Source organism: Papaver somniferum, chromosome 7, assembly GCF_003573695.1.
Source record: "Papaver somniferum cultivar HN1 chromosome 7, ASM357369v1, whole genome shotgun sequence".
Classification (NCBI taxonomy): Eukaryota; Viridiplantae; Streptophyta; class Magnoliopsida; order Ranunculales; family Papaveraceae; genus Papaver; species Papaver somniferum.
The window spans coordinates 341,784-413,872 of record NC_039364.1 but is presented as its reverse complement, the minus strand read 5'-3'; the positions used below and the strand labels follow the sequence as shown (position 1 = coordinate 413,872).

Below are 72,089 nucleotides of genomic sequence, written 5' to 3'. Positions count from 1 at the left end.
ACTAACCTGAACAGACGAAATATAACACAAATATAAGTTAAAGTAAGAAGTTCATTATACATGTGATTGGAAGAGGAGAATACAACCAACCTGGGCAACAGATTTTCCTCTTGCCACAGCAATCTGGTGAAGCACCTTAGAATCCATAACTGCATTGCTGCCCCATGGAGCACCTACGGCTCCCAAAACCGAGTGTGCAGTGATCATGATATTATTGGCCTTGCAATATTCCCTCAGATTTTTTTGATGTAAAGTCGGGCTCATCTCCACCTTAATCGTAAGCAATCAACATTGTAAGATTTCTAATGCGAATACGGGCTAAATGCTTGTCAAATGGTGGTAATTTGATAGGCAACCTATTTAAATAGGCTTTAAAATAGAACCCTCTGATTATGCCCTTATTCAACGTTTAAACACCCATATCTTCTAAAAGTGAAAACAATTAGCACAAGTTATTCCCGGATCCAACTTAATACAAGTTGACTCCAACAGTGGAAGCAATTGTCTCAACTTGACTCCAAAAATGGAAACAACTTTCTTAAGTTGATTTCAAAAAATATTATTTTTTTTACTCCGGGATATTTATACAAGGTCAACTAAAATGGAGATGTTTATAATATTAGAACAAATGGGCATTAACTATCGTCAAAGGTCGAACAAGGCAACCACTAATTTTTATCCAAACGTTGTAGTAAGAATTAAGGAACAATTTGTACTCACTTGATTCACAACTGGAGGGATCTTGGCTGTTGCCATCAACTCTTGAAGCTTTTTGCATGAGAAATTACTGACACCGATTGCCCTAGTGAAGCCAAGGGTCTGACACTCTTCCATGGCTGCCCATACAGATTTGTAGTCCATTGGAAGAATATGATCCTTTGGTATTTCGTTAACAAGCTTCCCTGGCTTCAAGCTTACCGGATGGTGTATCAAATATAGATCAAGGTACTCCAATTTGAGATTCCTATATGACACAAAACAAGATGAATTAATATCAATTTTAATATTCTGAAGTTTTATATATAGATGTTTAAGAACTCAGTCCAGGTTGTGGTGCCTGTGTGCATAAGCCTTAGATAGGTTCGATTTGCACCAAAATATTTTTACCTCAGAGAATTCTGAAGAGCAGGGAGGACAAGATCAGCGTGAGCATCAGCGCACCAGAGCTTGGAAGTGATGAAGAGTTCATCTCGAGATTTTATTAAACCAAGTTGAAGTGCTTCAGCTATAGCTTCACCAAGACACTCTTCACTTTGGTATGCAGCAGCTGTATCGAAGTGTCTGTAACCGACCTCTATCGCTTTCAAAAACGCCAATTTCTCTCTTTCTGTTCCTTTTACCATTGTTTCAGCTGTTCCCATACCTAAAGCAGGCATCCGAATGCCGGAACTGAGAGTGATCATAGGTACACCATTACTCTCCATTTTTCTTTCTATTTCTCGGAGACTAACTGCTGATCGTCGTCTCTATCTCTCTCTATATATAGTTGGATACACCTAAAGTTGATAAAAGCTAAGTTAAAAAATGGGGGTACCCAGCTTTACTACCTTTAAGCGAAATTTACTATTGAACTTTGTCTAAAGTGTGTGTGATTTTAGTGGAGAAAAAAAGCAGCAATTATTTTGATTTCTCTCCACTAAAATCACATCCACTGTTAGAGTACTACGCTATTTCCAACTAATTCACTACTGCCACTAATTTGTAATCAAAGTGGTTGTTTGTTTCGTTAGTTGAAAAGGAAAAAGAGTGTAGCAGTTCTTTGATGAAGACTCTCGTGACTGTTAGTTGCCACACCCTAATGTTCATAAGGTTAAGTGCCATTCTGAGGAATATATTCAAAGCTAGATGATAAAAATCTGCTTGGAAACAAACAGTTGTTTAAGTACCAACTCTTCACTTTTAAAGAACTGGTATTAATGATTTGGATAATTAGTTAGTATCTAAATTACTATAATCATTCCTAAACAGGGGGAAAAAAGTTAATTAAAATCAAATACATATGTAAATTTAAGAAAAAATAATTAGTAAGATTGGAAAAATTAATCATGAGTTTAATACTTATCTAAACTAGATAAGCAAAACCTACATTAATATCAAAAGTGTTCCATTTTAACTCCATGATTTTTAAATGAGTTTCTTGATCGTAGAAATTAGTTATAATTTGGGTACACATATGTACACCTCAGGATCAGAATTTGTTATTATTTTGGGTTAATTGGTGTTTAGTACTCACATTTTGTCCAACATTAGAGTGTGGTCTGACATTTTTCCAATTTAGTGGATGCTACTTGAAATTAGCGTTGATCATCATTACTGTTACTGACCAGATTTTAATTAATTTTAATTTTATGAGTTTACAAATATATCCCTGATTCAAGATATCCACCAGGACACCACTACTCTGCAGGTAACCTCGTTGATGAACCCATCTTCTTCCGCCTCCACCACTCTGCAACTCCGTTGATGAACCCATTAAACATAAAATTAATTCGAATATCAGGAACATTAAGCAGACTTTAAGAGAAGAAGTAGTAATGGTTAGATTAACAGCTGTAAATTAAAATATTAGTTTATATTCTAGATCTTCATCACCCGATGTTAATGGATCTCCATCTTCAAATAATAATAATAATATTATAGAAGTAGTAGTATTAAGAGATTTATCTTAAGTTGTATGGTTGCTGTGGGTGTTCAAGAAAATGAGAAGAAAAGGGGGCTTTTATTAATACTGCAAGTAACGATGTGAATGATAAGCTTTAGAAGAAATTTATGATTCAGGATCATTTGAGAAGAAATTGAAGTATATAGTAAAAAGAACAGTCTCCCAATCAATATGAAAGTAATTCGCAGTAAACTTAAATTGGAACCCTAATTTTTAATTTGGGCAAAAATTGAATAAACCCATAGACAAAATCAAAAGATGGATCAGCCGACGGTAGTGATTCCTCTTCGTTATTGTTATCATCCGATATCGATCCACCAGCACTACCAAAACTCCACCTCTTCCGGCATCACCACTACCACTAACGCTTTTCACAAATTTAATTTAAAAAAACAAAAAAACAAAATTGGAAAGCAAGGGATTTGTTGCTTCAATGGAAGTTTTTGCTTCACAAATGAGAACTAATTTCTTCATCTCAGGTGTTGAAAGTGGGTTGATTAGGAAAATGGTTGGTTGGACATGGGAGAATTTTAAATTAAATGAGATATTTTTCCAAATCATAGATGGTGGTATTTTGTCTTGCCCTGTTTAGTAGGGGTGGCTGTATGATGTTGGGGACGACAATTAACAAGAGAAGTATTCAAGAGTGTATGCACAGTAAAAGGCTATTATGTAAATATTACTAAAGTAAAGGGTATTATGATAAACTCGTTTGTTAAATAGATTTTATTTGATTTATTAAATATTTATTAACCGGAAGTCAAGAAATAACTAAGTCAATCCGGGTCAACGTTATTTCCAAGTACCAACGTTATTTCATACTTGGGAATGTAAGGTCTCACATCCAACTGAACAACCATAACTTAAAGGTGATTTAATTTAAACTAGGTTTCCATCTTTTCAAGTCCAAAGTGTATCTTTGAAACTGCTTTACTCGGAAATCTATTTAAATTACACAATTGTAGAAAGAACATACATTCACATACATGCATAATCCACCATGTTTCTAACCATTTTTCATAAAAGTATGTTTTTGCCTTTTGTTATATACACCATTATGCCAAGAATAAATTGGCCTTGTGTATTGAGCAACAATTCCAAACTTTTGGAGATACTTCACAAAAGATTCAGGATATTATCCTGTTTTGTCATACCTTTCACAATATTCACCACCTTTGCAGACTTTATAATTTTCACTTTATCTATAATTGCCTTTCAATTTCAATAATGAATGTTCGAGAAAACATATACGGTTGGTACTACAAAACTTCTGTGGACAGCTTCTATGTATCTAAGGTTAGTAGGACAAAGACCATCAAGCTGATGCTACTTAAGAAGACCTTTGAAAACACGAAGGAAAGAAGTTTGAAGGATGGATGGGACCCCACACAGATTCGTTATACAGCCGCTGCATACCTGTTATTCATCTTGGACACTAGGGTACTGACACTAGTGGCAACAGGGTTAGTGCAAACTACCTTCAATACTTGGATCCGTTGGAAGACGTCTATAAATATTATTGGGGCACCGTGGTAATGGAACATTTTATGACGGAGATGAGAAGGGCCTCTAAGGAGGTTAGAAACCAATTTGTCGGGAATTTCACTCTACTCCAGGCCTACCCCTTTTCTTTGTAACCTCCGCTACATCGACTCTAGGCGTGGCATTCGCTTCCTCGGCTTGTTGTTCTTGTTCCATCGATACGGGTACCTTCGTAGGCCTACCCCTTTTCTTTAGAATCGGCACTTCATCGGCTTATGGTGTTGATACGGAACTTCTTAGGCCTACCCCTTTTACTTGGAACCGGCACTTTCATCGACTTGTGGTGTGGATACGAATTCCCCGTTTGTTGTTGACTTGATGGCGGTTCCTTCCTGGGCCTACCCCCTTTCTTTTAAACTGGCGCTTCCGCGAACCTTGCTTCTGAAAGCTCACATCCGGTTGGGTCTCGTTTCTTACTTTCCTCGTATTCACATTCGCGTTGACTCATTTCTTTCAATTCTTTCCTTTGTTTTCTCCTTGTCGTTTTAATTGTGGTCTACCAGCGGATGTCCCTTTGTTTTCTCTTAACTTTGTGCTATCCATGGGCCTGTGATTATCCTTAGTTGGCTCAACAATACTTGTCGGCTAACTGAGTTGCCACATGAGTAAGCTTCATAGAATTCCTTTGCTTCTTTGTATCCCATGGTGATTTTCCGGGAGCTTCATTAGGGGGAGGGTCGAAAGATAAATACTTCCAAAACGGATCAATAACCTCAATAGGTATCACTTCTTCATACTCCACAAGCATATGACGACACGGAAGCCCCAACGAATATATGTCGGGACAAATACACACATCACCCGGTTTGTCGTAGTTTATCTCCATTTCCATTTATTTAATGATATGTTTTATTGTCCATTGCAAGACGTTTAATTATATTCCTTGGAGAAATTTACCATATCGAAAATGTGATGTCATCTTTTCCATCGATCTTTTCTAAAAATCCTTCTTGATCCTATCGATATCAGCCTTAAAATATTGTTCAAATGCCTCGGTGACCGTAACCACGTTTCCTTGGACGAACTGGTTGAGATCTTTAAATCTCCCATGAGCGGACTCCGATATACTAGTTGTTTCATTCCCGTGGTTTGTATACCGATTTTTCCATGCACGCACAAATTTTTCCTTGAACTTATCCAACAATTTATCCCGACAATATGAGACGGCACTTGGATACACTTCGTTATATTTTTCAGTAAACATGTTCAATCTCTTTTCATATATATCCTCGGTAAGAGACCAATAAAATTTCTCACAATCCTTTAGAAATTCCAACCACTTTTTATGATTTTCATCGTGTTCTTTGTCCACTCGCTCTTTCATCTTCTTCTTCTTCGGGTGATAGTTTCTTCTTGTGAACATCTTCCTCTAGTTGAGCAACCATTCTCTTCTTAATATCCGACTTAGAGGGTTCAAACAAAGCATGACAATGTTTTGTCACATTTTGAAGTATATGATACGTACATAGGAAATTTTTTGCATCCGGAAATACGTCACATATAACATTCATTAGTGCATCATCTTGATCGGTTATGATGACCCTCGAAAATTGATTTTCCGGGAATAATAATTTCAATTGTCGTAATACCCAATGATAATTGTAATCCGTATCGTTTTTCATTAAACACCATGCCAATGTAAATGATACCTTTGTCCTATGTTTGCCCCACGATGTTAAACAATTACATGTTGTATTTGTTTGTCTTGTAGGTGCAATCCATCATAAGAACACGGCAACATGTATGAGCCATTTGTGAAAGCAAATGACGCGCAATGAATATTTGAAGGGATTTGTTGTCCGGTCCTATTTTAATGATACGCGTGTAATTGTGATCCCAAACTATCTTCTCAAATTCTTGCATAACGCATTCCATCCTTCTAATGGTTGCTTGTGCACTATAAATTTTACTTAGAGAATAAACGTTCTGATAATCCTTTTCCTTGAAGCCTCTGAGAATCACTCTTGGTTTGATACATGCTTTGGTCATTATCTTTACATCCTCGAATTCATGAAGTTTTAGCTTCGCAACTAGGGAGTGACCAACAAAATCTTTCGGATCCCGGTGGTTATGAAGGCCAAACCACACCGTAGAATCCCATTCCTTTTCTTTGTCTCTTAAATAGAATACAATCTTAAAGGGGAAATTATCCTTCCTCTTACGAGTCTTCTAAATCCTATTAGTCTTCTTTCGATATACATAACCCTTTCTTTTATGGCTATCCTTCTTATTATATTTCCCACTTCTCTTGCAAACCATCTCAAAACGATAATCTGAACGTTGGGTATTCCTCACCAACACACACATGTGTTTAAGTGGCGTCTCTTTTTCCCAAGAAATTGATTCCTCTGGAGATTTTATTCCCTAAATGAGGACAACAATGGAAGATTATAAGGTTCATTAGAAGCAATCCCCACATAAAGTTTTAAAGACTAGGTGAAAAGTATTGTTTGGTAATATACCAGAGGTATTTTATAGTATTCGGACGTATCCGGACCAAGCGGTTTGGAATTTGTTGGATCAATATAGGGAACAATCTAAGGAATGAATGAAAAGAAAATTGAATTAGTTCACAAAAAAATTAAATTACTGTACTAGTTCCGGCATGCTCGACGACACTTCCGCCAAAATACCCAAAGCCGGAAACAAGTGCCGACCTTCAAGAATAATGTTCCGGCATTTCGCAAATAAAGAAAATAGGACCTAATTTTAAAAACTACCGGTATTTTCATGAATATTAATGCCGGGAAAGATAATACTGGCATGCACGATCCACAAAGATTGAAGCCGGAACATGGCATTGGCATGCTCGATAAATTTAACACCAAGATGGAAAACTACTACTAAAGTGACTAATTTCTGGATGTTTTTTAAGTGGTACCTGCATTCTTGAATATGTAAGGTCCCAAGCCGGTAGGTGTTTCCGGTATGGTACTTAATTTTCAAACCATGCCGGGATTCAGTGCCGGCGTGCTCGATAACTTTTATGCCACTCCGATACCTATATTAAAAATTCAATTAAATCCTGGATGTTTTTCTTTTGGTACCGGCACGGAAAGTTAGGAGAGAACCATGCTGGTTTGAATATTCCAGGGAATATTCGGTGGTAGGTAAAAAGTTAACTGCGTGCCGGCATGATTTTTTCGGTTGAAGACAACGCCAGAAATTGTTTCAAAATGGGGGATAACAGGCGCCGACATGCAAATAGTATGAATACCATGCCGGTTCTGTTGGTGCCGATGTGGTATTCATAGTACGGCTATGTCGTCACCAAGCTTTTTCAGAGAAAAAATGACGATTTCAAAAAAAAATAATCAAATTTTCGACCTCTTAGCAGCATTACCTGTGTGTTGGGGATGCTTGTATGTTGAACTTGTTTACTTTCTTAGGTAGTTTCTTCAAAAAATACTTCATGCTCACGAAAATCATGATCCAAGGGTGTTGCTTCATCATATAATTCCAATTGTGAGTTGTTATCATTAACCGAAGATTGAAGATATGATTGTTGTTGTAGTTGAGCTAAAGATTCAGCGGCTGCAATTCTCTCCTTACAATCATTCTTCCATTTTCACAAAAAAATTCCACCCAAAAATGATTTTCCCTCCTTCTACTCTCACCTCACTCACACAAATTCAAATAAAAATACACACTAATTTATCCCCCAAATACTTAAGATTTTATTAATTATTATTAACCACTAAACCTGATTAGTGAGGGCAAGATTAGGAATTAAAAAAGTAATTACATAAGAGGTGACCCAGATTTGATATTAAGATCCCTATTTTTCTACGTAGCTATATCCCCCAATTAGTTTCCATGTCCCCCAATTGCGCGTTCCTAATTACAGTAGCATCATGTAATATTTGGATTGAAGTGGTGTGAAATTTCCATTGACTAGCTAGGTGGGAGACGACATGGTGATAAACAACAAGTAAAGCAAATGGAGGATAAGAAAATACTGGTTAAACATGTCGTAGGTGGAATCAGAAATTTTATTACTAAGTCGAGGCACAAGAATGATAGTAAATAATAAGGCTTTTCTTAAATATAGCCCCATATTTATTAACCATAGTCCTTTTAAATAAGTGTTTAAACTAACCAAACAAATCTTTATAATCATTTCATATAACCCACAAAATTATATATAATTATTATATATAGCTAAATAATTTGATAATCATTAAAACCCATAATTGAAGTTCGTTATCTAATAATCTCGGAAATATTTTTATAGATTATGTTTATGGAATTCTAGGAAAATATTCATAGAAAAAGAATAAAATCTAAGTTTCCAATTGTTGTTGTGGATTTTGATCACATCTCTGCATTACGGATTAAATCCATGATCTATTTTGCTGCAACAATGGGCTAATTAAACAATCAAAAGGAACCAGTAATATTGATGGAGGAAAAAGACAGAAAGTGCTCTCCAAAGTTGTATCTTCCATGTAACCTAACACGAATGAAGAGAAATCCAGTGTACTTCTACGAGAAAAGAAAAAACAAAAAAAAAAAATCTTTTGTTTTAGGATCCCCACCTTATTTTATTTAGGAGAACAAGTGAGAATTAGGACTTAAGTACAATTGTTCAGTTTGTGAGGATCTTTAAAAGAACAATAATGATTAATCACAGTAATAATCGATTTTAAGTATGATTAAGAAATAAATTTAGGGTTTATTTTGATTATGAATAAGAGGATGATTTAATTGTTAATAAAAAATTAAAACTTGTTTGATTTTTCATATTAACTTTTGACTTTTTATTTTAACTTACACTGTTTGAGTTATGGTTAATAAATGTGTGGACTATATTTAGGATAAGCCAATAATAATTAGGGCGGGAGTCAATTGTTTTTTTATTCTAAATGATTTTTTTTATTATTCAATCAAATTACATCTTGTATTATCCCCTTGAATCCAATAAGTAATATCAAGAGGGAAATTGTCTACATAATCAAAGTTGATACCACTCCTTCTACACTTTTTAGCTATTAAATCTGCTACTCTATTCTTGGTTCTTTTAACTGATTGAAAAACAAAATTAACCTGACTTCGTAATAAAAACTTGATGTCTAGAACTAAACCTTGGTTTAACCAACGAACATATGAAACTTCTTCCTTTATTGACTTAATTAAGAGTTGACTGTCTGATTCAAAAATGAGTTTGGAGAAATTCTTAGATATTGCCCAACTTACTACTTCCTGCATTACCAGACAATCTAACTGCTCCACTTCTTGGTCTTTGATAATTCCTCCATTGTAGAAGCTCCCTTTGGCTCCATCGCAGCATCCTGCAAAATTTCTAGTTATTAGTCCAGTGGCTCTTGTTGAGTTATGTTTAAGAAAAGAAGCATCAATATTAATCTTAATGTAATCTCCTTCTGGTGGATCCCAGTATTGAGGTTGTACCTGTAGACCGATAGTGCTGTTAGAAACAATAGAGACATTCTTCTTACAGCTATGAAGCAAAGACAAAATATTGTTTATACTGAACATTCTACTTGGTTTTTGCCTCTGAAAAAACAATTATGCATTTATCCTTTCATATAGTCTAGATAGTGATCATAGTAAACAAAGAAAGTGCTTCTTATCAGTGGTTTGACCAACAGGACTCGAAGCACTAGTAGCAAACCAACTAAGAATCCAGTTAAACAAATTTCCATGCACATTTTTAACATTACTGACATTCACATTAACACCAAGCCATATGGATCTAGCATAGAGACAATCCAGTAATATATGTTCAGCAGTTCCAAAAGTAGCATTACAAACACTACAATGCACATCAATTCCATGCTTGTATTTAAAGAGCTTGTCCCTGGTAGGAATAATGTCTTTATGACACTTCCATACAAAAAGCTTAACCTTATGAGGGAGCTTATAATTCCGAAGAGTTTTCCAAACAGTACTACTTAACAGCTGAGTTCTACAATTATTAACAATGTGACTGCTAATAACTTTATAAGCACTTTTGACAGTACACTTACCTTTCCTTTCATAAACCCAGTTAAGGGTGTCACTCCCACATCTAGGGATTTGCATAGAGATAATTTTATTGGCTGAATTCATCTCAAAAGTAATCTGAATAAGTTGCACATTCCAAGTTCTAGTACCTGGCAGAAATAACTCATGAACATGATTAAGATTACAAAGAGTATTATAACCAGCTATGGGAACAAGAGGATGATATAGGCCAACTACCCATTTATCTAGACAAATCTTAATTCTGGTACCACATGTAACTGCCCAAAAAATATTATCTTTAATGGTTTGGATCTGTCTATAAATGCATTTCCAGTCCCAAGAACTTTTCTCATTAAGTTTATCCAGATTAATAGGATTAGTAAATTTGAAATATTTTTCCTCCAAAATCTTGACATAAAAGTCATCAGAGTTTGATCAAATCTTCCAAGATATCTTAGAGATGGGAGATCTATTGAAACCTCCAAATTTCTAAATCCTAAACCTCCGAATTCCTTTAGTTTTGAAAATTATGCCAACTTACAAATTTAATACCCCTGTTAGCTTTGTGACCCCACCGGAAACTTCTTTTTAAAGTATCTAGTTTATCAATGAGAGTATTAGGTATTTTAAAACAACTCATCTGATAAGTTGGGAGACAGTTCAAGATAAATTTAATCAAAGTGGTTATGCCAGATTGATTTACGGTAACACTTATCCAGTTATTGAGTCTAGCCTCAAAAGACTGAACTATATGATCAAAATCTTTAACCTTTGAATGTCCTAGCAGAATTGGAGCCCCTAGATAAGTTTCAGAGTCACTAACAATTTTCATGTTTATCTCTTTTTCTAAATCATCACAGACAGCATGATCTAAGTTACCACTAAAGTAAACACGAGATTTATCAAAGTTTAGAGTCTGACCAGAAAGAGTGCCTAAGTAATTCAATTACTTAGGATACCAATAATGTTTCTCGTATCAGATTTTGCAAAGATGGGAATGTCATATGCAAATAAAATATGTGAAATAGGTGGATCCCTTCTTGCAACCTTAATACCTGCAATTTCTTTGTTAGTTTCAGCAAAACTCAGTTTCTAGAAAAAAAATTCCATTGTCGTGATAAAAAGATAAGGAGATAGGGGATCTCCTTGTCTTATACCTCTTGGAGGTATATATTCTTGACATGGAGATCCATTCATGAAAACACTTATACTAGTAGTGGAGACACATTGATGGATTAAATTACATAAATCCTTTAAAACCAAACTGACATAGAATCTTCATAACAAAGGACCATTCAAGTTTATCAAAAGCTTTTGAAAGGTCCAATTTAAAGGCCATGGTACCTCGAATACCTTCCTTTTGCTTCATTGTATGAATAATCTCATGAGCAATTATGATATTATCATGAATAGATCTACCTGGAACAAATGAAGCTTGATAAGAAGAAATTAGTTTCTTCAAATAAGGCTTGATTATATTAGCAAAAATTTTAGAAACTATTTTATAAGAGACATTGCAAAGACCTATATGCCTAAATTCATATAGTTTTTTAGAGTCTTTTACCTTCGGAACAAGACTAATATAAGTCTTATTAAGCTCTTTGGGCATAAAACCAGTGGTAAAAAATTGTTGAACCACATTAATGACATCCTTACCCACAATATCCCTTTGAGATTGATAGAACCAGATTGGAATCCATTAGGGCCTGGTGAACTCCAAGCTGGCATAGATTTCACAACACTAGTAATTTCATCAGCAGTTGGAACAACAATGAAAATAAAATTGTCAGAATCATTAATGATAGTAGGAATAACATCAAAAGCATCATCAGGAAAAACAGGATTACTAGTACAAGCAATGGTGCTAAAATGTGTATTAATGAGGTTACTAATACTATCTCTTTCTCTATGCCAATTGCCATCATTGTCACTAAGAGCACTAATTATATTTAACCTTTTGTTGACCAAAGAATGGAAATATCTAGTGTTATTATCCATATCATGAATGTACTTGTCTCTTGATTTCTCCCTATAAAAACTAGTTTGAATCTTAAACCAACTTTCTAAATCACGAGTAATGGTCCTTACCTTCATTTCTTGGCTAGGAGAATTTTGTTCTTTTTGTGATGTATCCAGCTTATCCTGTAATAACTTAATGTTTTTATGAATGTCTCCAAATTCTATCTTATTCCACTTAGCTAATGTGAATCTAGCATGTTGTAGATTATTTTTAAATTTATTAGCAGGACTCCCTTGAACACTAATGTTCCAAGCTTGGTCCATATGATCTTTAAAAGAATCATGCTCCATCCAAGTACCAAAAAACTTAAACGGTCTCCAAAGTTTCTTTGGTATAGGGTCTGTAATAAACATTATGGGACAATGACCTGAAGCAATAAGGTTCAAATGAAAAAATTTAGCATTGGGAAATTGTAAAAACCAATTTGTGTTCCCTAAACCCATATCAAGTCTAGCTTTTTTAGTGCTAGTACAAAAAATATTAATACTCCAGGTATAATCATTACCTTCATAACCTAGGTCAGAAAGACTAGAATCCCTACTCTATTTTGAACCCAAGTGTCAGAGTTACTACTATTTCTGGCCAAATGAAAGTTTAGATCACCTAGTACTAGCCATGGTTGATAAACAACTTCACTAAGTTCATGAATAAAATTCTATTGCTTCTTTTTAGGATCAGTATAAGTGGAGCCATACATAAAAGATATTAGAACTTATGACTTGCTATGATCAATTTTAATAAGGTCATGGATAATATTATCAGCTGTACTAGCAATATCACAGGTTATACCATCCTTCCACATGAGGTAAAGACCACCGTCCAGACCCACTATGTCAATCCAAGTATAGTTATGATAATGTAAACTTTGAGCAATTGTGATCATTCTCCGAGGATCCACTTTTGTTTCACTAACAAAAATGAAATCAGGACTACGAGATTTGATCAAATTTTTTAATTGTTGGAAAGTAAAACTATTGGATATACCCTGAACATTCCAAGAAATAAAGTTCATTTTAGTGGTGATTTTTAAATTAAAATTTAGATTGAAGATATGAGTAAAGCAGTGAAAATAAATTTTTGAGTAGAAAGACCTGATTCTCCTTTCTAGTATGATCAATCTTCCTGTCTCCAGTTATGCCCACGTGAGTAATTTGGACGCCAGTGATGCTATCTTTTATATCGTTATTGGAAGCAGGGTCATCCATATTAAGATTGTTATCTTCCTCTATGGTAATCCTATGTCGCTTTCCAAGTCTCATATCTTCTGTAGACTCTGATGAACTCTTCTTAAGTAACAAATCCAAATTGACAGCAACTCCATCCTTTGGTGGAACAAAGACTGTGTTCTTGACAATTTTTTTTTGATTCTTAGCAGATGTAGGAGAAACATTGGAATTGATAGAGGAGATATTCTTCCTAAGAGTATTAGTTTTGCGAAAGAAGAAGCTGCATCTTACAAGCAACTTTATAGTGCTCAATGACATAGCATTCAATACAGATGCCATTAGGATGTCTTTCATAAAAAAAATCTGCCAGGGAGTGAATTCAGCATTTGTGTTTGCTTTAACTCATCTTCTTAATGGCATAGAAAGATCAACATTAACACGGACTTTGACTGGATCCTTTCCATTTGGAATGGCATCTTTAGGTTCAATCCCAGTAACTTCTCCCATAATTTCACCCACATTTGTGACAGAGGCAATGTTCATATGCTCCGGCAAGAGATAAGCAGCTGAATCCAAAATTGCTGGAATTCCCAGTGTTTCTCAGTGTAAGTCATATCTGGAATATAATCATGGACATTCAGAAGTTGTTTGTTGATAATCCATGGCTTTTCATTAATCACAATATTCGGAAAATCCCACTTGCTATACTTAATAATCATAAGATTTGGTTCAATCTCCACAATCCTTAAATCCTCCGAAGCAATAAAAGGCCAGGTGAACTTGATATATTTTCCAACTGCATCATAGCTCATTCTTCCTTCAAATATTATCTTCCCAATGGTACCTGCCTCCCAGTTTGAATCTTTCAAATCACCATTGGTATTATCCTTTTCAAAGACCACTACTTCATTAATATCCCCCATCTCTAAAGAAGCTTTCTTAAACTTGTTAACCAGCTCTCCCATATTACTAGGGTTTCTATGATTTGGAAAAGGATGATATTTTATGAGTTTGTAAAAGGTATAAGTATAATGTTTTTGGGATATAGTTGGACTTGAATACAGAAAAATATTCTGTCGATAACCAAGGAAACAAATTGGACTAGAATTACATTTAGATAGAACGGAATAACAACTGGCTATTAACCAAACGAGTAAGAATAGGTAACATACTTTCCTTTTATAATCAAAATTTTGAATTTTGAATTTTGTTGACTTGAGTAGAGGGCGGTATAACCTAGACCAGTGAATCGACGTGTTGAATCTGTAGCTGACCTTCTTCCCAGAACTCCATTGATCCCAGAGATAACATCACTGAACATTCCTGTAAGCAAACACTTAATAGTATACTCAACAAACGCCTGAAACACACAATACAATAAGGCAAACGCCAACAGAGACATAGCACACTGAAAATACATAGAGAACCAAATAGTTAGTTACTCATAATAGAGGAAGAAAAACCATGAAAAGGATTTAAATCGTTTTTTTTTCGATGTAATGTTCACAAACCAATTTCATCCCAGATTCCTGCAAAAATTTGTAAGAAAATAAATTGATAGAAAGAAATAAAGGTAATGGGAAAGATATATTTTAATTAAACATTAAAAAATTATTTTTTGAAAACGAGTTGACTCGAAATTCGCCGATCCTCAGAGCTTTGGGCCTTATTGTATTTTTATTTAGGGCAAGAGTCAAAGTTTTGAAATTATATTAGACATAGGAACCATTCCAGGAAGGTGGAAAGCTGCTAACAGTTGTCCTAGGCTAGTTTTTCCCCTTGTTGGTCCCAAAAAGAGAAAAGAGTTTTTCGAAAAATAAACACTATTATTATGCTTCCTTTTTTACTTATCGGTTTTATTTTTTCTTTATTTTTCAAATTTTTTTACTGTAATTTATTTATTTTTAATAAAAAGAGAGTTCATTCTATTAAAGAATTACAATCCTTTAAGAATAAGTTGGTGGGTAGCCTGGCAACTTAATATAGTGAACTCTCTTTTTATTAAATTTTTTTTCTTCTGTAAAACCCTTTTGGATAGCTAAACCTATTCTATGAAAAAGAGTGTTGCCTAACTTATAACTAGCGTCATGATTCATGATACAATTCTTTAACATCTTCAGAAAAATGATAGTTTCTTAACCCTTTTTTTTGTCGATCAACAATTTTTAATTTATTCAAATCAAAATCGTGATTATATGATCGCTTACAAGAATAACAAACATCAAAGTAAAAGATAATCAAAACCCTAATACAGATGAAGATATCAACTACAAGTAAATGGCGAAGAGAAAGAGCCATAAACTGCAAAGTTATCAAATTTTTGTAAATGCAATAGGGAAGGATGATGTATAATCCGAAATAGATTCCAACCATTTAATCTGGTTGTCTTCTTCTTCAATAAAAGATGCTCATGTAAGATAAGAGTAATTCTTCCAAAATCTTGTAAACCGAAATGAACCCGGATTCCCTAAATTTCTTGGATTGAATATGGATTCAAAGCAATACCGCGTTGAATAGTCGATCTTCTTGAAACGATAATAACAAGTCACGAACCATCGATCAAGCTTTGAATAAATCTCCCTCAAAGCGAAGAGAAACTCGCCCAAAATGGCGAAGAAATATGTCAAAAGACATCAAAAACATTACAAAAAATGATTTTATTCAATCAAAACTTAAAAAGAAGAAGAAATCTTACTCAGATTTGATCCGAAAATGACTAAATCCGAGCAAGAGGCAAATGGAGGCTAGGTTTTTTTTCCGAACAGAGAAGATGAAAGGAGAGGAAAGAGAAACAAAGAATAAGAACCACTATTATGCTTTAATTAATATGTACGGTGCTTCAATCTGCACCGGTTTAATAATAATTTAACCTGCTGGGTTATCTAATACGAAAGTTTTGTCCAAAGAGTCGCATATAATTACTAGATAACCTCTCTCACGATGGGGCTAGCTGAATATTCAATCGAGTTAGGTCTTTATGAAAATAAATTATAACAAATCTTGAGTAATTTATAATGCGATTGTAGTGAAATCGAAAGATTTTAGAAGCAAATTTGAAGAAATTTAACTTAGATTTAAAGAAACAAAATATTTTTTGAAAATCAATCAAAATTCAATATTTCCATCGCTTTCCAGTTCCTTTAACTTTTTTTGTTACTGGAAAAACATTAAAGAAAAGCAATTTTCAATAAAAATAATTTTTTTTAATAAAAAGAATTTTCGGTCTTGGTGAGGTTTGATCCAATGACATGAGAATTTAAGGATACTTACACATTTAATGAGTGAATGAAATGATCCTTTAGTCCCATATTAGGTAAAACTACATAGAAACTCCACTATAAAACTATTATCTTATTATAGAAATACAAATGATACATGACCCAATCCATGTCACATATGCGTATACGATGCACCAAGTTAAAAATAATTTTTGGAAGTTTTTTCTTTAGGAAATTAATTCCAAAAACATATTTCTTTAATAGTTTTATTTATGGGAAAAAAAAATTTCAAGTTTTTTTTCTTTAGGAAATTAATTCCTAAAATATATTTTCTTTAAGAGTTTTATATATCGAGAAATTCTTTTTTCGTGTTTTAGTTGTTTTAGAAGAAACGAAACTCGTTTTAGAAGAAAACATAAACCTAACTTGATTTGCAAGTAACTTTTCCTATAAATACTACTCGAAAATCTGGTTTCAACTCGCGTCTATCCCGCCTTCTTTTCACATCTTCTTTCTTTGTTTTGCGCTTTACTCGTTTATTTACTTCTAGTCCCTGTTGCTAAGTTCAAGAGTGGATATTGTGTTGTCCTAACACAAGTTATATCAGGTAGTCTTATTCTGGACACATCTTCGCATGTTGGGGTTTAGCACTGCTCATCTTGACTATACCCACGAATTAATGTGTTAAGGACAACTTATTAAACCTGTGATTTTTTCTTAGTCAAGTTATTGCGGTAGAGTTATTTTGATTAAGTTTTTTATGTTCTATGTTTGATCCATCTAACATGCTGCTCATTATTGCAACATTCCAACAAAAAATAAAGTGAAACTTGAATATTTATATAATTTTACAGTGCAACTGTAAAACCTTGACGAGGATTTGAAGGAATGTTGTTTAGATTTGAAAAAAAACTGAAAAGAAGCAAAAATTAGTTAAAATTGAAACCACCGCAAAATGGCAGAACACCCTTTTGCGACGTTTTCGATTGGCGCTTTTATGTTGTTCTTTTAAATCTAATCCAAATTAAAGTGAAATATGGGCAAAGACCATTCGTTAGCTGTACAATTACAATATTTTGGCAAATATCAAAGAAATTTATTTTAAATGTGGAAGAAAAAATCAATCGGGCACACTCTAAAAGGGGGAGTGCTGCGAGTGCAATTTTTCCTTTCTTGGCCACTTAAAACATTTTTTTGGTACAAAATTTTTTGTTTGACTCGTCGGTTAAAAATATTGATTTTGTCATGTGTTTTGTTACGGAAAAAAGAAGAAGAAGTGAATCAAAATTGTAATCAAATTTCAAAAGGGAAACTTTTATCTTTTTTCGGCACTTTTTTACCCTTTTTATCCCCGCACTAAACTTTTTACAACAATTTTGGTCAAATTTTGTAAACTATTTATCCCCCTATTGTATTGTTGGCCGATGAGCTGTATATTATTAACCAGTCAAGGACAGAGTACACTCCTACTGGACACTCGAAAATAGTGCTTTTGACGGTCGATGGGTATTGTTGGCCAATCAACATGAGCTCAGTTAACTGTTCAATATTTCGAACTCCCTGTTAGTACACTCCAAAATTTATTTTTACTGTATTTATCATGCAGTCATGTACATCATCATTTTAGAGAAATAGATGTATTTATTTGGTTGTATTTTACCCTTTCGGTTTTGTTTTTCTGTTTTAGAATATATAGGGACTTTAACTGGGACTATGAATTTTCACCTTTTTTTAAGTCCCTTTACCGTAAAAATTTCTTCTCCCTCTAAGGTTCAAGAACCAGGGGTAGCCTACAACATTTGTACTTGTCCGCCATTGATTCTGAGATTTTTTCACGTACCGAATTTGTCATTTTGCACAAACATCTTGATGATGATCTTTCTGGCTGATTTACAAACGTGGGATGTATTCATATTTGGTAGCGTAAAACTTAAACCCTTTAGCTGAATATTCATGTCAGCTTAATTATTCAAATTAGTCAAATAATGGAACATTGTTTTGGACTTAAAGAAAAATTCGATCCTCTTACTTCCATGCTAATATCAAATGTGAAATGTGAACCTATTGATATCTTGGAAGGTACAGTGGACGTCACACTGATATTAAATTCTGGTGTAGTAAGTTATTATATACATGGTTGTGAGTAAGGCAAAGCAGGTGATTGTTACAACTGCATCACAACACCGCATCCTTATGTTCGTTTGCGTCCGCGTCTCCTTTTTAAACTACACATCTCAATTACTTATGACATCTATTATCAAAAATAAAATTTATAATTGAAATTATGATAATAAACATAATAAGCATTTTCCTTAAATAAGCCTCGGTCATTCTTCCGGTGTTACAGAAAATTCTTCGTCCAATTTTCTCGTAGATTTTTATTAAAGGGAGAGCAAAATGGGATCCGAGGAGAGAAACAACTGTCATCGACTCCTAGTCAATATATTATTTTAACTCAGTCAAAACTACCCTTACTATGTACACAGCGCACAAAACTCGAGCCATTTTCTAGGCAACGCCACCAGCATCTTCTCCATTGCCGGTGATAAAACCAAAAATTATTTTATGAGTTTGTTTAGGAAAGATCTGTCGCCATCATGGACATCTGTATATATATACACAGAGAATGGCCTTTCCCCACATCTAAGAAAATTTTCCTCTTTCAATTGTGCAGTACTCAATTTGGCTCGGTCTTTTATCAAAATGAAAACTTTGAATCAGAAAGAAAGATATGATGAAACTTTAAGAAATCAATAAAAATTGCTAGAAAATTAAAAAATATCAAGTAAAATTGATAATGACCCCGATTATCAAAACCTTTGAATCTTGAAGATTTCCATCTGCTCAATTAGTTATTCGTCGGTTTAGAATTTGCACGAAGTTGCTTTTTTACGGTTAGAGTTTTTCTTCTCATCGTTTGTTGCGACTCAGTAGGTTTAATTAGGTATACATCTGATTGGTTTGTTGTTTGTTCAACATATTTGTTTACACTTACGAATATGTTTTGTTTGTAAACCTATATTGTCAATCACTGTAAAACCATACATCTGTTTCATTGTTTGCTATTATTAGTGGGATTTTCATTTTGTCACTCCTTCAAAAACGATGGCGATTTAACTGCTATTATTTTTTTATCATTCAAGAACATTAAGTAGTCATTAGCACAATTTTTTCTGCTTTCTTTTACGGTCCTCTGGGGTTGAGAAGATGGTTGCTGAGTTGCTTCAAAAATGGGTGTGAGTTTTTGTATGGTCAACTGATACATTTCGTAAGGATAATTTTGTCTAACTTAAAGAAAAATATCGAATAGGTTCGAGTCAACGAGTCGACCATGATTTTCGCTCTCTTCGGATTCATTTTTGCTCTCCCTCTAACAAAAATCTTCCCGTATAATAGTGTAGAAAATGACATTCAAACATTTGAACAGTCTATGATTAAGAAAATATCTCGTAAACACTTTTTGTAAACTATCTTGTAAACCCAACTATTTTATTGTGTTTTTGTTCTTCATCTTTTGTAAGGAGATCATTTTCTTTGAACATCATGATCAACAAATATTGTGATTCTTCTAATGGCAAGAACAGTTCATAACATTGACTGGTAAGGCAAGAATAGTTCAATAACGGTGGGGGCCAATTGGAAGTTTAAAGAAATATGGATGAAATCATTTGTAGTTCGAGAAAATGGGTTAATTACCTAAGCATTTATAAAAAAGGGTTCTAATGGACGAATAAACATTACGTAGGGTGAAACGAATATGGAAAATTCAAGATAATTATGTCTCTTATTTTTAAGTTCTTTTTCCTTATTATTTTCTCTCTTCGTTAAAAGTAAATCACAAAAAAAATTCATAACTTCGAAATATGTATCCAATTATTTTGATGAATCTTATTCACGCACAAGAAAAAAAAACCCGGCTAAAGTCCAAAACTTCTAAAAATTACCGGAAATATTGGGTATAAGAACGAGTTAGGCTGGATACATTGTTACTAGTATTTTTCATACTAATGAGTATTTATGAACCATTTTTTTTTATCATCGAGAATAATATCATGATCTCTCTCGGAAGAAAGTGGTAGTTTCTCCTGAAAACAATATCATGAATTAATTACATTATTATTCAAATCAAGCATCTCCGAGGACAGCTGGGGCACCGTGTTTTCAATCACATTATGGGAAGAGCAAATCAGACTGCTCACAATATTGTATCTTATGCGTTGCCGCATCATGTCCAGCATTGGTGGATATCTTCTCCTCCCCCTCTTTGCATTGTTTCTGATATTGAATTGGAGATTAGCTCCGTTTAGTTTCTTTGTTAGTGTTTTAGTTTTTCTCGCTTGTTATGTTTATTTGTTTTGTTTGGCTTGATAGGCCTTCTTCCAAATATGTCAAATTGAAAATGCGAAAATATTACAGTAAAAACTCTATAAATTAATAAACTTTATATATCAATATAAAACCATAGTTTAAATTTGGGTCAGTTATAAGTAGTAATAACTTCCACATTTTAATATTAATAGTTTTTTCTAGTCCCTTAGACCGTCCACAGTGGGAGAGTAAACCCAAATATTTGGTCTTTTGAACAGACGTAGTGGAACGTACTATCGATCAAATTTTGATCAACGACTAAAACCCAGAGTATATTTGATCTGGGACCAAGACTAAACCCAAATATAGTCGAGCGTTGGTATACTTCACGCCCCACCACCAGGCGGACATATAGTGCACGTCCCACATCAGGCGGACGTATATTCCACGCCCCACATCAGGCGTTGGTATAGTCTACGCTCCACATGGGGCGTACGTAAAGTCTACGCCCCATTTTTTTTTTTTTTTGTATGGAGCGGGCATTATACCCCCGCCCCATTCTTTGTTTTCAAAACCATTTTAGTGGGGCGGGCTTTATACCTCCGCCCCACTTCTTTCATTTTTTTTTTTTTTTTTTTTAAATCTACCCAATCAGGCGTTGGTATAGTCTACGCCCGACACCAGGCGAACGTATAACGTACGTCTGACCAAATTTAGTCTTTCCACCGTAGCGTCAGACACCATACTAAACCCAAAATTTGATCTTTTTTTCCCTCTTTGGTCTTTGGTTATACTCGCACCACTGCAGTTGCTCTTAATAAGGAATTTATCTCCATATATTAATATAATCGTCATTATTGGAAACTTATAGATCCTGTTACATCAAAATTTAAGATGAAACAAAATACTTATCTATAGTTGTTTAAGAAAATTATGTAACTTTTTGGATCCGTATCACATCTTTTGATTTACGGATGCGTAAGACCTCATTACTATGAACACCTTCTTGTTGAAGTCAAAACATTTACATCTTGTCAAGAATGTTTAAAGTTTGTTGGCATGAAACATTTGATATCTTTGTATTATCTTCATCGTTATTCGATTAAAGAATATACGACTTATTGCTCATTTGGATGATTAAGGAAGGCATCCGTATTCATTATCATTTTCATACTTTGAATTAGCAAAAAAAAAAAAAGTTATTCATATAACTCCCTATAATAATAAATTTCATATATCAATAATTTTATGAAGTCCCACAGGAGTTTTTACTGTATTTCTCACGGGGTGGAAAATCTCTCCTTAAAATTAGTACGATGAATGAAGAATTTATCAAGGGGGAAAAAATTACAAGTCTCTTTTTACTACTTGCAAAAAGAGAACAAAGTCATAAATTAGCCTATAAAACTGCCACGTGCCATCATTATCGCCGGAAATGTGACCAACCTTATTTTTCCCTCTTTTTCATCTCTACCATTTTCTAACCCTAATTTTTCTCATTTGAAATTTATACTTCTCAGTTTCGTCCCCCCACGAAAAAAAATATCACCTTTGTTTTCTTAATTTTCCTAATTAATTTGTACAGATTATTAGGTAGATTATGAGAATTCTCTCATTTGTAAAGAAGAAGAATAAAAAAAAAAAATTAACATTTTGTTGATGATGAATTTCTCAAAGGGATCTAAAGTCTGGATTGAAGACAGAATTTCTGCGTGGGAAACTGGAGAAATTCTTGAGATTTCTGGGAAATTAGTTCATGCTGTTACTACTTCTGGAAAAAAGGTATATACATTCAGAATTGGATCTTTCATCAAATATTAATTTTTTTTTTTTTTTTTTTTTTTTTGAAGGATGAGTGTTGTCAATATGATTTAGGTTTCGGTTACTCGAGAAAAACTGTTGTTAAGAGATGCAGATGCTGATCATGCTGGTGTTGATGATTTAACGAAATTAACTTACTTAAATGAAGCTGAAGTTTTGTCTAATCTTGGGAAAAGACATGCTTGAATGATATTTATGTAAGTAATTTGGGGGGGGGGGGGGGGTTGTTGTGTTGCATGGAAATTGTTTGATACAATGCTTGAAAGAAAAATGGGTTTATTTTGACATTTGAATGTGTGTTTATTTGCTAGACATATACGGGAAGTATACTGGTTGCGGTAAATCCGTTTGCGAAGCTTCCTCATTTATATAATGTGCACATGATGGAGCAGTATAAAGGAGCTCCACTTGGGGAGCTAAGTCCTCATGTTTTCGCGATAGGTGATGCATCTTATAGGTGTGTAAGTGTTGTAATGAATGTTTGTATTATGTCTGACTATTGTGATTATAAAGTGTGGTTTTGTAATTCATTATGATGTGTTTTGGAAATTCAGGGCAATGAAGAATGAACGTCGAAGCCAGTCTATATTAGTTAGTGGAGAAAGTGGAGCAGGGAAGACTGAAACCACGAAACTGGTTATGCAGTACCTTACTTATGTTGGTGGTCGAGCTGCTGGGGATGATCGTACTGTTGAACAACAAATCCTCGAAGTAATTATGAATAATGAACTGCTTATAAAATTAGAGATTAAGATTATGTTTTGTAACTTTCATTTTATGATATCAGCTGGTTTAACTGTTTTTTGTTGTCTATTTGTTTGATGCCAGTCAAATCCGCTCTTGGAAGCATTTGGTAATGCAAGAACGGTTAGGAATGATAACTCGAGGTGGGGTTTTGTGGAATTTTTTGGCTTTTGCATCTCACTTATTTTCTTATTTCATCTGTTTTATATTGTACATGCATCTGTTGGGATGCATTTTTCATTCTTTTTGTTTGTGATATGCAGTCGGTTTGGGAAATTTGTTGAGATTCATTTCGATGCTAGTGGTAGGATATCAGGTGCTGCGGTTAGAAGCTATTTATTGGAACGGTCCCGTGTAGTTCAGATTACAGACCCTGAAAGGAATTTTCACTGCTTCTATCAATTATGTGCATCGGGCAAGGTATATGATCATTGGTTGGGGTAAAAGGTTGCTTTGGATGTTTTTGGGGACATGGGAAGGCTTTATTGATGATGTCTAATCTAGACTCTTTGTTTGATAGAGGTCTTTAGATTTACCATGCAATTATTTCTATATCGGCACAGATTCTAGCCAAACCAGCAGTCTTTAGCACAACAAGAAGTAGTGACAAAAGTTAACTTGGCCGTTACTTACTACATCTATGAACTGACATGATGTCTTACATCTAGGTTGCTGAGAAACACAAGCTAGACCATCCAAGCAACTTCCGCTACTTAAATCAGAGTAAGACTTACGAATTAGATGGAAGGAGCAATGCCAAGGAATATATGAAGACAAAAGCGGCAATGGATATCGTTGGTATAAGTCGTGATGAGCATATTTCTAAGACGCAGTTATACCTTATCTCACACCTTTCGTCTTTCTCTCAAGGAAGCTATATTTCGGACATTGGCTGCTATTCTACATCTAGGCAATATTGAGTTCTCTCCTGGGAAAGAGAATGATTCTTCTACTACAAAGGACAAGAAATCTATCTTTCATCTTCAGATGGCTGCTGAATTATTCATGTAGGTGAAGGAATCATACGTCTTAGTGGTCTTATGTTTCAGCATTTTATTTTTAGTTGCTGGTATCTTTGGATACTGCATGTTCTGAAGTAATTTTTATTTTTTTTGAAGGTGTGACGAGAAACTTTTGCTTGCAACGTTATGTACGCGTTCTATTAAGACTCGTGAAGGAAATATCGTAAAAGAGCTTGACCGTGAAGCTGCTGCAGCAGGTCGAGATGCTCTAGCGAAAACTGTTTATGCTCGGCTGTTCGATTAGTATTCCTATTCTGGAAACTTCTACGTAACATTTGAGCTTGTTCATTCATATTTGAGTTATTAGCCAAAGTTTTGCATGTTCAGGCTCGTTCAGAAGGTTAATAAGTCTTTGGGACAAGATACGAATTCCAAAATGCAGATTGGAGTGTTGGATATTTATGGGTTTGAGTGCTTTCAAAAGAATAGGTAAAATTCTCGGATAAAAATAAATTTTGTTGCTTTTCTTGCATTTCTCATTTCATTAACTAGGTTGCTTAGTATCTTTTTGTGTGGCTAGACACCCTTACCTTCTTCAGATGTTGACATTGAGCTTCACTGTTCCTTTAGTTTCATTACTTCTTCGAGTGTTCTGTTTACATTCTGTATGTTCTATCAAATGATTCAGTCAGAGTTGTTAATACTGTTTTCCTGATTTCATTTTCTAATCTTTATCCTTCAGTTTTGAGCAGTTCTGTATCAATTTTGCAAATGAAAAACTTCAGCAGCATTTCAACGAGGTATGTATTCATATTTGAAAAACTGGATTTGCTTGGTAATTGATGGTCCATATGTATGTTCTTCCTTTTTTCAGCATGTATTCAAGATGGAGCAGGAGTATAGCAAAGAAAAGATCAATTGGAGTTACATTGAATTTATTGACAATCAAGATGTCTTGGATTTGATTGAGAAGGTATATCCTGATCCCTTTCTGCATTTCATACATAACCTTGCTAACATCCTCTGTGTTTTGGCCTCTCTTTTAGAAGGGAAAAATGCAGATCGATGTACTGGACGTCAATGGTGTAGTTGTTTTATGTTTTTTTTTTTTTTTGAATTGATGAATGCTCCACTTTTTAGTATAATTAGCTGCCTAATATAATACAACAAACACAATATGTTACTCGAATACGTAGTCTTGACTGTTGGTGTTCTATCTGGTTTGGCAGAAACCTGTTGGAATAATTGCTCTCTTGGATGAAGCTTGGTAGATGAAAACTTTTCTCTTATCAATTTGGTGTATGTTTCGTCTATGGTACATACATACTTGTACTGTAATATCATCATTACTCGGTTATATCTGCAGCATGTTTCCGAAATCAACACATGCAACTTTTGCGACCAAGCTCTTCCAGAGCTTCAAAGACCATCCTAGGTTGGCAAAGACAAAGTTTTCACAAACAGATTTTACAGTTTCCCATTATGCTGGAAAGGCAGGTCATGTATCTCTAAATTCATCACTCATTAACCTGCAGTTACCGGGTGAATAATTTATTGTAATTTGTTTATTTCTTTGTATTGTAGGTTACGTACCAGACTGATATCTTTCTTGATAAAAACCGAGACTATGTTGTGGTTGAACACTGTAATCTCTTATCTGCATCAAAATGCTCATTTCTTGCTGGTCTATTCCCATCGGAATCAGATGCCTCGTCAAAATCATCTTACAAGTTTTCTTCTGTTGCGTCAAGATTTAAGGTAGCTATATTTAGAAACCTTCAGTATTAGTTTCATTTTAACTTCTCATGCAGTGGCATTAGGGCAATAGCAAAAGAAAAGCTTCGTCTAAATTTGTATCTATCTTCCCTTGTGATGGACAGCAACAACTCCAAGCACTCATGGAATCTCTCAAGGCAACAGAACCTCACTACATTCGTTGTGTTAAGCCAAACTCTTCGAACAAACCTCACAAGTTTGAAAGTCCAAATGTCTTACAGCAGTTACGTTGTGGGGTAAGTACCAACAATTTTGTATTTTGAACTGTTGAGGAGGGATCATGAGATGATCTTCTTTCCGTTACTTTCTTTACTTTTTTAAGGCTACATTGGCTTACTGTAATTGTGATTTGCTATGTTCTTAGGTGATGAGTGCCAAATATTGTATATATTTATCCCTTTTTGTTGGCATTTTAACTCATCTTTTGTGCATTAATTCTACATTTTATCCCATATTCTGTATTTTCATTGTTTTCAAGAATAAATATTTTTATTAATTAATTTTGCATTTTTAGGTAATAAATAAAGTTCGGATGAGTCGCGGAGCAAAAAGAGCAGAAAAGTAGTGAAAAGCCGGGAGAAATCACGCAAGGAAGCCGCGAAGAATGGTGCGCACAACCTCATTTTCTACACACAAAAACGCCTCCGTTCTCAGCCGTCAGATCAGTTCCCAGAAGCATCCGATGGTCGCTCCTTCATAGAGCATCAAAATCTGAAGTCTCTGCCAAGCACCACAACGCTGAAATTCCAAGCCTTCAGATTAGATGGTAGTTGAATCCAACGGTCGCTCCCTTGCTGTTCATCAACGTTTGATATCTCCGCCTTACACTACAACATCTAACCCCATCTAGAGCCGTTAACTTCGTTGTATCAAAAAATCTGACGGTCGCTCCTCGCTTGCCTCCGCATCACCATCCGATCTACCTACCATCTTCGCATCTCGCAGCTCAGAGTCACAGAACATCAAGACTCGATGAAGCCGCCTAACACCCTAGCAACCGAACCTATACCAGCTAACCAAACACGCCCCCTACCCCAAACTCAGTCGACCTCTCCTCCATCATCTCCACAGCAGAGAACCACCGTACACCACCACCTTCTCCACCTCTGCCACCAACTCACTGCCGCCACCACACCTCCACCATCATCACCCTATCACCCAACAACCAAAACCCATCTCCCCCCTAGCCCTCTAGTTCCCTATTTTCTCATTTTTTCACGCTTCTCTGCCTGAAACCCTAGGCGTGAAAAACTGATAAATTAGGTAACCTAGAGTTGCAATTAGAGCATGGGAATGGAGCAGGAGAGTCAGAGGAAGAATGGGTCGACGCATGGGGGAGAAATTGTGCCATAAAATTAGGTAATTTGCAAAACCTAATTTCACTGATTTTGGGGGAAAATTGGGGAAAACCCTAATGATGTAATTGGGTATAAATTGGGACTATGGGTGTGTGTGAGAGAGTATGCTTGGAGTAGCCAACATCCAGGACTTTCATGTCCTGTTAAATGTTAATGTGTTCTGTTAATATTTTCACTTTCATTTATGTTCATGTTCATGTTCTGTTAATGCTATTTTCTCCTGTTATTTATAGTTAATGCTCTGTTAATGCTCCTGTTATTTATGTTAATGTGATCATGTTCTGTTAATGCCTGTTACTTGTGTCCTGTTAATGCTATTCTCTCCTGTTGATGTTTGTTACATGTTCACTGTTGTGTTTAATTTGCTGTCACATTTGATGGAATGCTAGGCTAGATACATTTGAAGCAATGAACTAATTGTGCAATGGAAGAAATCAGTGCTCATAGCAAGCTGATTATCTTGCCATTCTTGTTGTATGCTTAGGTTGCACTGTTGATTGAGCATTGGGAGAAACTAGTGCTCATAGCAAGCTAGTTTTCTTCCCATTCTATTTGTTTGCCTGTATTCTTGCCTTAGTATTGCTTCATTTCAGTTTCTTTATCACCCCTGCCCTTGGCCTTAGGCCTTGGTTAACTTGCTTTGTTTCTTGTCTTTGCCCTGTGCAGTCTTAACTGCTTATGCTGCTACTGTTTAGTTTTTGCTTCACTGCCTTGTCTGTTTCTGCTACACTGCTGCCTCTGCTGTTGTTGCTGCTGCATTTTACTGCTTGTGCAGCTGTGTACAGTGCTGCAGTCTTCTTTCTTTGCACTGCTGCAGCTGTTGCTGCCACTTCTTTCTCCTGCAGCTGCTGTTGCTGTGGCCCTCCCTGTTGTTGCCTCACTGCTGTGCAGTATTGCTGCTGCCTTCACTTCCCTTGCAGCTACCCTGCTACCACTGCTGCATTGCTACTTCTTTTTCTTGGCCTTGCTGTGCAGCTCTTGCTCCTGCTGCTTGTGCTGCTGCCTTCCTTTTTCTGCAGCTGCTGCTGCCTCCCATCCAACTGAGCCCAAGTTCAAATCAGTGAAGTCCAAAGGCCCAGATCCTTGACTGAAACCAAAGCCCAAGGTTTAGTTCACTGAGGCCCATTTCATTAGTACTCAAAGCCCAGTTTAGGTTAAGGTTAAAAGCCCAATTCAGTCAACTGTGGGCTTAATCAAAAGCTTAAGTTTGAGGCCAAAGCCCATTTACACTTCAAAGACCAACTGAGCCCAAGCTCAGTTCCTTTTATTATTATCAAACCCACTAGTACTCAAAGCCCAATTTAAGCCAAAAGGCGTCATAGCCCAATAGCAATTTAGGAACCCAATTAGCTAGGCTACTCCAAACACACCCGATCTCTGTGGATCGACCCGTACTTGCACGAGCTACAACTGACAACCGTGCACTTGCGGTATTACTGTAGGCCCCCGTTTTCATTGCGCTTAATTTTTATACACATCTCCGGGCCTGCCAAGTTTTTGGCGTCGCTGCCGGGGATAATTTCTAATACCCTTTTAGAGGCCTTCCAAGTTTTTGGCGCCGCTGCCGGGGACTACCAAGTTTTTGGCGCCGTTGCCGGGGACTACCAAAATTTTTACGCTTTTCAAGGACTATCAAGTTTTTGGCGCCGTTGCCGGGGATTGGTGCTGTGTTTTATCTGTGTTTTTCTTAGCTATTTTTGCATTTCACTGCATAGCATTTGCATCTGCATCTGCTTCACTTCATTTGCTGTTGGACCTGCTGTTCTGAACCTGTTTTTCCTCTGCTGGGACGCCACCAAGGAAAATAACCAAAACCCAACTGGGTTTTTGCAACAATATCAGAGCAGCTGGGCTGTGCTTAAAAGGTAACCCATTTAAGAGAACCCGAATTGTGGGCTTCCAATTTTTTAATTGTGGGCATGTAATATTAAAGCCAATTTTTGGGCTTCTCTTATTTTCTGTTGGGTTTGTAATAATTTATTTGTGGGCTTGTTTGTTTAATTTGTGGGCTTGTTTAAATTCTTTCATTGGACTTGTATTTTGGACTCTGGGTTTAAACCCAGCTGAGCTTGTAACCGATTGTGGGCTTGCTTCCACTCAAGAGTGGACCTCGAAACCAAAGTTTTAAAACAAACGTCGGGTCTTAACCAACTGGGCCAAATTAAATTTTCAAAATTAAAACTTAGTGTTTCGTGGGCCGCAGCCTTCCTTCCATTAGAGGACAAACAGTGGGCTTGCTCCCATACAAAAACCAAATTTTATTTTCTTTTTTTTTATCACAAAAAAAAAAAAAAAAAAAAAAAACCAAAATATTTTGACTTTACTTTTCTCGGCTGTCTTATGCTAAGCAGATGCAGTCTTAGTCTAGATAAAATTTCTTAAAAACCTTTTGTTCCTTTTGTGTATATTTTGCTAATCCAATATGATCTCGGCTGAAATATGTTGGATTTTTGCCTTGAATAATGGAGTTTTAATTCTGCTTTCGCCGAAATCGGGTATTCTCTCTCCTTTTACTCTACTCAGCATGTCCCTTTCCATATGTTGCATTTTAATTCTTTCCATACTTTGAAACATTGAGGACAATGTTTAGTTTAGGTTTGGGGGTATAGAGTAGATACCATGATAATATGCCATAATTGAAAACGAACTCCTTCTTCTTTTTGAAAAAATTGAAAAATTCCAAAAAATTGAAAAATCAAGTAAAATTCAGGTTTGGGGGTATTTGATGAGTGCCAAATATTGTATATATTTATCCATTTTTGTTGGCAATTTAACTCATCTTTTGTGCATTAATTCTACATTTTATCCCATATTCTGTATTTTCATTGTTTTCAAGAATAAATATTTTTATTAATTAATTTTGCATTTTTAGGTAATAAATAAAGTTCGGATGAGTCGCGGAGCGAAAAGAGCAGAAAAGTAGTGAAAAGCCGGGAGAAATCACACAAGGAAGCCGCGAAGAATGGTGCACACAACCTCATTTTCTACACACAAAAACGCCTCCGTTCTCAGCCATCAGATCAGTTCTCAGAAGCATCCGACGGTCGCTCCTTCATAGAGCATCAAAATCTGAAGTCTCTGCCAAGCACCACAACGCTGAAATTCCAAGCCTTCAGATTAGATGGTAGTTGAATCCAACGGTCGCTCCCTTGCTGTTCATCAACGTTTGATATCTCCGCCTTACACTACAGTACCGAACTCCATCCGGCGTCGTTGATTTTGTTGTATTATATAATCCAGCGGTCGCTACAAGCTTCACTTCATCTCACCGTCCGATTGATCTTTCATCTCCCTACCCCACGGCTCAGCGTCGCAGATCATCAAAAATCGATGCACTCGCTTCACACCCAAGTGCCGAACACCCTAGACCTCAAACAAACGCACCCTTCCCCTTTCTCCATCGAACCCATCTCCTCCATCACCCCCCTCTGCAGAACCACCATACCCCGTACCACCACCATGTCCGTCTCCATCACCACCACCTCACCCCAAATCACTCCACTATTTTCTCCCCAACTCTACTCTACCTAAGCCCATCATCACCATCACGTACCATCTCTTTAGCATCACTAATTTCTCCAATTTCTCATCTCTCTGCTCACTGAAACCCTAGGTGAGAAATTGGGGATATAAGTGATGATTAAAGCAACAATTGGAGCATGAGAGGAACGAGAAGAAGCAGAAGAAGAGTGGGTCGACGAGATGGAGCGAGTATCTCATCAACATTAGGTAAATCAATTTCACCTGATTTTCTGATTTTGGGGAAAATTGGGGGAAAACCCTAAATGTGTAATTGGGTATAAATTGGTGTTATGTGGAGTGTGTGAAGGACACTGTATATCTCTCTGGACTAGCCAGTAGAGAATTTGTTACAAATTTTTATGAATTTCAATTTCAGTGCTTATCAGTTAACAAGTTGAAAATTGCATATATTTTTAGTTATCTCAAATGTTGCTGGTTGTGTATGAATCATCTGTGTTAATGTATGTATGTTGCTATATCATGTTTAGCATGAGCTAAACAGCATCAGGCCAAGGCTCAGCTGAAGCCTTGTGCACTGTCATGTGACTAGAAGCTAGGATAGTTCTCCTGTTGCTATGTTTTGATTGAGCAAATGGGAGATACCAATGCTCATAGAGCCTGTGATTGGCTGTACTGTCAAAAGACAGCCAATGCTAGGGGCAGACTAGTGAGCAATTTGATATTCTTCCATTTCTAGATGTATGCTTAGGAACAAACACAACCTAGAAACATGTCATTTGATTAGGACACAAGGTGGATCCTAAGCCTTGGCTTAACCACCAATCCCTTCTCAGTAATTTGTATTTTCAGTCCTGTGTGTTTGCAATTCAGTTATTTTCTTGCCTTTTATTTTCTTGCACTTTGTAGCTACTGTGCACTGAAGTCAGTGCACAAACTCACCTTGCCCTTGGCTTCCAAGCCTTGGTTCTTTGCTGATTTACCTTGTCTGTTATCTTTCCCTGCTGTGGTTCTTAACTGTTTCTTTATTGCTTTACCTTGCATCTTTGGTTCATGCCATTTACCTTGTTTTGCTCACTGCCTTAGTGCATTGTCACCATTGTTAGCCTAGGAAAACTTCTTGTATGCTCCTCTCCCTGTGGACAAACCCCTACTCACCCTTTTATTACAAATCTTGGCCTTGTATACTTGCAAGTGTTTTGTGTGCTTTCTAATCATCACACCAAGTTTTTGGCGCCGCTGCCGGGGACTATCAAGTTTTTGGCGCCGTTGCCGGGGACTATCAAGTTTTTGGCGCCGCTGCCGGGGACTACCAAGTTTTTGGCGCCGTTGCCGGGGACTACCAAAATTTTTACGCTTTTCAAGGACTATCAAGTTTTTGGCGTCGTTGCCGGGGATTGGTGTTGTGTTTTATCTGTGTTTTTCTTAGCTATTTTTGCATTTCACTGCATAGCATTTGCATCTGCATCTGCTTCACTTCATTTGTTGTTGGACCTGCTGTTCTGAACCTGTTTTTCCTCTGCTGGGACGCCACCAAGGAAAAGAACCAAAACCCAACTGGGTTTTTGCAACAATATCAGAGCAGCTGGGCTGTGCTTAAAAGGTAACCCATTTAAGAGAACCCGAATTGTGGGCTTCCAATTTTTTAATTGTGGGCATGTAATATTAAAGCCAATTTTTGGGCTTCTCTTATTTTCTGTTGGGTTTGTAATAATTTATTTGTGGGCTTGTTTGTTTAATTTGTGGGCTTGTTTAGATTCTTTCATTGGACTTGTATTTTGGACTCTGGGTTTAAACCCAGCTGAGCTTGTAACCGATTGTGGGCTTGCTTCCACTCAAGAGTGGACCTCGAAACCAAAGTTTTAAAACAAACGTCGGGCCTTAACCAACTGGGCCAAATTAAATTTTCAAAATTAAAACTTAGTGTTTCGTGGGCCGCAGCCTTCCTTCCATTAGAGGACAAACAATGGGCTTGCTCCCATACAAAAACCAAATTTTATTTTCTTTTTTTTATCACAAAAAAAAAAAAAAATATTTTGACTTTACTTTTCTCGGCTGTCTTATGCTAAGCAGATGCAGTCTTAGTCTAGATAAAATTTCTTAAAAACCTTTTGTTCCTTTTGTGTATATTTTGCTAATCCAATATGATCTCGGCTGAAATATGTTGGATTTTTGCCTTGAATAATGGAGTTTTAATTCTGCTTTCGCCGAAATCGGGTATTCTCTCTCCTTTTACTCTACTCAGCATGTCCCTTTCCATATGTTGCATTTTAATTCTTTCCATACTTTGAAACATTGAGGACAATGTTTAGTTTAGGTTTGGGGGTATAGAGTAGATACCATGATAATATGCCATAATTGAAAACGAACTCCTTCTTCTTTTTGAAAAAATTGAAAAATTCCAAAAAATTGAAAAATCAAGTAAAATTCAGGTTTGGGGGTATTTGATGAGTGCCAAATATTGTATATATTTATCCCTTTTTGTTGGCAATTTAACTCATCTTTTGTGCATTAATTTTACATTTTATCCCATATTCTGTATTTTCATTGTTTTCAAGAATAAATATTTTTATTAATTAATTTTGCATTTTTAGGTAATAAATAAAGTTCGGATGAGTCCCGGAGCGAAAAGAGCAGAAAAGTAGTGAAAAGCCGGGAGAAATCACGCAAGGAAGCCGCGAAGAATGGTGCACACAACCTCATTTTCTACACACAAAAACGCCTCCGTTCTCAGCCATCAGATCAGTTCTCAGAAGCATCCGACGGTCGCTCCTTCATAGAGCATCAAAATCTGAAGTCTCTGCCAAGCACCACAACGCTGAAATTCCAAGCCTTCAGATTAGATGGTAGTTGAATCCAACGGTCGCTCCCTTGCTGTTCATCAACGTTTGATATCTCCGCCTTACACTACAGTACCTAACTCCATCCGGCGTCGTTGATTTTGTTGTATTATATAATCCAGCGGTCGCTACAAGCTTCACTTCATCTCACCGTCCGATTGATCTTTCATCTCCCTACCCCACGGCTCAGCGTCGCAGATCATCAAAAATCGATGCACTCGCCTCACACCCAAGTGCCGAACACCCTAGACCTCAAACAAACGCACCCTTCCCCTTTCTCCATCGAACCCATCTCCTCCATCACCCCCCTCTGCAGAACCACCATACCCCGTACCACCACCATGTCCGTCTCCATCACCACCACCTCACCCCAAATCACTCCACTATTTTCTCCCCAACTCTACTCTACCTAAGCCCATCATCACCATCACGTACCATCTCTTTAGCATCACTAATAACCTCAATTTCTCATCTCTCTGCTCAGAAACCCTAGGTGAGAAATTGGGGATGTAGGTGATGATTAAAGCATCAATTGGAGCATGAGAGGAACGAGAAGAAGCAGGAGAAGAGTGGGTCGACGAGATGGAGCGAGTATCTCATCAACAGTAGGTAAATCAATTTCACCAAACCCTAGTTCTACTGATTTTGGGGGAATTGGGGGAAAACCCAATAATGTGTAATGGGTATAAATTGATGTTATGTGAAGTGTGTAGGGGACACTGTATATCTCTCTGGACTAGCCAGTAGAGAATTGTCACAAAATTTTAGTGAATTTTCAATTTCAGTTTGCCTATCAATTAACAGTTGAATTGCATGTGTTTTTAGAATTTTATCTTGAATGATTAATGTGTATGAATTATCTATGTTAATGTATGTATGTTGCTATAACATGGTTAGCATGAGCTAATCAGCATCAGGCCAAGGCTCAGTGAAGCCTTGTGCACTGTCATGTGACTAGAAGCTAGGATGGTTCTTCCTTGTATGTTTTGATTGTGCAAATGAGAGATGCCAATGCTCATAGAGCCTGTGATTGGTTGTACTGTCAAAAGACAGCCAATGCTAGGGGTAGACTAGTGAGCAATTTGATGTTCTTCCATTTCTAGTTGTATGCTTAGGAACAAACATAACCTAGAAACATGTCATTTGATTAGGACACAAGGTGGATCATAAGCCTTGGCTTACCCACCAATTCCCTTTCAGTCACTTATATTTTCAGTCCTGTGTGTTTGCAATTCAGTTATTTTCTTGCCTTTTATTTTCTTGCACTTTGTAGCTACTGTGCACTGAAGTCAGTGCACAAACTCACCTTTGCCCTTGGCTTCCAAGCCTTGGTTCTTTGCTGATTTACCTTGTCTGTTATCTTTCCCTGCTGTGGTTCTTAACTGTTTCTTTATTGCTTTACCTTGCATCTTTGGTTCATGCCATTTACCTTGTTTTGCTCACTGCCTTAGTGCATTGTCACCATTGTTAGCCTAGGAAAACTTCTTGTATGCTCCTCTCCCTGTGGACAAACCCCTACTCACCCTTTTATTACAAATCTTGGCCTTGTATACTTGCAAGTGTTTTGTGTGCTTTCTAATCATCACACCAAGTTTTTGGCGCCGCTGCCGGGGACTAGCAAGTTTTTGGCGCCGTTGCCGAGGACTATCAAGTTTTTGGCGCCGCTGCCGGGGACTACCAAGTTTTTGGCGCCGTTGCCGGGGACTACCAAAATTTTACGCTTTTCAAGGACTATCAAGTTTTTGGCGCCGTTGCCGGGGATTGGTGCTGTGTTTTATCTGTGTTTTCTTAGCTTTTTTGCATTTCACTGCATAGCATTTGCATTGCATCTGCTTCACTTCATTTGCTGTTGGACCTGCTGTTCTGAACCTGTTTTTCCTCTGCTGGGACGCCACCAAGGAAAAGAAACCAAAACCAACTGGGTTTTTGCAACAATATCAGAGCAGCTGGGCTGTGCTTAAAAGGTAACCCATTTAAGAGAACCCGAATTGTGGGCTTCCAATTTTTTAATTGTGGGCATAAATTAAAGCCAATTTTTCTCTTATTTTCTGTTGGGTTTGTAATAATTTATTTGGGGCTTGTTTGTTTAATTTGTGGGCTTGTTTAATTTTTCATTGTGTATTTTGGACTCTGGGTTTAAACCCAGCTGAGCTTGTAACCGATTGTGGGCTTGCTTCCACTCAGAGTGGACCTCGAAACCAAAGAAAAAAACGTCGGGAACCAACTGGGCCAAATTAAATTTTCAAAATTAAAACTTAGTGTTTCGTGGGCCGCAGCCTCCTTCCATTAGAGGAAACAGTGGGCTTGCTCCATACAAAAACCAAATTTTATTTTCTTTTTTTTATCACAAAAAAAAAAAAAAAAAAAAAAATATTTTGACTTTACTTTTCTCGGCTGTCTTATGCTAAGCAGATGCAGTCTTAGTCTAGATAAAATTTCTTAAAAACCTTTTGTTCCTTTTGTGTATATTTTGCTAATCCAATATGATCTCGGCTGAAATATGTTGGATTTTTGCCTTGAATAATGGAGTTTTAATTCTGCTTTCGCCGAAATCGGGTATTCTCTCTCCTTTTACTCTACTCAGCATGTCCCTTTCCATATGTTGCATTTTAATTCTTTCCATACTTTGAAACATTGAGGACAATGTTTAGTTTAGGTTTGGGGGTATAGAGTAGATACCATGATAATATGCCATAATTGAAAACGAACTCCTTCTTCTTTTTGAAAAAATTGAAAAATTCCAAAAAATTGAAAAATCAAAATTAAAAAAAATTAAAAAATTGAAAAAAATCATAAAAAATGGAGCTCATTTACCTTGAAATGTTGACTCTTGTGCAAATATGTATTTTTATTAGGAGTCTTAGTCTAGATATTTAGGCACCCTGATTCTAGCACAATTCACATAGTGATAAGAAATTTGCACGCGCACGATCTACCAATACATGTATGGCCTCGATCTTCAAGGTGTTGGATAGGAAGTTACGATTGCCAATCACTTTAGAATACTGAACGAAACTTGACTAGTTGTTCTTTGGTTGGTTGGGATAGAAGGTGGAGGTTACATTAAGAAAGACAACCATCGAATTTAACTGGGTGCATCAAAAGGGCTACCTCTGCAAAGTGTCATGTAATCTTTTGTTTCCTTTTGTATATGTATCAAAAGTGTTTCCTTCTCAAAAAAAAAAAAAAAAAAAAAAAAAAAAAAAAAAAAAAAAAAAACGATGTATATATTCAGAAAAAAAAAAAAAAAAAAGAGAAGAAAAAAATATCAGAAAAATACAAAAAAATCAAGTATTTATCAATTCCATCCTCTCTTGTTCCAAAAATAAAAAGAGAATAGTCAATGTAAATAAGAGTCATGTAAATAGTCTTTTTGTTGTTTTATTGTAATAAGCAGGAAGGGTGTATGCCATTGATGTACAACGCGAGTAATTGTGAAATACCTCCAACTCATTCACAATTCTCGTAAAGTCCGGACAGCTAGCTAGATTTCGACCTCAGTTCTTAGCCTGAGAAACTATCTCTTGGTGATTAGTAGTCATGACTTCAGATCTTTCTTTACACATGTGTAGATACACTTTACACTCTTATCACATGTCCTTATTTGTTATCAGTGCTAGGATTGTTCCTTCGATAGCTAGATTGACATCTCCATTTTGCTGTGAGCTTAACTGTTTTGCACATGTCGCATTTGATGGAATATGAGCTTATATTTTGTCCTTAGGTTTTGTAGGCACACCTCTGGTAAACCTTCACGAGACTTCAACTCGTCCACTAGGGACACTTAGTGGTTTAAAAGGCTTAGTGCATACGCTAAATGCATTCGAGAGACCAGCGACAGTGGTATAGTTAGGATTTCCTTAGTTTTGTTTTACTGGAGGACAAGTAAAATTCAGGTTTGGGGGTATTTGATGAGTGCCAAATATTGTATATATTTATCCCTTTTTGTTGGCATTTTAACTCATCTTTTGTGCATTAATTCTACATTTTATCCCATATTCTGTATTTTCATTGTTTTCAAGAATAAATATTTTTATTAATTAATTTTGCAATTTTAGGTAATAAATAAAGTTCGGATGAGTCGCGGAGCAAAAAGAGCAGAAAAGTAGTGAAAAGCCGGGAGAAATCACGCAAGGAAGCCGCGAAGAATGGTGCGCACAACCTCATTTTCTACACACAAAAACGCCTCCGTTCTCAGCCGTCAGATCAGTTCCCAGAAGCATCCAATGGTCGCTCCTTCATAGAGCATCAAAATCTGAAGTCTCTGCCAAGCACCACAGCGCTGAAATTCCAAGCCTTCAGATTAGATGGTAGTTGAATCCAACGGTCGCTCCCTTGCTGTTCATCAACGTTTGATATCTCCGCCTTACACTACAACACCTAACCCCATCTAGAGCCGTTAACTTCGTTGTATCAAAAAATCTGACGATCGCTCCTCGCTTGCCTCCGCATCACCATCCGATCTACCTACCATCTTCGCATCTCGCAGCTCAGAGTCACAAAACATCAAGACTCGATGAAGCCGCCTAACACCCTAGCAACCGAACCTATACCAGCTAACCAAACACGCCCCCTACCCCAAACTCAGTCGACCTCTCCTCCATCATCTCCACAGCAGAGAACCACCGTACACCACCACCTTCTCCACCTCTGCCACCAACTCACTGCCGCCACCACACCTCCACCATCATCACCCTATCACCCAACAACCAAAACCCATCTCCCCCCTAGCCCTCTAGTTCCCTATTTTCTCATTTTTTCACGCTTCTCTGCCTGAAACCCTAGGCGTGAAAAACTGATAAATTAGGTAACCTAGAGTTGTAATTAGAGCATGGGAATGGAGCAGGAGAGTCAGAGGAAGAATGGGTCGACGCATGGGGGAGAAATTGTGCCATAAAATTAGGTAATTTGCAAAACCTAATTTCACTGATTTTGGGGGAAAATTGGGGAAAACCCTAATGATGTAATTGGGTATAAATTGGGACTATGGGTGTGTGTGAGAGAGTATGCTTGGAGTAGCCAACATCCAGGACTTTCATGTCCTGTTAAATGTTAATGTGTTCTGTTAATATTTTCACTTTCATTTATGTTCATGTTCATGTTCTGTTAATGCTATTTTCTCCTGTTATTTATAGTTAATGCTCTGTTAATGCTCCTGTTATTTATGTTAATGTGATCATGTTCTGTTAATGCCTGTTACTTGTGTCCTGTTAATGCTATTCTCTCCTGTTGATGTTTGTTACATGTTCACTGTTGTGTTTAATTTGCTGTCACATTTGATGGAATGCTAGGCTAGATACATTTGAAGCAATGAACTAATTGTGCAATGGAAGAAATCAGTGCTCATAGCAAGCTGATTATCTTGCCATTCTTGTTGTATGCTTAGGTTGCACTGTTGGTTGAGCATTGGGAGAAACTAGTGCTCATAGCAAGCTAGTTTTCTTCCCATTCTATTTGTTTGCCTGTATTCTTGCCTTAGTATTGCTTCATTTCAGTTTCTTTATCACCCCTGCCCTTGGCCTTAGGCCTTGGTTAACTTGCTTTGTTTCTTGTCTTTGCCCTGTGCAGTCTTAACTGCTTATGCTGCTACTGTTTAGTTTTTGCTTCACTGCCTTGTCTGTTTCTGCTACACTGCTGCCTCTGCTGTTGTTGCTGCTGCATTTTACTGCTTGTGCAGCTGTGTACAGTGCTGCAGTCTTCTTTCTTTGCACTGCTGCAGCTGTTGCTGCCACTTCTTTCTCCTGCAGCTGCTGTTGCTGTGGCCCTCCCTGTTGTTGCCTCACTGCTGTGCAGTATTGCTGCTGCCTTCACTTCCCTTGCAGCTACCCTGCTACCACTGCTGCATTGCTACTTCTTTTTCTTGGCCTTGCTGTGCAGCTCTTGCTCCTGCTGCTTGTGCTGCTGCCTTCCTTTTTCTGCAGCTGCTGCTGCCTCCCATCCAACTGAGCCCAAGTTCAAATCAGTGAAGTCCAAAGGCCCAGATCCTTGACTGAAACCAAAGCCCAAGGTTTAGTTCACTGAGGCCCATTTCATTAGTACTCAAAGCCCAGTTTAGGTTAAGGTTAAAAGCCCAATTCAGTCAACTGTGGGCTTAATCAAAAGCTTAAGTTTGAGGCCAAAGCCCATTTACACTTCAAAGACCAACTGAGCCCAAGCTCAGTTCCTTTTATTATTATCAAACCCATTAGTACTCAAAGCCCAATTTAAGCCAAAAGGCTTCATAGCCCAATAGCAATTTAGGAACCCAATTAGCTAGAAAACTCCAAACACACCCGATCTCTGTGGATCGACCCGTACTTGCACGAGCTACAACTGACAACCGTGCACTTGCGGTATTACTGTAGGCCCCTGTTTTCATTGCGCTTAATTTTTATACACATCTCCGGGCCTGCCATTAGGGTGTTCTTGAGGCTGTGCGAATAAGCCTTGCAGGTTATCCTACAAAAAGGACTTATTCTGAATTCGTGCATCGGTTTGGAATTTTAGCTCTAGATGCATGGACGGAAGGTAATCCAATGGGGAGTTTATCTGTTGTATGTGCTTTTTAATTATTTAGTGTAATGGTTTGGTTGAAGTGCCATTCATTCTTCATTCTCACCATATCCATCAACTGTGTTCAATCTTTGTTTCCTTACTTTAAACTGCAGTTATAATGAAAAGTCTCTGACAAAGAGAATTCTGGAAAAGCTAAAACTTGACAATTTCCAAGTAGGTTTCAATTAATATTTCTAATGCATCAATGTTGGACTCTGTTAGTTAAGCATGGATCTTGTTTCCCTCTTTGCTTGCAGCTGGGTACCACTAAGATTTTCCTTAGGGCAGGTCAAATTGCTGTTTTGGATTCCCGGCGAACTGAGGTTTTGGATATTTCAGCAAGGTTAATTCAGGGACGATTGCAGACATTTCTTGCGCGCCGGCATTTTATCTCCACTCGAAAAGCCGCAATTGTCCTCCAAGCATACTGCAGAGGTTTCAGATTGATTTTACATTCATATGCTTTTGAGATTTTCATTTTGTTTTTCCACTTCAAATATTGTGCATTCATAATTCCGTCAAATAAATCCATTTCTCTCACAAATTTGTATCCTCTGTTAGTATCTGAACACAATCCACCTGAAGTTTATCTACTTTCATCCATTTATTTCCAGTTTTGAGAAAATTATTTTCGTTACTGCAGGTTGCCTATCTCAAAGGATCTTTGCAGCCAAAAGAGCATCAGCAGCAGCTCGTTCTATTCAAAAGTATGTTCGTGGTTGGATATTACGGCGTTCTTATTTGCAGCTTTGTTGGGCTGTTCTTCTTATACAATCCAGCATCCGGAGTTTGTCTAGTCGTAACAGTTTACTTCACAAAAAGAAGCATAAAGCTGCTTTGCGGATCCAGGTAAGTTTGATTATGAGCAGGTTTCTTTTGTTACTTACTTACTTTTAATTTAGGTGCAGTCAAAAACTGATTGCACTCAACTCTGTTTCCCTTCTCTTACTGGTAGACTCATTGGAGGATGTTCAAGGCCCGCTCAACTTACCAACGATATCACAGTTCAATGATAGTCCTACAGTGCCTTTGGAGGCAAAATCTTGCAAAACGAGTCTATCGGAAGCTTAAACGGGTATGTAAGGAGTGTATCCATCTTTTCTTTGCAAGAAAAAATTTACCCTGATTGCAGTTTATGTTATGTTTCTGCTCATCAATATTTTTACTTTCTGTTTTTTGTTTTTATATATAGGAAGCAAATGAAACCGGTGCATTACGCTTAGCTAAGAATAAGCTCGAAAAAGAATTGGAAGATCTCACATGGAGGTTGCAGCTGGAGAAAAGATTACGGGTATATTTCTTTTATCAGAAGTTAATATATATCAGTTACGTGTAGCTTTTCACAGACTAAAAGCACTGAAAGAATCACTTAGGCAATTTTTATCTGGGTGTGGCTCATAGGAGTTAACACTTCGTTTCTTGTTACTATTATGGATCGGGTAATTATTGTCTGTTTGTGTAAGGAAATGATAACTGTTGAAGTTAAATGTTCATTTTGATTATGTAAATTTCTGATGTCCAAGATGTGGATGATCATTTTGGGATCCAGGTGTCAAGCGAGGAGGCTAAGTTAGCAGAGGTTTCAAAGCTTCAGAAAGCATTGGATTCCATGAGCTCGGAGCTGGAAGCTTCTAAATCAGCAACCGTAACTGAGTGCAATAAGAGTTCGTTGCTTCAAAGTCAGCTGGAAGAATCTACGAAGGAAAAATCATCTTTGGAATGCAGAATTACTGAATTGGAAGAGTTATGTAAGGAGCATTCGTGTTTAAAGGTGCGGTTTTGCATTGTTGGTTTTCTTAGTATTTGAATCTTTTGATTTGTCATTTCGACTAATTTCCTTTCTGTACTGTTTTATTACTACTGCAATAGGAACAGTAACTTCGCAAAAAATCATTCCACTTTCCCCCTAGAGATTCTTTTGCCAATTTTTTAAATGAAATATCTGTTCTATTACATCCATTCTTTGGTTTAGCAGAATGCAATAGAAATCAAGAGATGACTTCGATGCATTGCTCTTCCTTAGTCATTATCCACTGTCCTAGATTCCGACAATCAAACATATTTTTGTCAGATTTACATTATTTGAACTTTGCAGAGTTCATCAGAATCCCTAGCAGAAGAAAACTCCGCTATAAAGCTTGATCTCATCAAGGCTCAAAGCAAGAGTAATTGTACACTGGAGAAGTTAAGAGAAGTGGAGGCACAGAATTTGCAGCTTCAGCAGAATTTCCGAAGGTATGGTTCAAGCGAAACTTCTGCTCTCTTTACTTTTTTTTTTTGTTAATTCTTATTGTTTTTACAATTGAGAAGTCATTTCAAGTTTTGGCGGTTTCTAATGGATTTTGTGTATTAGAATCTTTTCCTTTGTTATCACAGAACTTGATTTGTCAGGTATATATTGTTTTTCTGAAACAGTTTGGAGGAGAAGCTTTCGAATCTAGAGAAAGAGAATCATGTTTTAAGGCAAAAGGCGTTATGCTTATCTCCAAAGGTCAATCGGCCGGCATTTGCAAAGACATTTTCTGAAGTAAGACGGTTCACCAACCGACTCCTTAGGTTTTTTATCTATTTTATTTAAACAACAATAGTGAAACCAATTTATTCATTTTTTGATGACTCAGAAGTATTCTGGGATGACTGTTGTGCTTCCTGATACTGAGAGAAAGAACTCATATGTAAGACATTTTCTTCCTTCTTAGTCGTCACATAGTGTAACTAAGTTGTTCACCTCCATAAATTGCTCATTTTCCACGTTCTTTGATATAGGACTCTCATTCGCCTCGTTCGCCTACAAAACTTTTTTCACCATTTGCACGCATTGGAACTGAGTCGTTTAGATCAAAAATTATAACTGACAGGCATCAGGTTTGTTTCCATGATAAATACCAGTTCCATTCCTGATTTTGGAGACATTATCTTTATCTTGTACTACTGGATATGATCTCTGTTATTTCCATGTTATAAATTTTAGTATTCGTCTAGCTGAATTTTGAGACCATCGTGCAGGAGAGTCATGAGTTTCTTTTAAGGTGTATCAAAGATGATTTAGGATTTCAAGATGGTAAACCAGTGGCAGCTTGTATTATATATACATGCCTTCTCCACTGGCATGCCTTTGAGTCTGAGAGGACTGTTATTTTCGATCGCATAATTGAGGGAATTAAAGTTGCCATTAAGGTAATCATACTCGCTTCATATATTTGGTTAATTGTATATCTGGATAAGAAATGGATAGCCTTAGTTGCACTCCGTCAGTAGTCAGATTGTTATAAATATTTCAGGTGGGGAATGTGAACAATATGCTTCCCTATTGGTTGTCGAATGCTTCAACACTTCTGTGCCTCCTGCAGAGGAATTTATGCTCAAATGGTCTTTTAAGAATGATGCCCTTTTCTCGGCATGCTTCTGGGCATCCTGGAGCCACTATGAGAGTAATTCCTGTAAGATCTGTCTAGAGGTTCATCTTGGCATTTTTGCTTGTATATCCACATGAGCATATGTGAATTTGATATATTACTCAGGGCTTATCACCTAAGCAATGCAATACATTCGATGATGGCATGTCACATGTAGAAGCAACCTATCCAGCTATATTATTTAAGCAGCAGTTGACTGCGTATGTTGAGAAGATTTTTGGCTTGATTCGAGACAACTTGAAGAAAGAAATTGCCCCACTACTTAGTCTCTGCATTCAGGTAGTGATTCTGATCTTTCCATCTTTTCTGCCTTCAGACAGAAAATTTCATGCAATACTGAACTGTTGTGTATCACTTGAAAGGCACCAAAGAACGTCAGCAGGCGCCCTGTAAAGCCATCTAAGTTTCAAGGAGGTATTCCTCAGCAACAGTCTCTAAGCAGTCATTGGGACAGGATAATCAAATTCTTGGATTCGCTCATGAGTCATTTACGTGAAAATTACGTGCGTGCTGTGTCTTTTTCTAACATATCACTGTTTGCGTATTTTTTTTTCTTTTCTTCTATTTCTTTTGCTAGTTTTGTATCCTGAAAATGGTGCTAAATTGTGTGCTGAAGGTTCCGTCTTTTTTTATCCGAAAACTCATTACTCAGGTTTTCTCCTTCGTCAATATATCTCTATTTAACAGGTATGGTTGGAAAATTATGCTGCTTTCAATATCCTGATATTTTCATATCAATTGGCTTAGAGCATCTGTATTCAAGATTCATTTTCTCTCTTCCTCAGTCTTCTACCGCGTCGGGAATGTTGCACATTTTCAAATGGTGAATACGTAAAATCTGGTCTTTCAGAACTTGAACGATGGATTACTAATGCCACTGAGGAGGTAACTCATTTCTGGTTGCTCAAGGAAATGAAGTGGTCTCCTTGCACTATCATTTTTTTTAAGAATCTCATTTATCATTAGCTGTAGTTTGCAGGTTCTTCTTGGCAAGAATTAAATTATATCAGACAAGCAGTTGGTTTTCTGGTAACGAGCAATCGCCATCATTTTTTCTACTTGATTTAAGCATTGGTGGTTTTATTTTTTCCTCATTGATTATGGAAATTTTCAGGTGACACATCAAAAGCGAAAAAAGTCACTAGAAGAGATCACACGGGGTCTATGCCCGGTAGAAACTCTTTAGAACACAAATCCAAATTCTTGTCTTGAACCTAGGAAACGAAGAAGAATATGTTAATAATACCAATCGATTTGTTTCTTAAACTTTGGACAGGCATTGACTGTAAGACAAATTTACAGGATAAGTACCATGTATTGTGATGACAAGTATAGCACACAGAGTGTGTCAACAGAGGCAAGTTTAGTTCTTCTTGAAGTTTAATTTCAGTTACCATATAATTTCTTATCAATCTAATGTTCAAAAAATGTGCAGGTTGTGGAACAAATGAGAAAGACTCTAAATAAGGCTGCTTCGAAGAATCACAACTCTAATTCATTCTTGTTAGATGATGATCTAAGGTAATTTTCTCAATTACATGTTCCTTTTTGTATGCTGCACCAGTCTTTATCGCAATGCATAAGTCTAATCGACCTTGACTCAACTAGATAGGAAAGCATTAGCATAAGTTGGGAATTATCTTGTGTTTCAACTGTTATATGATTTTGTGGCAGCATTCCGTTTTCCACTGAAGACATATCAGAGGCCCTTGCGGAGGTAGAGCCATCAGATGTAGAGTTCCCACCATTTGCACATGAATATGCTTGTGCACAATTCCTAGTCCCTAATCAAGAGTAGATATAAGCTCCTCTGTAAAGCTCCAGTCCCCAGTTAAATTTTGTAAAACGGACTGGAGATGCGTGACAGGGACTAATTCTAAGCCTCCCCCATCAGAAGTTATGTAGGTGCACATAATCTTAGACAGAGATACCTAATTTTTTAGCCAGTACAGATCAACACAGGTGTTTCAGGGCGGCAAGTGTTACAGGCAGGGCAGTCTTGGACCAGTTTTTTAACTAGTCTTTTACATTTTTGTACATGTATCACCTTCAAACACATACAAGCTGTTGTAAAATACTGTATAAAAGATCTGTGACATCCATTGAAGTCCAGAACTCATAAAACTAGCCTGTATTCATTCTGTAACAAAAATTCATTCAATAAAGGAATCCTCACACATCTTTGTGCATTAATCATTTGAACTCGAAAAATGGAAGTATCAGTTCATTGGAGCTAGAAAATAAAAGTATGAAGCAAATGTAAGTATTGTTCTGTTTCTATCTTAAGCCTTCTGTCAGGATCACTACCATCAGCAGCAACTGGAGACTGTAAATCTGTAAAAGAGTTGTCAGGCCTTTAGTTATTATTACTATCAGCATCAGCAGTAGCAGACTGGAAACTTGTAGAAGACCTGTCAAGCCTAAGCCAACTACTGCTTTCTTCAGAAGCAGCAACACCATGTAAGTCTGGCAACGAGGATGATGAGCGCCCGAGAGTAAATGTAGAAGCATTTCGACTAGGAGAAGATGATGACTTGACTCGCAGATGGGAAGCTAAATTCTCACTGTACGATCTCGATCCACCGCTGTTAAAGTTAGAAATCCCTCTACTGTTGTAGGAACAGATTATCGCAGCTACAATAATTTAGTGATTTTATACTAATAAGTGATAGCGAGTTTGTCGCTGAAGAATAGAAGAGTGACATAATGAGTGACGTCAGTTCAAACATAAGAAAGATGTGAAGACTTAGCGAGATAAAGAAGGGTTTGCGAGAAGATCGCAAGATAGATCCGAAAGAAATGGGAAACTTACACTATGTTTGTTTACTCCTGACTCATTTGAGTCGTCTGGATCTGAGTGAAATTACCTGACTCATCTGGATCTGACTCAATCTCTTTGTTTTGAGTCAAAACTGACTCATCTGACTCAAAAAACGTGAGTCAGTGGTTTGGTCCCGTGAATCAGAGGTATTTTGTTACCTGACTCAAATGGGTCCGAGTCAGGGGTTATGTCTGAGTCATAGGTCGAGTCAGATCTGACTCAAAATACAAAACAAACGGTCTGACTGCTGACTCGGCCCGAGTCAGAGGTTGACTCATATCCAGACGCCGAGTCAGCCGCAAACAAACAAGATGTTAGCTGTCATTTACTTTATGATTCTTTATATAAAGGATCAGGTATCTCGAGTGGAGGGGAGATCTTTTGAGAGTAGTGAGAAACATTGTATGAGGGAGAAAATCTGAGAGAAAGTCCGTTGAATATTATCATTATTCTTTGATTGTTCTTCATCTGTCATGTATAATTTGTGAGCGAGATTAATAAAGATGTCTTAGATTTATCAAGTTTGATTGTGTGTTCTTAGATTCTTAACAGGGTGTGGTTGTAGGGAAACCTGCAACTACAAGTGCAGCCAGACAACTTAAGCGTCACAAGCACACAAGACAGGCTTTCAGAGACTGTGATATTGATTTATGCAATTTCCAGCAGGGGCAAATGCCACCCATGGCATATTGCAGGACCTTAAAACAATCTTGATAATCACTTTGATACCCTAATTCAATAAAATCCAGATTAACTATTTTGAATCAGCAATGGGGATTTAGTAACGTAAAACCCTAAATTTAACAAAAAAAAGATTCAATTTTTTACTCGAACTTCTCCGAATTCCAGAAACCCAGTTCTTCAAAGATTCACCATTTTGCATACATTTATTATCTGGATCACTAAAAACCCTAAATACACAAAGTGGATTCCAAAATCAAGAATCAAGAAAATATGAGAAACTTACTTGATTGTTAAAGCGCTTTCCAAAGAACCCAATACATCAAATCGTCTAATACTCTGAACTTCACTACTCCCATCATCTTCTTCTACTTCTTCATCCTCTTCGATATCCTTAGTACTCATTACAGGAAAACAGTGATTTTCCTCAAAAGTTACTCTGCAAATTTCTTGTTGTATGTACAAAGAATGTACACTGATCTTGATTAATAAAAACACTAAAAAAATCAAATAATTTAAAGAAAAAGAAAAGTTGAGTTTCCATGGTGGAATCAACACAACTTTCTAAGAACGAACAAAGTCCCCCTGATATAACCTAAAAGCCAGTAACACAAATTCGCCTGTTCCAAACAAACCGACACAATAAAATCCATATACTCAAACAAAATCGAGTCGAATACCATGAAATACTCATCCATTCAACGCAAAAATGTTGGAATATCTGATAAAAACAGAAGGGTAGAAACAGAGAGGAGGAAGAAGGATCTTAAAAAGATTGAAAATACCAGACGATTGATCCTCGTTATTTCTTCCTTTTTCTTTTGAAATGAGATTGATATCTCTGGTATGGGTTTTTGATGCAGATCGGATGAGAGTAATTTCTTGGTGAAGGTGAGCTAATGGAGTTTTCTTTTTTAGGTTTTGATTAATCTAAGAAAGTAGACAGAGGAAAAACAGACCAATTGGAACAGAGAGAGGGGGATGAAGAAAGTAGACTGTCAAAAAGTCCTTTTATAGGCTACCTTGTAAATTTGGTCTGATGTGAGGGTTTGGGAGGTGTTTTGTAATGACACTACAGGGAGAATCTTTTTCCCTGTTCAAACCGTTGGCTGCACTTTTTAGTATGTAGCGAAAGAGGTAGTATGTAATAGCATAGTGGTCACCCCAGGAGTGAACTTCTCGTCGAGTGGCAACCTAAGCTTAAGACCAAGATGTGGATAACAAGGGGGCAGGCAAGCAGACCGAGCCCCAGCCTAGAGTAGGTACCCACTGAAAATACTTAACTTGGTCACACGTTTTCGAACCAATGGTAGAGTTCTATCTTCCACGTCATCTCTGCATTTAGAACTGTGGATGGAAATACAAATGTAGTGGTGGAACAATAAAAACGTTAATTTTAATAGCGTTGAGCAGTAATCAGAATAGCGCTAAATGCTATAAAGATTAGCGTTTTTTTTCTCAGCCATTAGATTTTCAGTGACTCATTTTAAATCTACGGATAAAAAAAAGCGATTCTGAATAGCGTTGAGCGCTATTCTGATTATTGCTTTTCATCTTCTAGTGTGGTATTCTGATTAACGGTTTTCGTCTTGTAGTACGCTATTCTGAATAGCGTTTTACGCTAACATGATTAGCACTACCATGGATTCCACGGACCATTCCGCGAAACTGTGGAACACTGTTTGGACTTTTCATGGAAAACACCAATTTGGAAGACAATAGATTTGACATTCCACAACTTTTCCACACTTGGAATAGGATGAATTCCACCATAAGACTTGTTCTAAAAATAACTTAATATCAAACGAAAAATTATTTATGTTGAAATTATTTCATTTTTCGCTTGAATGGAATCACATTTCAATTTATTCAAGCCATATTACTTCAAATATATAATAAGGTACGGTCGAGTTCCTTTCTCTCCTTCAACCGTTTTTCCCTTCTCTCTGGAAAAAAAGATTATCCAGCTTCACAAACCTTATCAAATTTTTTTTCATTGTATTTCAAATCTACTAGATTTGGTCTGAATTTTTCAGATCCTCCGATTAGATTTGGATGCAATTAGTACTTAGTTTGCATTATTAGATAAATAAAATGAATTGTTGTTCCTCCGATGGCTTCCTCATGCTGTCCAAATTTATTATTTGTTAGCCACGGCATTTATTGGTGGTGTTGTTGCATCATTATCAAGTATATTATGAAATACGACAATCTAAATCGGAAAATAAGACTGATATTGATCGTAATGATGTCAATTTGGGATTATTAATTACTTCACTATTGTGGAAGCATTTAACATATATGATGTTGAGGATCAAGAATTTGTTGATCAGCGATCAAAATGGTTTAAACGGAAAGTTGGTACTACTTACTTTCTTCCATTAAAATGGAACGCGGAATAGTAAACCCAAAATTACAGATTTTGAAACGTCAATTTCGTCAATGGAACGCGGAATAATACAACTTTGGGTTTACATTTTAAGTTTCAAAATCTGTAATTTTGGTACTACTTACTTCCTTCCATTTTATTTCTGATGTAATTGATTATGTTAGTAAAATTTCTTGTCAATGAAATTATGAGGCACTGCCTCTTCCGTCAAAAAAATAAAGTAAAATAATTATTCAAACCAAAATACAATCTAACCTCGCCAAGTGAGTAATTTCTCTTATTGAATGATCGATAAATGAATAACCTCTCCAAATGAATTATTTTCTTCGGTCTGGATATAGGCGAAAGGGGTAAATGAATAACCTCGCTAAATGAGTTAATGACTAAAAAAGTTGAATTGTAGAGGTCGAACGAAAATATAAACAAATAATCACTAATTTTCGTAAAAAAAAACATACTTTAAATAAATCAAAATACCTCATCAAATCCACAATGTTCACATAATAAGTCAATTCTTCTCAAATTATGCATATAAAATTATTTGTTTTGTTCTTCCACCTTAACCAAAATGCACATTCCAATTTTTTTGTTATACAGGAACGACTTCTGGAATACTTTGCTCTTATTGTAAGAAAGTTATTTTTTATGGTGATTGCTGCTAGAAATTTATCTTTTCATGACATATTTTCTATAGCGCTACTTGTTAGAGCCTGCTCGGTTGAACTCGCAAGTGTTGATATCTCAAGCTTGTTTGTAAATATTAATTGTCAAAACTATAAGTCTTGATTTCTAGTCTACATATAGCTAAGTCTCGGATAGGATAGAAAGTGTGGTTGAGCCTACACTTCACGACGTTCATCGATTGAAGACGAAGAACTATCAAGAGGAACTTGTGGACCTTCTTCGATAAAAGGTATGTGGAGACTTGAACTCATCTTTCACTTGAAAACACAGTCATTTAGCTATAAAGATTTCTTTTATGCAAAATTGATATTTCGAGCTGAGTTTTAACTCGCATACATATTTCTCGAAATATGTGATGATAAGATTTTAGCTTCAACCAAGTTCATCTTGCATACTTGACAAAAGTCAAAAGATGGTCATATGAAAATTCCCGAGTTATGTGACTCGGAATATTTCATGATTGATCATAATTTCGATTATCTGAAAATTGCTTTGATACTTTAGTTCGTGGTAAACAACTATTGTGGTCCTATAAGAATGTTTTAGTAATTGAAAATGCGAATAAAACATCTATTGGTTTACATAGTGTGCGTACTTGCATGTGTGTAATCCATGTCTGGGTATGCTTAGCCGTATACGTACCCATTGGTTTATGAAAATTCGAGTACCCAGTACACGTACCCGTACGCGTACTTGAGTAAGGTATGGGTCCGAAATTTTCTTCTGGAGTTTGATATAACTTTAGTATGCGCACTTGTTCACATACTGGCGAAGCCAACTCTAGTCCGGGTCATTAAGGTTTTGTTACCCATTTGCATACCTTAATGAGATATGTTCTAATTAGGTTTTATAACACAAACTTTACAATAAATTATAAGGAATGCAATCACTTGCAAACCGTGGTTATAGTTTTTCATGGTTGATTTATGTAAATCAACAAAAACCGATCTTGGTTCAATTGTGTCTTGTATACTTCTATGAGATATAGCAATTTAATCAACTCCAAAGAACTAGTTTCATTTGAGTCATTTGAACTAATATGGGTGGAGATGAATACGGTTGAGAATAAAGTGCTCATGTGGTTAACTTTGGTTTATTATGAATAAACCAACAAGGTGTACACGTTTAGGTACGGTTACCCAAACCTAAATGACGGTACATTTCAATTGTGTGTAACAAACCAAGTTGATATAACTTTCTAAGTATATTGGCTTGAGTTTAATCAGGTTTTCATCTAAGGGTGAATATTGAATGCTTTGTTACCACTTACCAAGGTAACTTAAATTGCAAAACATGATTTGAAAACTATATAAGGGAGAACTCTAGCAACTAGGAAACGTAATCTCCGCACCTCATGTGTGCTACTAGTTGCGACGAGAGTCGATTCTCCTTTAACCTTAGGTTTTCCTCAAAACCTCGTAGGTTAACGACTTAAAGACTTTATTTGGGATTGTGAAGCCAGACCTAATTATTTTCTCTGTAGTTGCGTGTTCTGATCTTCTATCGTGTTGAGTACTATCTTCTCTAAGATTTTCTCGAGGTTTTATAAAAATTTATGCATGACTTTTATCAAACTACTTCTTCGACATGAGCACTCATTATCCCACCTTCATAGAATACTTTTTCTTCAACACATGTCTAACACTTGACATTGTTTGAACTGAGTCATTCAAACAATTCCAGAAGGATTTCATCAACTCCAAGAACCAACAATCTTGAGTCATCCTCCATGTGGAAAAAACATGATACAATCTTCATATTTTGTGTATGAATGATTGTCACTTAGCACCATCATGATTCAAAAAATTCTCTTGACAATATTTGCAGACTCCAGTTGAACCCATGAACGATCTTCTCTTGCAAAGAAAACACATTCAACACTAATGATAGTGACATCAAACAAAGTTTTCGAATCTTTCTTGATGACGTCATATTCTTTGTTCGACCTTGATTTACTCATCATCTTCACGAACTATATATTCCTCTATGAACCAAGACTTTCTCTTCTTTGGAATTTCTTGTTTAAATTACCGAATCACTGCCATCTTATCCATGCTTACCGCACCACTTGTCGTGGAAATTGAGGTTACGTTCATCTCGAACCGGTATGCTTCCATAGAGGTAAATTCCATGAAACATCCTACTTTAGATATCTTAGCTCGAATCCTTTACTTATATCTTTAGATTAGCATGATCGGTTAACACTAGTAAGAATATATGATCAATACGATAATAGAAAATCACAACAACACAAATATTACGTGGTTCACCTTTGTTGTCTACATCCACGGCCAAAACCACCCCGAGAATCAACATTATCATAACAAGTTATTAGATCGTCACACATCATATAGTCAACTAGTTATATAACCCACTAACGTTAAATGTTAGAAACAACAAGACATATTACGAAGAGTTTACCTCTTCCTTTGTTCTTATTCTTCCATAAACTTCCACCGCCATGGTTGCTTCGACTTTAGACAAGAACATGAAGAACACCATGAATTCTAGCTTCTCTCATATGAACCATGGAAACCCTAGATTTCTCCCATACCCATTCTCGCTACAAGTCTCTCTTCTCACATAGATTTTTCCCTATCACCAACCATTGTATGACACAACGGCTTTGACCCGTACACTCTCATAAAGAGAGGATTATCAAAGAAATTGAATTTCTACTCACAATATAATCCCTCTTATATAGTAGGCAAATCCTTGCTCCACAAGTCTTAGAACTCCTAAAAATAGACTCGCACCTTAATTAGGAAGCCCTAAAGTTGGAAAACCCTCCTACAAAAAACGTCATACAATTTTGCTAATCCAATTAAACCTTGGAAAAACATTCCAAACCCGCAAATACCCTTTAGCCACCATTTTAACAGCATTAGATCACTGTTTCTGCTTCAAAAACTTTCACCTAAAGTTCATTTTCAACAATATAGTTTTGTATACGGAATAAAACCCCAACACTAAGGACATTATTAAAACTGGACTCAAATGGGATATCGGTAATGGGTAAAAAGTAGATGTTTGGTGAGATGCATGGTGCTCGGATAGACCTATAATACTGCTCATTGATAGTGTGGATCCAACTTGTCCTGTAATGAGAGTTTCATCTCTTATTGATCAAGATACTGATGCTTGGAATCTTTCTGCTATAGACCATGTTTTCCCCCACTTAGTTAATAGATAAAATTCGAGCGATTCCTTTGGGTCAGTTCTCCTGATTTTCGAGTCTAGACCCATAACAAGGATGTCGTGGTTTCTGTCAAATCTTGTTATAATTGGTTAGTACAAAATCATGGAGTTTCATCTTCTATGGAATGCAAGTGGAAAACTTTATGGCAGCTCAAGCGCGATGCCCATGTTAAGCATTTTTTTGTGGTTATTGGCTCATGGTCGGACTTTAGTAATGGATAATATGCGGCGTAGAGGACTGGATATCTCTAGTATCTGTCCTCTTTGTTATTGTGAGGAGGACACTATTTCACATCTCTTTCTCACTTCTCAAAGGGTTATACATATATGGTCTGCTTTCTCCGATGCTTATCGAATCAATATTCAGTCTTCTAATCTGTCGGTAGATTGGCTTGTGCAGACTATTAATTATAGTGCTGCACATGATGTCGTTTGCTGGGCAGTTCTTTTCCTTTCATCCTTTGGAAGATCTGGTGTAATCGAAACAGTCTTATTTATTCTAATAAAACTTTTGATTGGAGGACTGTTATTCACACTGCTTATAATGCTGCTTATGTGTATTCTCGAGCCACTATTAATAGCCTCACTGTTGCTCACGAGGAGCCAATTTATGTTCGTTTATTACCTCCTAATGATGGCTATGTTAAGTTGAATGTCGATGAATCTTCGAATGATGCAGGACATGCAAGTAGAGGTATTTTCCGTGAAGATGATGGACATTTTATGGATGCTTTTGCGTAGTAAATTCACTGTAACTCCAATAATGTTGTTGAGTTGTGGGCCACTAGAGATGAACTACAGTTGGCCAGAAACATTGGAGTCGGGAAGCTAATTGTTGAAAGCGATTCGCAATATACAGTTGACTTGTGTCAGCAAACTTATACTGGTATTTGGTGCTTCCAAGGCATGTTGCGAGACATTCTCCACATGTCTCAATGTTTTGATCAGTTTTTTTTTTTAACATCATTATAGGAAGGGTGACTTTGATGATGATATTTTGTCTAAAAAGGCGGCTAATGAATATATATCTTGTATATGGGTTGATAAGAGCGACTGCAATGGTACGACTAAACTCAAAGATCAAAGACTAAAAAAAAAGACCAAATATGAGTTTAATTTGTAGTGTGACGCTATGGGGAGAAGACCAAATTTGGTCGCGCGTAAAACAGTTTTACGCATGAAGACGGGCGGAAGTATTAGTTACGTTTCATTTCTGGGCGGAATTATAAATTACGTTTCAGACGGGCGGAAATATAAATCACGTTTGTCATCAAGCGTAAATAAAAATTACGTTTGGTAAGGGGCGGAATCTTAAATTCCGCCCGTTGATCAGACGGATTCCAAATGACCGCTCGAAGAAACGTAAATCTAAATTCCGTCCGAGTTAAACACGGTCACACAGCACGTGTGAGATCAGACGGGCGGAATTTTGGTGTCCGCGTGATGAGTTGTACGGACGGACATCTTCTGTCCGCGTGATGAATTTGTCAGGCGTAAAAGATTATTACGCCTGAGACGGGCGTAACCAAAATTTCCGTTTCATTAGGGTTTAGGGTTATGGCGTACTCTCTTGTCCGTCCGATCAAATCGGGCGTAATCTTTAATGAACCCATCTCTTAATGAACCGCACCTTCCACCAATACCGCCTCTCCTTCCCAACCACAACCCATCTCTGCTTCTTCCTCTCAGTTCATTAGGCTTCTTCTTCTCAGTTCATTTTGTTCGGAAGTTCATATTCTTGTTTGCTTCACGGCTCCTCTTCAATCGATATTCTTAATCTCCATTCTCTATACCCTAAAAACTCGACCAAAACCCTAAAAATTCCATTATAAGGTATGTATTTTCATCTTTCTTTATTGTAATAATAATATCATGTATTGTATTTTTTGTTCGAATTTATTTCAATTTGTGTAATAATATGCGCAGGTAATGTATTTTTGGTTCGAATTTATTTAGGGTTTTTATATTGGCTTAATCGTAATTTAGGGTTCGAATTACTAATCGGAATTTAGGGTTCGAATTACTAATTGGATATTCATATTGGGTTAATCAAATCTTATTAAAATTGGGTTAATCGTAATTTAATTTTTTGTTTTATATAATAGTTATAAATATTAATAATTGGATAATTATTTTTTGTTAATTTAGTTACGTGATTTAATTTAATATATTTTTTTGTTAATTTAATTTCGTAATTTAATTTATTTTTTTGTTAATTATAAATAGTTCTAAATATAGTTAATTGGATAATTATTTTTTGTTAATTTAGTTACGTGATTTAATTTAATTTATCTTTTTGTTAATTTAGTTTCGTATTTTAATTGAATTTTTTGTTAATTATAAATAATTATAAATATAGTTAATTGGATAATTATTTTTTTGGTTAAATTTATGTTTATGGAATTTTATGATGTTGAAATTTTGTTCGGTTAAATTTATGTCTATTATGGTTCGTGGATTGGTCTTTTAATTATGAAATTGTATTTAACATGTTTGTGCGTAGAATGAACAAGTTTATATCGAGGTTTAGTGGTCGCCAAAAGACCAACAAGAGACAAAAATCTACCGAAGCTGATTACAACTTAATCTCTACCGGTCAAATTGAGGAGGTCGACGTCCCCGGGTTAGGGAGGTTTCCTATAGTGGAAGATGATAAGCCGCACGCTACTGAAGACATTACATTTTCAGACGCACCAACATTTAAGTTTAAACATCGTGGATGTCTGGCATCGGTAATTCATTATTATAAATTTATTTCAATACATTGTCCTAGAGTTAAATATTTGATTGAAAAAGCGGGGTGGGAAAAATTGTTGAACATAGAGTGTAACGTTACCCAACATGCCGTTGTTGATTATATTGTTGAGAGGTTTTGGGATACAACCAACACGTTCCATTTTCCATTTGGTGAGATGGGGTTCACGCCATTAGATTGGGTCATGTTAACTGGACTGAGTATCGGTGATGGTTATGTAGTTCCGTATGATTCGAGCCTATACCAATTTGACTATGTCCGTGAGAAGATTTTTCCGGATATCACACAGGGAACAAGAGGCGCGTCGTGGATATCAAACTCAATTACAATTACATATTTAAGCTCATACTTCAAAGAAGATAAGTTGGTGGCGGCTAATGAAGATTCTCTCCTCGCCCATAGAATAGCAATTGCCTTTTTTATGTATGTTTTGGGTCAATTTTTCTTTCCTAATGCAAAGAAATATATTGATGCTGGATGGTTAGCTGCTTTCGAAGAAATTGATAAAATACAAGACCTTGACTGGGGCGGTAGTGCCTTTTCGAGATTGTATGCAGGTCTCCGACAAGCTTGTAGGAAACAACAGAAGGCACTAAGCGGGCCCTTCCAAATATTAGAGGTATTTTGGTAATCGATTTTATTTTAATTTTCAACGTAAAGTATATTTTCATTTAAGTTTATTTCCTTGGATATATTAATTTGATTCATTAATTTTATGGACTAGTTTTGGGGCTACGAATACCTAGGCATATGTCGACCAGACATCTCAATGACCGGTAATGAACAGAAATGGCCTGTAATTTCCAGATGGAATGGAAGGAGGTGTCAGAATGATATTATTCGTTGTAGGATTTTACTGAATCAGCTGACGATTGACCAAGTGACATGGCACCCATGGGAATCATACACCGACGTCCTCAGTTCTGAGATGGGAAAGTCTGCTAGGAGGCTGTCGGACTCGAGATGGATATTTTCTTGGAATGGCGTTGTGAGTTAGACATGATTTTTTATATTATATCATTAATATTAATCGTCAATAACATAGTTTTTTATTTTTCGTTATTTATCTAATTAATAACGTACTCACTACAATTATATTCCCTTTTTGGTTATACAGCATAATGTTTATTTAGGAGAAAGATGTTGGAGGCAAAACCATCCCTCGTTTGCTGTTCCCATGAAACTACATGTAATTATTGGGCATTTGGGTGATGACCAAGCAAAACTCCTGCTAGCGGACGGTTATATTGATGCAACCGAGGTGGTGCAAGTTGTGCAGTATGAAGTATATTTAGAGTATTGGAAAAAGGTTACTAATTTCAGAAAATATGTGACACATCCTGATTGGGAGGTCCAAACATTTGGGTACAGCGGTGACTTCTATTCTACCGAACTTGGAAAACCAGATGAACATGTTCTTATTCCACCGCAACAACAATTATCGCCCGTAAGTGTTCGTTCAACTTTACATTGCTTATTTCAAAAAAAAAAAAAATCTCATCTATCTCATTTTTTTATGACAGGGCGATAGTTATGCATTATTCCAAGAATATGCTGATTTTACTAAACAATTTCGAGATTTTACATTACGAGAAACGAAAGATAGGATGGAGTGTCTATTAGCGAAAGATGAACTTATAGGAAACCAGAATAATAAGATCACGGAATTGGAGTATCAACTGTCTCTTTTCCGAACGCCACACACCATCCAACCTTCCATTGGATTCGGCGCCTTTTCCCCCACATTGCCCCCACAAGTGTGGAGTTCTATGAGTCAAGGATCATCTTCAACGTCCTCGGTCAGGCCCATTCCGAGAACGGCTTTTATCCCACCGCGATCGGCACCTCCGGATACGGGAAATGTTTAGCCGGTGATGACTATTTATATGGTTTAGCTTTGAATTTATTATGTTATTTATCTTTGTTATGTGTAGTCATACTAGACATTTATTATGTTATTTATCTTTGTTATGTGTAGTCCGTGAGTAGTCATTTCAATAGGCAATCAAATTTCACGAGTAGTCATTTCAATAGGCAATCAAATTTCAGCGAGTAGTCATTTCAACGAGTAGTCATTTCAATAGGCAATCAAATTTCAGCGAGTAGTCATTTCAATAGGCAATCAAATTTCAGCGAGTAGTCAGTTCAATACTTTATCAAATTTCACCGACTAGTCATTTCAATACGACAAACACCTCACTGACAAACAGTTTACAAAATTTGTCAAATACTTTATGTTATTTTATTTATTAAAGTAAGATGTTACAAAATGGAAGCATGTGATCTCCGTCACTCACTCTATAAATACCAACACACCTCTTTTTACAATCACACACTTATTCTGATTCGCATAGAATATGGAAGCATATGAGAATACCGCTCACTATTGTTCTTCTGTTTCATCTTCTTCTTCTTCTAATAGTAGTTTTTATTCCTCGGATGATGATTCAATAGCAATTATGCAAAATAACATGGCCGTTAGTATGGGAGTCCTTGTTACCAATTCTAAATGGCCTCAAACTCGTATCAAAATACCAAGAGATCGTGAGACTGGTGCTGAACTTCTGTGGAACGACTATTTTTCTCCGTATCCAAACCAACCACCTAATGTTTTTCGCAGAAGATTCAGGATGCGTCGACAATTGTTTAACAGAATAGTGGAAGGTGTTACAGCCGAAGACAGACATATTTTGTGCAAAGGCCCGATGCGTGTGGAGTTTTAGGATTAAACCCTCATCAAAAAGTAACTGCAGCGGTGCGAATGTTAGCTTATGGATGTGCGGCAGATGCAATAGACGAGTACTTACGCATAGGCGAAACCACGGTGTTGGAAGCAACTCGGAGGTTCTGCAAGTCGATTGTCAATGTGTATGGGAAAGAATATTTGCGTGAACCTACGGCTGGTGATGTTGAGTTGTTGCTCAACCAAAACAAAGATAGAGGATTTCCAGGGATGATAGGTAGCCTAGATTGCATGCATTGGAAATGGGATAAATGTCCGTCTGCCGAATCAGGGGCTTACACCGCGTATAAAGGGAGCGAAAGTATCGTGTTGGAGGCGGTGGTGTCGTATGATCTATGGTTTTGGCATGCATTTTTTGGTATGCCAGGCTCTAACAACGATATTAATGTGATGAACCGTTCATATGTTTTTCGAAGTCTGGTCACGGGAAAAGCACCACCGGTGAACTATGTGGTAAACGGTCATTCTTATGACATGCCGTATTATCTAGGTGATGGAATATATCCAGAAATTGCTACTATTATTATGGCGTTTAAACATCCGCTTGGTAGGAAAAAAGAGATATTTTCAGCGATGCAAGAGGGTGCAAGAAAAGACGTAGAGCGGGGATTTGGTGTACTTCAACAACAGTTTGGAATCATCAAACAACCTGCTAGAATGTGGAATCCAGATGTGCTTGCCTATATCATGAAAACGTGTATTATCTTACATAATATGATAGTCGAGGATGAGCGTCTACCCGGTGAATGGCCACATGTTTATGATCATCGTAGCAACCCGACACCGGTTAATATATTAAGAGGCAACAGTGAGGAGTTTTCCCAAATTAGAGCTGAGCAACGCCGACGTCATATGCGCAGCAAAGATAGGCATATTCGCTTGCGCGATGACTTAATCGAACATATATGGGCAGAATATGGGAATTAAAAGGTTGGAGACGAGGAAAAATATTGAAATTAAATGTTGTTTCCCATATGAAAAAATTATGTGATTTTATTTTAACGAATAATTTCGAAGAAATGTATTAACTCTATTTCATATACTCATCACTTGGTAAATTAAAGTAAGATGTTACAAAATAAGTTAAAGTTGATTAAATTAAATGAAGATAAAATTAAATCCCAAATATTACATAATAATACGACTAATGACAAAATTAATACATATTAAAACGTAAATAAACTACTAAAACTATTATCACTTATTAGACTTAATACTTAAGGTTCGAACTATCCCGTTTTGACGATTATAATTGGCTCCTTTTGTCCCGTACTATTAAAGCCTTTCGAAGTTCGAAGTACTCCTTTTGTACATGATCCAATTTGGAAAGATCCATCATCATGATGCGAAATTCATCGTCTGCGACCTCCTTGGCTATTTTAGCCGCATGCTCAGCTTGTTTTTGTGCAAACTCGGCCTTTTTTTGTTCCATCTTGAATCTTGATTGTTCCCGGTAATGAGAATTGAAATTTTCTTGCTGTGTAATAATTATTCCCATCAATTCCTCTTGGCTGTTGGATTTCTCTCGCCCGGTTTTCTTCAATCGTTTAGCTGCTTTTTTTCCCATCTGACGAAGGTATGTATTCTCTATGTCTCCTTTATCTGTGTCGTTACCGGACTCGACTTGAGTGCCATCTTCCTCGGTATTCACGCTACTATCCAAATCGTGCGTCGTATCAAAAACAAAAGTCGATCGACGATTATATTTTATATTTTCTATGACAATTGGGTAGCACTCTTCGTGCCTAAATTTTCTTCCATGATTGCATTCCTTAAACCGTTTGTTTACTTCTTCGAGCTGTTAATGTTTTTAAAAACAATTAGGTTCATGGGCATCTCAATATTAGAAAATAATTGTTTCAAAACAGAGAGAATACTCACGGTCATTTCCGGACCCCATCCCGTATGATATTCACCTTCCACTTCCGCCTGTTTTGCCGAAAACAACGCCACTTCTTTACTTATTCCCTGAAATCGTTTTTGCCAGGAACTCCAAGACCGCTCTGGTTTATCCGGTAAATGAGCTTCAATATCATCCTTGATACGAGTCCACAAAGCAATCTCTGATTGATCGGCTCCAACGCCGGGATCTTGAGATATTGATAAATGAATTTTACACATCGTGACATCTTCGATTGTCGTAAAATTTGGACCTCTTGCTATTCGTGGTGTTGACATTAAAAACGATTCGATGAAAATTTTCAAAATGATTTGAAATATGGAAAACTATTTTTTCTTCCTGATACTATTTTTTTCTTGCGGAATACAAATGAATGATATGAAAATGTGAAAGGAATTCATGTGGTATATATAGGTATAAAATAAACCCGTTATTAACATTCAATTTCAAACGTTCGAAAGATATAAATATCTTACCAACGGTCAAAAATCTGCTACGCAATCCAATCCAACGCCAACGTTCGAAAAATTTATCATTCTAACGTTCGAAAATTTCATTTCATGTCTCATAATTTTTTCCAGGCGTAAAAAAAAAGTCCGTTTGGGAGGGGCGGAATTTTGGTGTCCGCCCTAGACAGGCGGAAATTTCGAGTCCGCCCCAGACAGGCGGAAATCTAGTGTCCGCCCCAGACAGGCGGAAATTTGGTGTCCGCCTGGAAACGTGCGGAATTTTTCTGTCCGTCCCATCAGGCGTAAATTTATGTTACGCCCGCAACAAACGTAAATTTAAATTCCGCCCCACCAACATACGTAAATTTGGTTTACGCCCGTTAACAAGCGTAAATTTATGTTACGCCCAGCATCAAACGTACTTTAAGTTTACGCCCGACTATATCACAATTTGGGATTTGGTCGCGACCAAATTTGGTCTGGAATTTGGTCTTTGGTCCAAATTTGATCTTTACTCCGTCCCACTGTGTTAGGATCTCATCCCATAAATTTGGTTATACTCGCCCACTGTGGATGCTCTAATCCACCTGATTTTTTGTGTTCTGTTTTTACGGGTGATGGTAAGATCCTTCCCTGTATGTAAAACTCATCTGTTGTACAAGCCAAAAAAAAATCCAAAATAACGGGCATCTAGATCAGTTGGTCATCCCAGTTTCCCAAAGTTTTTAATGCGTTCCAGGAGGTCCCATGTTCGAGTCCTCAATGGCCTAATATTATAGGAATTAACATGGAAGGTAGTGTTAGTTTGTCCTTTTGTGATACAATCTTAGCCCCACCATCTGTTTCGACTCCCATGACTAGGTTACCCATAAGACTCGCTGGTAGATTAACACGGCAACCTGTTCAAGTAATGTAATTGTACGCTGTTGGAGCTTAGCTTGTTAGGCTTCCAACTAGTTAATTTAATACTTTTTATATAATAGCAAAATAACTGTATTAATCGCGACAAGAATAATTGGTTGTTTTTTTTCCCTTTTCTATTCAGTTTTTTTGTTTAGGAGGTTCTGGATTAGAGAAACAACATAAAAAGCTAATTATAAAAACAATAAATCTTACGCGCATATAGATTATAACTCCGGGAAGAAAGCAAATTTCTCTAGTTTCTTGTGGTTGTCGTACTTTCCGCAGTTCATCTAACGTTTCCTTACCGTCCCATTCTTGCACGGTGCATTTTTTCCCTTCTAAAGCTTTCAACGAAACAAATGTATTTATGTGCCGGATTGCACTAAAATACTTCAAACCCAAAGAAGTATCATCCTTAATAATCACCTTTGAAGATAAATCTTTCGGATCAAAACACAAGATCCGACTTGTTGCACCACAGTAGAACTTTATTCTTCTCTGTTACAAAAAATGGATCATAGTCATCCTCAATATTCCCATGGCCTATACTAAATGTTCTTCTCCAACTCCAATAACTGCACTTGGATCCCAAATTCTTATCTTGATGACCATCTACATTCTTTTTAAAGAAGCATATGTCAATACTTTGACTGGCCTTATTCATTACAAAAACACCTTTTCTTGCTCGCACGTAATGTACAACACATAAACACCCTCTCAATACTTTGATCCGATAACATTCTTGGACTGAATGCAAATTATTATTGGATGCAAGTTTATCCATATATAAACAAGCTGGGGCTGGAAGTAATAACCTGAACTTTTCATCTGCCAAATTGAAACCTACAATTGTCATTTCCTTGTAGTCTATCCAATAAATAACCCCGTCGACAAGGACGCCAGGTGATGGACATAATGAGTAGGTAATATCTCCTTTATTTCTCCAACCCGTGCCACCACCCAGAGTGTAAACTTCTACATGTCCAAAAGAGACATTTTGGTTTGGGTAGTAGATTCTAACAACCTTGTGTTCTCTAGTTGAATGAAATCCAAATCCACTCACTACTAATCCAGTTTCATTACCTATTAATGTTAACCTGGGGAGGTTAACAGATTCTCTTGTAAACGGGTTAAGTATGTAAACAGGATCATCTATAACACCGTTAGGAAGAGTGATGCAAACCAGACCGTTGCATGAGCCAGCAATGACGTCTTTGTATTTTTTAGAGGGGTTTATGTGAAATCTGTTTTTAATGGGAGGATGATGGACCATCATTACAATGTTATAGTATTTCATCGCTTTCTTCACACCACTATGCATATCAATTACGTCATGAGGTGCATAGTATAGTCTGAGATTTCGTTTTTCTTTTCGGTTTAACCCGATTGCGAAATCATACCCTCTTGCATATGGCTGAAGAAAGTTTTCCACGTCTTTGATACTTGTTTGCATTTTAACGCGGATTCAGCTGGTAGGCGAGACAGTATTTCCTGAGCTATTTCAATCAGAAATTATCCCAATCCAAGCGATTCTTATCCATATCCTTAAACTAGGTACCTGTCGTTTTTATTGTCAGTGGTGTATTTATATAAGACCAAATGATGTACCTAGAAAGCAGCAGTACATTACCTTGTCTATATATGATTAGGAATATTTTTATTTTACGGTTTCTAGTAGGCTTCTCAAAGCTTATATGATTAGGATATTCTCCTATAAAGGAAAACATTCTAAACCCAAGCCTGGTTGTTGGTTTAATTTTTGGTTTAACTTAATTTTGTGCCCACTCTAAAAGGGTGTAGCTTTTCGATACCACAAAAGAAAGTAATTTTTTTTGACTTTAACTAATTTTCCTTTTTTTTTTTTGTTTTTTTTAAGTTAATAAGTCAAAAGTTAGTTTTGAAATTGAAATTCACTTGGAAACAAAAAAAAAAAATATTTATAAAGCAACTTTACTTTAATTGTAACCTCGGGAGATTGTTTTTATTTCCCATCGCCAAACAAGCTACAAAATTATTAACCCGGGATTCTTATCTAATGGTCTTGCAACTAGTTTTTGAGCATACCATGAACTTATGTTGAGGATCTAGGCTTGGGGTTTGGTTTCAGTGGGACTATTATCCAAAACAAATAACAATCGCAATCCTTGTCAAACAAGTTAACGGTTTCCTAGGTATTTTGAAATATCTTAATTTCTCATCTCTATATATATATATATGCTAGGGTAACGCTGTGATATATCATATAGAGAAATTTATAATATCGGCTAATCAATGGCAGATACAGTGAAAAGTCTTAATCAATCAACAGATTCAGTGGAAATAAGCGAAGATCTTAGGAAAGCTCTTAAGCACACAGTGGAGTTTTTTAAGAGATCAACGGATTCTCTTGAGAAAACGATGGAAGATACAAATCAGATGCAGTATTTTAGGGAAATAATGACAGACAAGAGGAGAACTGATGCGGGATTTGAATCGACTGTTGAAACTTTGTTGGATAAAGGTGAGATATCGTTGCCAGACGATAGAGAAATTAGAATTATGAGAAAGATGCTAACTGTTTTAGAAGCTGATGATGATGTTTGGGATGTTGATTTAACCAAATTAGAGGCCGAAGTCGACCTTGAAATTGAAGCTCAAGAGATCAGATACCGGGTAAATCCGCAGGCATATGAAAAGAGTTTGGTCGAATTCTATCGTTCACTTTTTGGAAACCCAGCTTAGCTGGTCATCTCGTTTTCAAAGTTTCATGGGTTCCTGGATCGAGTCCCCAATGATATAATATTAAAGGAACTAATATGGAAAGTAGAGTTAGCTTGTCCCCTCATGACACAATTTCAGTCTCCATTCGTTTCGATTCCTTTGGTTAGGTTACTCATTAGATTCGTTGGTAGGCTAGCACGACAACCTGTTCAGTTAATTTAGTATTATGTTATTGGAGCTTAGCTTGTTAGACTTCCAATTAGTTAATGTAGTTTTTTTATTTTATGACGTTTAAACTTATTCTTTTAAAGTGTTTTTGTGTTTGAGTTGGTCACGGATTCTTATTTTTTCAGTATGTTATTAATTAATCCTTCTCTTTTTTTTTAAAAAATAGACTATCATTTTTATTTCCAGCTCAACATATTTTTAAGCTAACTACCTCACTAGAAAACATCGAATGACTTGAATCCTTGATCTCTTTTGAACTCCCCAAGGAACCCAACTATTTTTGTTTCTGGTGACCAAACAAGCTGTTAATATTAATTATTGCGGATATAAAATTCAACTTCTTTTTTTATCAAATTAATCATTATCAAAAGAATTATTACACAAGAAACTACCTGAAAGCCTGACAAGAAGTTGAGCTCCAACACTTTTTTGAATTACGATTACTACCAAAAAAATTAATTATTATATTAATTATCTGAAAATCTTATTTGATTATTAACGGGTAATGTCCGGCAAAAAGTTCACCTATCGATGACATTGACTACCAAAATCAAATTAGAAAACAATATTGAGATCACCAGTATGTTTAAGCAATCCACCTGTGTGTCCTCCCCGAGTTTTTAACCAATCACTACAAAAAATCCTAAAAGAACCACTAAAATCTCGCAGCTTCCCAAGAAAATTAGTTGCCAAATGATTTCGGAATTAGTCAAAGGAAACCAACGATTCCTATATAGTTCAGCAAGAGGTTGATCACAACTATCACATGTATTAGTTTCTTTCGCAGCAAATATGTGCCAACTAAAAGAAATACGCTAGTAGCCAAACTAGGAAAAGGCAACTTCTAGTTCCTATAACAAGGCAATAAACATTTTTTAGGTATCACAAGTCACACTTTTAGTTAAACTAATTCAGTTATTATAATATCACTTGCTTGCTTAGAAAATGTTCGTCAAGTTTACTGTAAAATCTCATGAATTGTTTTATACGGTATGCTTCAACATTATTATTATTGGATGTTTATTACAGATACAAGAGAGATGTATTTATAACTAGGGACTCTGACAGATTTAGTCAAGTCGTTGACTTGACATGACCTATATTCCTAATACACCCCCTCAAATCTTACAGATAGTAGTTGTAAGATTTTAAAAAGAAAGAAAATAAGAAAAGATGTAGGGACAGAATCTCACAACAATACTATCCGGCCGAAATCCTCACAAACAACTATATGCGAAGGCCATCGCGAGCCATTAGCAGAATGACGTATTGAGTGACATCAACCTAGTCATGAGAAACATGTGAAGACCTCGCGAAATTCTAGAGTACGTGCAAAGGAGGCCATTGTGAGCTCGCGAGAACGACGCACGCCAGATCCGAAAATAAGGGTTAATTTAGCTGTCATCCATTACGTAAACTACTATATAAGGGACCAAGTAATCTTGTGTAAGGGAGAGATCTTCTTGGAGTAGTGAGAAAGAAAATAGGAGATAGAAAGTCTAGAGTTTTTCTTAAGTTTGAGAGTTTTCTTATTCCATCCTTGTATAATTTTTGAAAGATTTAATAAAGATTTGAGTGTGTTCTTGAGGTTTGATTGTTCTATTTGTGAATTCTCACTAGGGTGTGGTTGCAGGGAAACCTGCAACTACAAAAGAAATACCTCCTCGAATGCACAAACTGCAAGAGGAAGTTTTCCAAGCAAAAGAAAACGGTAGAACTCTCGAACTGAAACAACAGTAGACAAAACATAACTAAAGTAAGCTATACAACAAACAGAAACATCAGCAGCAACAGAGATAGTACCAGCGCTAGCATAACATATGACCGCCAAACTGAAAGAAGTGGAAATAACACCGAATGTGCAAGACAGCAACAAGCCCAACAGCAAAACATCCACAACAAAGTATGACTTCCAATTCATTGACAAAGGAAGCATAACAAGTAGTTGAATCGGAAACAAATTCTGATAGAAAAACTCAAGTAACAGAAGGAATAAACTGATAGTTGACTAGTAAGAAACAGAACTGCACAACAAAAGAAGTTGCATCACTTGTAATCACCATTTGAAGCAGTAAAGAAGAATGAATTCCAAAACTATTTTATGAACAAGCTATTTTTAGCTAATGAGTAGCAACAGAAAACTGACAACAACATTATTAGTAGTTACTCCAACAATAACCAATTGCTAGAGTAAAATATTTGTTAGAAGCAACAACACAAGTTGAATAACAAAAAAAAAAAGTAGCTTCCAGTATTTGTTTTGGTGTTCTCTGTTGATTAAGACACTCAAATTGTTTTTGGTGTTCTCTCTTGGTTAAGAGACTTAAATTGATATTTAGAAACTAGTGTTTGTAAGACAAGAACGGTTACCGAACATCATTTTTTAACTAGTGGTCCCCTTCCTTTGTTCGGAAGCAAATTCTGATCTTCAATTTGCTTCAGCTACAAGTGTCGTAGGAAATGTTGTTGCAAAAGTAATTCTTTTCGATGTTGCAAAATATAAATGAGCAATTGGTGTTGCAGTAAGTACTTCTCATACGACTAGTTGTTGTGATGTTGTTGTAATCCATATCTACCCACTGAAAATACATCTTTGGAACAAAAAACTCAATAGAAGCTTCTTTCAATAATATATAGCAACTCTCCAGATTTCAAAAGTTTGGATTGAAGAATATTTATCCAATGTCTGTAGCCTCGTTCCGTCTTCAGGACTCAAATAATCTTTCACAGTAAGTTTACAAGTAAGAAAATGGCGATGAAATACATATCCAAAACTCATATTTATGGAATATGGAGCCAAAACTGAATCGGTATCAGCAAAAATAGCCAAATCTGTTGTTTCTTTCACAAATCCGCATAATTGTAGATTAAGAGACGAAGACACTATAAAATAACCTCTAGAGAACATGAACTTGGAAGCATTATCAAATTCATCCATGAGTAGTTTGATAAGATGGATCATAATTACAGGTTCACTGATTTTAACACTATTTGTTGAAAATTTGCCTCCATTCTCAAAACTAGAAACCAAAAAACTCCGATTCGGGAACAAAGTAGGAATTCTAGTGCCATAAGAAAGTGATTTTGGGGTTTGAATTGAGTACTTCAATGGTGAGATATGATACTGTAATAGACTCAAAACTAGATTGTCCTAAATTGACAAACGCAGTATCAAGTGTAAAAGATAGTAAGTGCTTCTGATGACGATGGAAATGTCGAAGTTTGAAAAAACGAGTTCAATGATTAGAGAATTGGAGAAAAATTATGAGATAAAATCCAAACTTGAATTTTGCTAAACTGAATACAATATTCAATCTTGAAAGAATCATGAACTGGCAAGATTCAAATTGAAAACCCTAAAAATCTTTGGAAACAATAACATGACTATAAACATGAAAACCTAATAACTGGAAACCCTAAAAGATCCCAAATTTCTTTTAATTACCAGTAGCGGAAGAACTAGTAGCATAAGAATTACCAGAAGTAGCTCCCAACAGCGGAAGACTAAATTGATATTGATATTATTCTTCGCCGATAACGATTTTTTTGAATGAAACGTTCAGAAACAAAGAACTGTGATTATACAAGAGCATATATGGTTTTTAAGTTTAATTGAAGAACTTTTTGAAGATTGCAAAATACAGTCGAAGATATGAAGATTGATGTTGTAGAAGGTTAGAAAGTGTGATTGAATATTTTAGGTTAGCATCGAACGATTTTTTTTTTTAAGTTTCTCACCCGATTGATACTATGCAAAATCTCTTGAATTGTTATATACAGTATTCTTACAATACAGCATTATTATTATTGGATGTTTATTACAGATATAAGAGATATATATTTATAACGACAAACTCAAACAAACTTAATTAAGTCCTTAACTTGACATGACCTTTATTCATACTTCCTCCGTCCCACTATTAAGTGACCTAGTTCAAGTTTGCACAATTTTTAAGGCAAATAAAGGAAAATAGTATTTTTAAGCATATTTTACAATTATACCCTTATGGATAATAATTAGTGAAATTTTGAAATGATTTATCTCTCAAACTACACACGGATGTTCGCAAACTTCATACAATTGAAAAGCGTTTTAAAACACCTACATAACGAACATAAACATGCCTATCAAATTATGCATATTTCTTATACTTCTTTTTATTGATAAAGTCACTTAATAGTGTGACAAAATCTAAAAATAAATAGGTCACTTAATAGTGAGACAGAGGGAGTAATATTTAGTAAATTATTCGACACTCCCCGAAAATATTTCTTATCATCTCGTATCACTATTTGGACATGTGGTATTGAGTGGGCCGTAAATATAACGTGCCGAGTAGAACCACCTCCTAAACGGCTTAAACCATCAAACAATTTAGAATTAAAAATAAAGTGACACAAATCAGACATTAACAAAATTACAATAGCCCCAATATCACTATATCACCTAAACTATGTTCGCAACAGAAATAATTTGAACATTAACAATTTTACCCCGGAATGAGGATAAATTTGTTTATAAAAGGACTTCCCCTCTCTCTGTGTTTCAGTACTCTGTTTCAGATATCAATACGTCAAAGAAAAACCAATCAAGGCAGGATTTTAACCAGAAACGCAGGTCATCTTCCTCAAAAACATAGTATCCACATCTTAGAAAGACCTCTAAATAATTTTTATTACAAGAATCATCTTTCTTTAGATGATCATTGTCCGTTCTTTCCACATAACAATTGAAATTTATTGAAGTTCAATTCGAGGGTATTTTTGTATAGGAAAATCATTGTCAACCTCCAATGGATAAAGATAAATATCAAATGATTGAAGAAGAGAAAGAAGAAAAGAAGGAAGAAAGAGTGGATATTACTCATATGAATATCGATGGTGATGATAAAAAACAGGGTAATGAAGGAGGAGTTCAGAGTAGTGATCGAAGTGCGTTAGATATAATGTGTTCACTGCAAAATTCATTACCTACAATGTAAGTCCTGTTTTCTTGATTCTTGTTTTGCTAGGGCATTTGCTCCTTATTGAATAAAGTGAATTTCCATCGTGTAAATTGAAGACAGTATCTTCCATGGGGGCATTTTCCCCCAAATCTTTTGTTGTTCACTTTTTCTTTCAATCTGATTCAAAGATTGAATATTTTTTGTGAAATTTAGTTACTGAGTCTTGACTCAAAGATTAAATCTTCAGTTAAATTTAGGGTTTTAGAAGAAATGGGTTACCTGAATCTTGATTAAAGATTGAATCTTGATCGAATTTTTATCTTAATTTTGTTGAATTGGGTTCATTTTTTGGTGGAGTATTTTTGTTACACAGAGGGTTCTAGAAGAAAGATTGTAGGTTTAAATGTTAGAAATTTGTTGAATTAGAGTTTAATTGTGTGTCAAAAAGCTGCATATGTCAGTAAAGTTTCATGGGGGCATTTGCCCTATCTTCTGTAGTTATAAGGTATGAGTGATCTGGTTGCAGGGAAGGGAATGAGAAAGCTGATGAAGCAAGCTCAGTAGACATACCTTGGTCTCAAATTTCAGCCATACAAAGAAGAGCTGCCGCTGCTGCTGCAAATGGGCAGAAAATAGTAGCTACGGTGACCCTTTCCCTAGAGGTCTGTTGGTTCTTCTAGAGTGTTCATTGAGTGGCACCACAGATACATCCACCACAAGTGTAGATTCCGCAGCTGGTGATGCTATTAGTTCTTCCACAAGTTCACGTCCTGCAACTTCTGCTGAAAATAAGGAGTCACAACGTTCTGATACTGCAGCTGGTTCTGAGAATAGCTCTTCAGGTTCCAGTTCTGCGGCTGATGCTGAGAATAGCTCTCCAGGTTCTGATTTTGATGGTGAGAATAGCTCTTCCAATGATGCAGATGGTAGAGATGTGTACAGTTTGCAGAGGGCGTTCCTTGATATGTTAGGACCAGTAAGTTTGGTGCAAAACGGTATCGATTCAATCATAAAACTTATTGAGCTGTCGACTCCCAAATGTAAGGAGGTGAATGCCGAACTTCAAAAGCTAATAAGTAGCTACAGGGCAATGCAATAGGCATGTGAGACTTTCAGTAATGGTGAGAAATATAAAGGTATCAAAGACTTGCTGGTAGCTGGTGGAGCATTGATGTTAAACTTACGAAGGATTGCTTACCTACTGATGCCTGTGTTGGGAAGATTTCCAGGAATGTGGCAGTCTCTACAAGATATTGCTAATGGGGTATCAGGAATGAGACAAACTGCCTTTAGGTATCTCAGAGCTTCCACAGTTTCGAATGATAACACAGAGACTGAAACTTCTTCAAATGCTGCTGAGGGAGGAGTGGATGGTGGACCAAAGGAACCACAAAAGTATCTAGTTGCCTCCGCTGATGTTGAACTCTCTCTCTCTCTCTCTCTGCCTCTAGGATATAAGATAGAAATAGAACACTGAGCTCGAATGAAAGAACATATTTCCATTTTGCATTTTCTATTCAGTAAACAGAATGAAATAGTCAGATGACTGTAACCTGCATTCCTTATTGACTGAAAATTGTCATAGAATGAAATACAAGCTAGTTTACATACCCTGGAGTACTCTGTGCAGTATTTTATAACAATTCTTGCAAGACTGGACTAGGTTACCAGCAACACCTGTGTTGAAATTGCTTTAAACTCTATGTATCTGTCTATGAGTTTCCCGTATGCATTCAGTTTATGATCCATCTTAAATTCATCAATTTCCCACAAGTCTTCTGGTTTTTCCCCAGGTTGTTTAGTGATCCCTGTAATTGCTACTAAGAAATGCATTTTTGTAAGCTATCCATGAGTACTCCCTCTTTTCCATCCTAGGCCATT

General features: G+C 36.4%; 2 protein-coding genes and 1 pseudogene across 2 annotated transcripts in view; 2 read left to right on the top strand and 1 right to left on the bottom strand.

Moving 5' to 3' along the window:
* Window positions 1–1,469, bottom strand: part of LOC113293958 (NADPH-dependent codeinone reductase 1-4-like) — a 1,946-nt gene extending 477 nt beyond the window's left edge. The window contains exons 1-4 of the mRNA XM_026542400.1: window positions 1,108–1,469; window positions 721–964; window positions 91–270; window positions 1–6 (exon numbers count right to left, since the gene is read on the bottom strand). The exon at window positions 1–6 is cut by the window's left edge and continues 477 nt beyond it. Coding sequence (XP_026398185.1) covers window positions 1–6; window positions 91–270; window positions 721–964; window positions 1,108–1,424 — 747 coding nt within the window. The 5' untranslated portion in view covers window positions 1,425–1,469. The remainder of the gene's footprint in view (window positions 7–90; window positions 271–720; window positions 965–1,107) is intronic.
* A 20,936-nt stretch (window positions 1,470–22,405) lies between these two features.
* Window positions 22,406–45,829, top strand: LOC113293957 (annotated as a pseudogene).
* Window positions 45,830–53,687: 7,858 nt separating this feature from the next.
* LOC113300507 lies at window positions 53,688–54,325 on the top strand. The gene is made up of 2 exons (XM_026549708.1): window positions 53,688–53,966; window positions 54,053–54,325. The coding sequence occupies exons 1-2, from the start codon at window positions 53,688–53,690 to the stop codon at window positions 54,323–54,325; spliced, it is 552 nt and encodes a 183-aa protein (XP_026405493.1).
* The last annotated feature ends 17,764 nt before the right edge of the window (window positions 54,326–72,089 follow it).

Coding starts and splice junctions, on each gene's coding strand:
- LOC113300507 (XM_026549708.1), top strand. CDS start 53,688: ATGGAGTTTCATCTTCTATGGAATGCAAGTGGAAAACTTTATGGCAGC. Junction 53,967..54,052: donor TTCAGTCTTCTAATCTGTCG/GTAGATTGGCTT, acceptor ATCCTTTGGAAG/ATCTGGTGTAATCGAAACAG.